We start from the raw sequence: 72,089 nt of genomic DNA, 5'->3' as shown, positions 1-72,089 counted from the left end.
TTGCCCTTTTCTCTAATGGTGTATTGGACTAGCTAAGAGTCTAAGCTGGAGGGTACGGCTGGGTCCGGGTCAAGGAGAAGGAGGATCAGGGGTGAGGTTGCAGACCATCACGTTTCTCGTTTTTGTTTTTGAGTGTCACAGCTGAAATTCTGTTTTTCCCCCAGAAACCTTTTATTTAAGGTATAGGAACTGCAAGCATTTCATAAATACAGTTTAGGAAAATGGTGATTCTTCCCACTCTACCTGCCTTCCCACCCACACTCCCACACTTCTTCCTTCTCCCTCGTCTATCCCCATTATTCTTTTTTTTTTTTTTTTACCAAGATCTATTTTCAGTTAACTTTATACACATAAGGTTAACTCTATGCTAAGTAAAGGGTTCAACAAATAGTGTGGGGAAAAAAAAAAAGCTGTCCCTCAACAGTGGAGACAAGGGCTGTTGAAAGTCTTTGCATCTCAAAGACCATTTCGCTTCTATAGATTACCTTTGAGGTACTCTGTTACTTACCACAGATCAAGGAGAACATACAGTGTTTGTCCTTTGGGGCCTGGCTTATTTCACTAAGTATAATGTTATCCAGTTGTATCCATTTTGTTGCAAATGACAGGATTTCAATTTTTTTAACCACTGTTCATGGTGTACATATCCCATAATTTCTTTATCCACTCTACAGTTGATGAGCATTTCAGTTGCTTCCATATCTTAGCTGTTGTGAATTGTGCTGCAATGAACATGGAGGTACAGATAACTCTTTCACATGCTGATTTCATTTCCCTTGGGTAGATTCCCAGGAGTGGGATGGCTGGTTGGGTCCTATGGTAGGTCTTTATTCCAATTTCTAAGGTATCTTCATACTGTCTTCCACAGTGGCTGTACCAGTTTACATTTCCAACAGTGCTGAATTAGGGTGCCTTTTTCCCCACATCCTCTCCAGCATCTGTTGTTGGTAGATTTCTGAATGTGAGCCATTCTCACCAGGGTGAGGTGAAACCTCATTGTGGTTTTGATTTGCATTTCCCTGAGGACTAGTGATCCTGAGCATTTTTTCATTTGTCTGTTGGCTATTTGGATTTCCTCTTTTGAAAAATGCTTGTGTAAGTCCTTTGCCCATTTCTTAATGGGGTTGTTTCATTGCTGTTGAATTTATTGAGCCCTTTATATATCCTGGATATTAATCCTTTATCAGTTACATAGTTTGCAAATAATTTCTCCCATTCTGTTGGTTGTCTCTTCACTTTGCTGAGTGGTTTTTGTTTTTGTTTTTGTTTTTTTTTTTTTTGCAGTACAGAAGCTTCTCAATTTGATGTAATCCCATTTGTCAATTTTGACTTTGATTATCTGTGCCTCTGTGGTCTTTTCCAAGAATTCTGCCTATGCCAATGTCTTACAGGGTTTCTTCAGTGTTCTCTAATACTTTGATGGTATTGTGTCAGAGATTTAGGTGTTTGATCCATTTTGAGTGGATTTTGTGAAGGTGTAAGGTAGGAGTCCTGCTTCATACTTCTGTGTGCGGAAATCCAGTTTTCCCAGCACCATTTGTTGAAGAGACTGTGCTTGCTCCTGGGATTGATTTCAGCTCCTTTGTCAAAGATAAGCTGATTGTAGATGTGGGTTGATTTCTGGAGTTTCTATTCTGTTACATTGACTATCCATCTGTTTTTGTGCCGGTACCAGGTTAGCTGATTGTCACTTACCTGTAGTATGTCTTTTTTTTTTTTTTAAAAAAGATTTATTTATTTATTTGAGAGGCAGAGGCAGAGAGAGAGAAAGAGAGAGAGGGAGGGAGGGAGGGAGGGAGGGAGAGAAGGAGGGAGAGACAGAGGTTTTCTATTTGCTGGTTTACTCCCCAAATGGCTGCAACAGCTGGAGCTTCACCGATCCAAAGCCAGGAGCCAGGAGCTTCCTCGAGGTCTCCCATGTGAGTGCAGGAGTCCAAGGACCTGGGCCATCCTCTGCTGCTTTTCAAGGCTATAGCAGAAAACTGGATCAGAAATGGAGCAGCTGAGATTCAAACGAATGCTCGTGTGGGATGCTGGAACTGCAGGTGGCGACTTTACCCACTATATCACAGTGCCATCCTCTGTAGTATGTCTTGAAATTTAGTATTGTGATGCCTCCAGCTTTTTTGTTGTTGTTATATAAGATTGTTTTATCTATTTGGGGTCCCCTGCATTTCCATATGAATTTCAGCATAATTTTTAAAATATATCAGAAAACAATATCCCTGATATTTTGATTGGATTCATATTGAATCTGTAAATTGCTTTTGGTAGTGTGAACATTTTTGATGATATTGTTTCTTCCAATCCGTGAACATGGAAAATTTTTCCATTTTTTAACATCTTTTTCTTTTTTTAATGTTTTGTAATTTTCATCATAGAGATCTTTGACATCCTTGGTTAAATTTATTCCAAAGTGTTTAATTTGTTTGCAGCTTGTGAATGGGATTGATCTTAGAAGTTCCTTTTCAACCATGGCATTGCCTGTGTATACAAAGGCTATTGATTTTTATGTGTTGATTTTATATCCTGCCACTTTACCAAACTGTTCTGAGTTCCAATAGCCTTATAGTAGAGTCTTTCAGATCCCTTGTATATAGAATCATGTCATCTGCAAATAGAGATAGTTCAGTTTCTTCCTTCCCAATTTATATTCCTTTGATTTCTTTTTCTTGCCTGATGGCTCTGGCTACAACTTCCAGGACTACACTGAATAGCTGTGGTGAGAGTGGGCATTCTTGTCTGGTTCCAGAACTTAGTGGGAATGCTTCCAAATTTTCCCCATTCAATAGAATGTTGTCTGTGGGTTTGTCATACATTCCTTGATTGTGTTGAGGAATGATCCTTCTATACCCGATTTGCTTAAAGTTTTCATTATGAAAGAGTGTTGTATTTTATCACATGGTTTCTCCGCATCTGTTGAGATAATCATGTGGTTTTTGTTCTTCAGTTTGTGAATGTGATGTATCACATTGATTGATTTGTGAATGTTGAACCATCCCTGCATATCAGGGATAAATCCCACTTTGTCATAGTGAATGATCTTTCTGATGTGATGTTAGGATTTGATTGGCTAGTATTTTGTTGAGGATTTTTGAGTCTATGTTCATCAGGGAAATTGACCTCTTTCTCTGTTGTATCTTTTTCAGGTTTAGGAATTAAGGTGATGCTGGCTTCATAGAAGGAGTTTGAGAGGATTTCCTCCCTTTCAATTGTTTTGAATAGTTTGAGAAGAATTGGAGTTAGTTCTTTAAATGTCTCATAGAATTCAGCAGTGAAGCCATCCAGTCCTAGGCTTTTCTTTCTCGGGAGGGACTTTATTACTGACTCAATTTCCATCTTGGTAATTGGTCTGCTTAGGTTTCCTTTGTCTTCATGGCTCAACATAGGTAGGTTGTATGGGTCTAGGAGTCTATCCATTTCTTCTAGGTTTCCTGATTTGTTGGCATACAGCTCTTTGTATTAACTCCTAATGATTCCTTTTATTTCTGTGGTATCTGTTATTATATTTCCTTTTTCATCTCTATTTTTATTAATTTGGGTCTTCTCTCTCACTCTCGCTCTCTCTTTTTTTTTTTTTTGTTAGTTGGGCCAATGTGTGGCAATTTTGTTTTTTTAAAAACCAGCTTTTTTGTTTTGCTGATCTTTTTTTGTTTCAATGTTTATTTCTTCTCTAATTTTAATTATTTCTTTTTCTCCTACTAATTTTGGGTTTGGGTTGCTGTTGTTCTTCTATGTCCTTGAGATGCATTGATAGCTAATTTATTTGGTACCTTTCCGATTCCTTGATGTAGGCACTAATTGCTGTAAAACTTTTTTAACATTGCTTTTGCTATATCCGTTAAGTTTTGGTATGTTGTATTGTCATCTTCATTTGTTTCCAGAATTTTTTTCATTTCTGTTTTAATTTTTCTATGACCCACTATTCATTCAGGAGCATGTTCAGTCTCTGTGTTTTCATATGTTCTAGAAATTCTTGAGTTGTTGATTTCCAGCCTCATTCCACTGTGCTCAGAGAAGATGCATGGCATGATTTTTATTTTTTTAATTTGTTGAGACTTGCTTTATGAACTAGTATGTGCTATATCCTAGTGAAAGTTCCATGAACTGGTGAGAAGACTGTATATTCTGCAACTGTAGTATGAAAAGTTCTTTAGGTCTCTGGTGTAGTATTGATTAACTCTGTTGTTTCCCTGCTAATTTTCAGTCTGGCCAACCTGTCCATTGCTGGATGTGGCATAATAAAGTACCCATTACTGTTTTTTTTTTCTTTTTGACAGGTAGAGTGGACAGTGAGAGAGAGAGACAGAGAGAAGGGTCTTCCTTTGCCATTAGTTCACCCTCCAATGGCCACGGAGGCTGGCGCGCTGTGACTGGTACATTGTGCTGATCCAAAGCCAGGAGCCAGGTGCTTCTCCTGGTCTCCCATGCAGGTGCAGGGCCCAAGTACTTGGGCCATCCTCCACTGCACTCCTGGGCCATAGCAGAGAGCTGGCCTGGAAGAGGGGCAACCGGGACAGAATCCAGCACCTTTACCGGGACTAGAACTTGGTGTGCCGGCACTGCAGGCAGAGGATTAGCCTGTTGAGCCGTGGCACTGGCCGCCATTACTGTTTTTTAAAGATTTATTTATTTATCTGAAAGGCAGAGTTACAGAGAGGCAGAGAGAGAAAGTCTTCCATCTGCTGGTTCTCTCCCCAAATGGTCACAATGGCCAGAGCTGAGGCAATCCAAAGTCAGGAGCCAGGAGACTCTTCCAGGTCTCCCATGTGAGTGAAGGGGCCCAAGAACTTGGGCCATCCTCTACTGCTCTCTCAGGCCATAGCAGAGACCTGGATTGGAAGTGGAACAGCCGGGACTCAAACCAGCACCCATATGGGATGCTGACATTGCAGGTGGCGGCTTTACCCTCCACGCCACAGCACCAGCCCCTACCCCCCCCCCCCCATTATTGTATTGGAGTCTATGTCTCCTTGAGATCCATTAACATTTCTTTTAGTTAGCCAGGTGCCCTGTAATTGGTTGCATATACATTTATGATAGTCACTTCTTGCTATTGAATTGATCCGTTAATCACTACATTGTGCCCTTCTTTGTCTCCTTTTTCAGTGTTTGTGCTGAAGTCTGTTTTGTCTGATATTAGGATGGCTATACCAGCTCTGTTTTGGTTTCTGTTAGCATGGAGTATCTTTTTCCATTCATCCTTTCACTTTCAGTCTTTGTGTATCTTTTGTTGATGAGATGTGTTTCTTGTAGGCAGCAAATAAATGGGTTTTATCTTTTAATCCATTCAGCCAGTCTGTGTCTTTTAACTGGAGAGTTGAGGCCATTTATATTCAAGGTGATTATTGAAAAGTAACAACTTGGCCCTGTCATTTCTCCATAAATATTCATGTTGTTTACTTTGGATCTCCTTTGTGCTTTTACTGGGAGATTTTCTGCCTTCACTTTATGTCATAGTGATGACCATGTTTCTGTGTAGCACATTCATAAGTGACTTTTGTAAGGCTGGACAAGTGGTAACAAATTCTTTCAATTTCTTTTTGTTATGAAAGGTCTTTATTTCACCTTTGTTCATAAATGAGAACTTTACAGGAAACAGTATTCTGCATTGACAGGTTTTTTTTCTAAAGAGTTGGAATGTATCTTGCCATTCTCTCCTATCCTGTAGGGTTTCTGATGAGAAGTCAGCTGTGAATCTCATTGAAGATCCTCTGAAAATAATCTGGTGTTTCTCTAGAGCACATTTTAGAATCTTTTCTTTGTTTTACTGTGGAGAGTTTGACTACAACATGTCATGGTGATGATCTTTTCTGGTCATGTCCATTAGGAGTTCTTTGTGCTTCCTTCCTTTCTCCAAATTATGGAAGTTTTCTTTAATTATTTCATTCAGAAGGCCTTCTAATCCATTCTTTGTTTCTATGCTTTCAGGAACTCCTAAGACTTGTATGTTGGCTCATTTGATAGTGTCCCATAAATCTTCAACACTGTTTTTAGGTTTTCTAATTTCTCCTCCTCCTTCTCCCTTCTCCTCCTCCCCCCTCCCTACTCCTCCTTTCTCCCTCCCCCTCCTTCCGCCCTCCTCACCCCTCTCCCCTCCTCCTTTCTTTCTTTCTTTCTTTTTTTTTTTTGACAGGCAGAGTTAGAGAGAGAAAGGTCTTCCTTCCATTGGTTCACCCCCCAAATGGCTGCTATGGCTGGCGCGCTTCGCCGATCCAAAGCCAGGAGCCAGGTGCTTCCTCCTGGTCTCCCATGCGGGTGCAGGGACCAAGGACTTGGGCCATCCTCCACTGCCTTCCCGGGCCATAGCAGAGAGCTGGACTGGAAGAGGAGCAACCAGGGCAGAACTGGTGCCCCAACCAGGACTAGAACCGAGAGTGCCCGCGCTGCAGGCGGAAGATCAGCCTAGGGAGCTGCGGCGCCAGCCCTCCTTTCTTGTCTAACTAAAATTTCTAACGATTTGTCTTCTAACTCTGATATTCTTTCTTCTGCCCCAGAGTCTGTTGCTAAGGCTTTCCACTATACTTTTATTTGATCTATTGAATTCTTCATTTCCAATGTTTCATTTTGGTTTCTCTTTAAAATCTCAATTTCATGGGAAGAATTTTCATTCATGTCATGATGTATGGATTTCTTTAATTTATGTATTTTTGAATTCTTTTTCTGGTATTTTGTCAAGCTCTTCTTCCTCACATTCTAGTTTTGAAGTGTTGTGTTCTGTTGGGGGCATCATGTTGTCTTCCTTATTCTTATTTCTTGAATTTCTGCATTTATTTTTAGATATTTGTAGAGATACTTGGTTTTCTTTTCCCCCTATTATGGCCTTTATACTTGTTTATTTCCTTTTTAAAGATTTATTTATTCAAAAGGCAGAGTTACAGAGAGGTAGAGGCAGAGAGATAGAGAGTTCTTCTATCTGATGGTTCATTCCTCAGATGGCTGCAATGGCCAGAGCTGAGCAGATCCAAAGCCAGGTGCCAGGAGTGTCTTCTGGGTCTCTCACGTGGGTGCAGGGCCCCAGGAGTTGTGCTGTCTTTTACTGCTTTCCAAGGCCACAGGAGAGAGCTGGATTGGAAGTGAAGTAGCCAGGACTGGAACCAGCGCCCATTTGGAATGCCAGCACTGCAGGTAGAGGCTTTACCCACTTAGGCCATGGCTCCGGCCCCAGCTTTTATCTTTGGACTACGCCTTTGTGGCTTAGTGGAGTGTCTGCTCTTTCAGTGAATACTCAGAGGTTTGTGCTGGGTGTGGCCAGGAAGCTCTATTCAGTGCTCCAGGTGAGGGGAGTGTCTAAGGTGACACCCAAGTTGGGTGTTACAAATCTTTTTTTTTTTCTTTTTTCAGAAGGAAGGATCTGATGAGCCCTGTTGGCATAGTCTCCTGCTCCTCCTCTCCTCCAAGGAGACCAATGCCTGGGTGCTAGCCCCAGCAAGTGCACTATTCATTCACGCTGCCATAAGAACCACACAAAGGATCCGTTTAGTCCTCAGTGTGAGCATGGATCCGGCAGCCATGACTCTCACCAGGCGATCAGGGAGCCCTGTGCGTGTGGAGCCATCCACAGTGACTGCTCAGAGACACAGTCACACCCAGCGCCCTCCCACGCAGCCACAGTGTTTTCACAGTCTTTCCCAGCACACAAAGCTCCCCTGGTTATGAGTGCCCAGCCTCCTGTCAGTTCTCCCAGCCAGACTCGGGCATCTCCTCTCAGCTGGTTGCCTGGTGTGTTGGCACAAGCTGGGAAAGCTATCACATGTGTACAAAATGGTGCCCACCCTCTCTCAGCTAGTTACGGGATGCCAGTGTTGGTGGTCAGGGAGAGAGAAACATGCCCCTCCCCTTTGTTCTTCCTCTAGGTTGACAGGTACACGGTCCCCCACTGGACTCCAATCCGGACTCATGCCAGGCTCTTCCCGCAGCTTAGTCATCAGTGGCTTGGCTGCTACAGTCTCAGACCATCACATTTCTAGAAAAATCTTAGTCATGTGAGGCAAAGCTGAGTAGTTTCCTAAGGAAATTGTGCATGAATTTTTTTTCCAAGTAAGTTTTCATTTTGGTTTTGTCTTTATTTTGAAAAATGCCATTTTATTCCTAGCAGAGATACATTTTTGCAAATTACCCTGTAATTAAGGCTGTAAAATCTAATGTATAATTCATATAATTTAATTCAGTTAGAAAGTTTTTATTGAGTATCCGTTCAAGGATAGCCTTGTTGGAAAACTCTGTGTAACAGGAAAATGCTGATGCTTCTCCCGTGCTCCCAGGCTTACAGTTTACTGGGTGGTACCTCAGGGAAAGCTTCATTCTAGTTCAGATATAGAAGATTTATAAACATTGAACAGGTTATGAACTTCTTTCATCAGTTCACTGTTTTATTAATTCAACAAGGGTTTTTTTTTTTTAACTTCATATTTTATAAAGACTCCATTTTAGGGGCTTGCTGTGAGCAGTGTTATTTGTTGCTGGGAGAATCATTGTCCTAAGAGGTTGGCTTGTAGCCTGGGCACGTTGCTCTTTTTCTTATTTGTTTGACAGGTAGAGTTATAGACAGTGAGAGAGAGAGACAAAAAGGTCTTCCTTTCATTGGTTCACTCCCCCCATTGGCCACCATGGCTGGCGCGGTGCCGATCCTAAGCCAGGAGCCAGGTGCTTCTCCTGGTCTCCCATGCAGGTGCAGGGCCCAAGCTCTTGGGCCATCCTCCACTGCCCTCCTGGGCCACAACAGAGAGCTTGACTGGAAGAGCAGTAACCAGGACTAGAACCTGGTGCCCATATGGGATACCGACGCTGCAGGCAGAGGATTAACCAAGTGAGCCACGTGCCAGCCCCAGCGTTGCTCCTTTTGATCATAGTCTCTGTTAAGTGGCAGAATCTGCTGCAACTGGCAGACTCTGTGAGACATAAACTCAGGCAGAGACCAGAAAGCAGCACTGTTGAAAACAAATTAAGATGCCCACGTGTTGTTCTTGAGTAACTCACTGGGTCCCCTGGGTCTTATCAACAATACCAGGAGACCAGAAGGAGGGCTGGGATCTAGGGACTTCTGTGACCCTAAGCTGTGATAAGACAACAAAAGGAAACAGCAAACAGGACTCTGCAGGCCTGAATGAGGGGCCTCATGGGGTGGCAGTGCAGTCTTGGCCCCAGGGTGAGGCTGTGGTGCCCTAGGAGGTGGGGCTTCCCAAGTGTCATCTTCAGAATGGATGATCGTCTGTTCATTGGTGGCATAAAAACCACACTTGCTGGGTTAATGTCTTTGAGTTCCCTGGTGAGGCTCCCTAAGTGCTCCGATGGGAAGAGAAGATCGTCCTTTCCAAGGGTGTCACCTTCCAAGGCCCAAGTCTCTGGTGCATCCAGGCAAGGTGAATCCTTAGTCATTAGTTATTAGAATTGTTCACTTAAGAAACGGGTCATCAGTTGCTTTTTTAATAGCAGTAACATCATCCTATTTATTTTGCATTACTTTTAAAAAGTCGAATGCGAGTGTGTATTGAAGTTGTGTGAAATGGAAAGTGTGGCTTGTCACACAGAATAGGGCATTTCTAGAACATGTGGACCAAAGGGGTGCTCTGAGCATAGCCAGCAGCCTTAGGTTAGGAGCAAATCCTTTGCTCTCAGGTTAAGGCTCCACAGGCCTACAAAGCCAGGGCAGGAATCACACATAAAGCAAACAGACACGTGTTCAGAAACAGATGCCTTTTCCTTGCCTGATGTAGACTTACTTCCCAGAGTCTTTAGCAACTCCTGACATACAATCTGGGAAGATGCTAAGAGGTGTGTTTCTTAGGTGATGAATGGATTCCAGAAATGTCTGTCAGGACGCTTTCCCGGTGAAGGGTTTGGGAATAGATGTTTAGAGACTTAGCTACCCAGGAGAATGCAGAGCTAGCATCCCTGGCTTCTCCAGGTTAAATCCTACAAATCCAAAGAACTGCCATCGGAGGTCCCAGGGAGCCCAGAGTGTTGCTGTGTCTGTGGAGCCCGAGATCCAGGGTCGTGTGGGACGTTGGAAGTATTTATGTAGCTGCTGCTTTAAACAGTGGATGGCAGCTCCTTCCTCAGATCTATATGCAGTGATAAAAATAAGGCAAAGATGACACCTGCTGAGTGTTCTTCCCTGAACGGTGAAGATGCTGCCGTGGTACTTGGTTTAAAGACTATTGAGAACCGAAATACCTCTTCAACGGACCCAGTGGAATCCAGTTTTCTTCTTTTGTTCTGACTCAATCCTAAGTGAATTACTTTTCAGGTGTCAATGGAGTAACTATGCGCTTGCATCCATTTTTTTAGCTTGTTGGCTTGAAGCCATCAAGTGGAAGCACCGGAGTCATAGATTTGATTTTCAGATAATGAGGTTGTAAGCATAACGTTCGCTGGTAACTATTTCAAGTTCTTTGGCATGATCTGGCTGAAACCATGAGCTTTATTCAAAAAGCAAGCTTACCAAAGTTTCTTCATGGACTGCCTTGGCTACAGGGCCATTCCGTCCTGCGGTGTGGAATCTGTTGTGTATGCTGCTCCCCTCCAGATTCTGACCCGATAGGCACATTAGTTGGAAAGAGGACTGGTTTCACTTGTCTGGGCAGCATGGGGGGGACTCCTGTTTCCTGGGTTACAACACATCCCTGCTGCTGCCTTGTCACAGCATCTGCCCAAGCCCAGCCTGATGTGAACTTCAGCAAGTTGGACATCTGTTCTTATAGCCGAATATCTTCCTGTTCATAGAGTCCTCCCAGAGCTGGTGATCCACAGGTGGCGAGAAGGACAGCCATTTGAGACCAGATATCCTCCTACAGCTCCATTGATCTACGGTGGAGCAGTGGGTACTTCTAACAAAATCAACTCGTAGACTCACTTTCTCTGAATGACCTGGTGTGCATTCTCAAGTTTCTCCCAACTTGGAGAGAGTGAAATGAAAAAACAAATGCAAAAATCTTCTTGGAAGTTCCCAGTTAGTGAGAGGCTTCCCTTGGTTCAAGAGCAGCAGCTAAGATTGTGGCTTTGGTATGTACGAAAACTTGACTCAGATCGACAAAATTATTTAAGTACCCTAATGTCCCCAATTCAGTTTACTTTGTATATCAAGGGGACAATATCCAGCTTTGTAGTATGCTAATGAAACATGACATTTAGATGCTACCAGGGAAGTATATACATTGTCTTAATATGACTCTATTAAAGTTACTATAAATGTGGCCTACTGAAATACAAGTATGTCTCCAGCTTCCCCCCAAATGAAATGGTCAGGGTGAATACTCAGTTTCTGTTCTTGGAACATTGAAGGAAGTCAGCTAAGAGAGAAGTTCAGTTCACTGGGGTGGGAGAAGCCTGAGGACAGGTTGCTGTAGGGACCGTTGATACGATGAGAAGGAAGGGCCTGCAGTTAGAAGGGCAAACTGATTGCTTACAGTTTTAAACTTTCTTTAAACTCAGATCCTAGAAAAATAGAGTGCAAAAGACCATGAGACCTTGCATGCTGCTGTACTCTTGTGTTAGAATCTACCAAGATTATGTTGTGTTTAAATGAAAAACAGACGGCGCCTGCGCCATGGTGCAGTAGGTTGATCCTCCACCTGCGGTGCCAGCATCCCATGTGGGTGCCAGTTCTACTCCAGGCTGCTCCTCTTCCAATCCAGCTGTCTGCTATGGCCTGGGAAAGCAGTAGAAGATGACCCAAATCCTTGGGCCCCTGCACGCACGTGGGAGACCGGGAAGAATTGCCTGGCTCCTGGCTTCGGATAGGCCCAGCTCCAGCCATTGCAAGCATTTAGGGAGTGAACCAACGGGTGGAAGACCTTTCTCTCTGTCTCTCACTCTCACTGTCTGTAACTCTACCTTTCAAATAAAATAAAATCTTAAACAGTAAAAAATGAAAAGCAGGCACACTTTTAGAGATAGTGACCAAGAAGTATAAATATATTTGACTAATAAAACATTTCTACGATGATTTGATCTGTCCTTGGATTCTGTCTTTCCAGTGCCACGGTGTTCCTTTTCAAACAGAAACTGGTTGATTCTAGCTTGCAGCTCAGGTCATAAGCAGTCCACCCACACATGCTTGTTGGGGAAGCCCAAGACAGGAAGCAGAACCAGCCAACAGAGAGGTCATTACATTTCAAAACTGGGCTCTGTTTATATATTGTGGAGATAGCTCGGTGTCAGTGTTTGCATGTTCGATTGGTCAGCTGAGTCAAGTGTAGCCTCAGGAGTCTCACTCAGAGATGGCCAGCTGTGGTCTAAGGCAGGCTGGACTTGAGGTTATCACTGGCCCTGCGTGCCTTGGAGTAGGGCTTTTGATCTGAGTGTGCCTGGGATCTGCAGTCTGTCTAATGTAAGGGCGCATGGGGCTTCCAGTCCGAACACCAAAGACAGTTGTTTTATTTATATATTACTGTGTGGAAAGATAAATTCTATTTGAGTAAAAGAGACTACGTGAGCTTCAGGGACCACCAGGCTGGACATTGAGGCTGGAGGCAGCAAAGCCAGACAAGTCAAGTGGGCTGGGTCACACACACACCTACACACAGAGCCTTGGAGACCAGGTGGGACTCGGTGTTTCCTCTGGGTGGGGGGAAGCTGGATACCCAGTGACCACTGGGGCTGCTTTGTTGAGGACAGAACAGGGGATGATGGTTAAAGACAGGAGACGGCCAGAGTGGTGCCTCGCTCCAGGTGAGAGATGCGGGTGTCTTCTGCCAGGGCGGGAGTAGTCAAGAGCGCAGGAAGTACTTAGGTTCTGGGCAAACTTTGCACACTGAGCAGGGTGTGCTAGCAGATTATATATCAAGGAAGACTTCAAGGATTTTGGTTTGAACAACTGGCAAGACGGAGTTGTTGGGTTGGGGGGATGCACTCTCTTTGGAGGTTATCTGTCCTTTCCCATAAGTACCAGTGTTCTTCCTCTTTAATAAATGTGAACATGACCATGCACACCAGACAGCAAGCCAACAAGGCTGCTGGCTCTCCCAGAGGGGCCAAGCTCCGCAGCCATCCCCCAGCGGGAAGCACAGTGGAGTTTTGTTCTGTTGCTTCCATTGCACCACGTGCAGGGGCCGTTGCCTGCGACAACACGCAAGTGTGTCTTGACAAACAGATGCCACCAGAAGCCAAGCATCTACTTGCAGAATAGTCCTCTTGTTCTGGATACTCTTGAAGGAGTGAGTGCCCTGGGAATACACACGGGTTCTTTTCTTTGTGTAGCTCGTCTCTCTGGTTAGGCTCTCGGCTAAGTTTGGTGCCTCCTGAACAGGGCAGGGCAGGGCCAGCCAAAGGGATGTGTTGATTGATGGTTTTCAGTCTCCTGGTTAGGCCCGTTCTTTTTCTTTATCTTTTTTTTTTAAAGATTTATTTATTTATTTATTTGAAAGTCAGAGTTACACAGAAGGAGGGAGTGTCCTCACAGAAGATTTCTGTGCGACTGAAAAGGGCTGTTGCACACAAGGCCACCCAGACGGAAGCGTTGCCTTGGAGTGGGAGTGAGGGTCTTTCTGGGCCCTTTGTGTTGTCTTTTCCAAGGAAGACAGCGCAGGATACTCTGTATGTGCTTCCCATCCCACATCTCCATGCCCCAGCCCAGTCTTGGTTAGAAAGAGGGCTTTTGTCAAGTGGGAGAAGAATCCCTCATAAAATCAAAAAAAAAAAAAAAAAAAAAGAGAGAGGTCTTCCATCTGATGGTCACTCCCCAGCTGGCCACAACAGCCGGAGCTGGGCAGATCAGGAGCCAGGAGCTTCTTCCTGGTCTCCCACACAAGTGCAGGGCACCAAGGACTTGGGCCATCTTCCACTGCTTTCCCAGGCCATAGCTGAGAGCTGGATCAGAAGTGGAGCGGCTGGGTCTTGAACTGGCGCCCATATGGGATGCCAGTGCTTCAGGCCATGTTGTTAACCCATTGTGCCACAGCACTGGCCACTAGGCCAGTTCTGAAGGGTTTAAATGAGACCTTGAGTCCACAGACATCTAGTGTTTGTCATTTGTATTCATTAATATATCCACTTAACAAATGCTTTTGGAAGTGAACTATGTGTTAAGATGCAGTGACTAGGACAATAGAATGCTGGGTCATAGAGTCTGGAGGAGAAAAATAGCTGCATCATCAGGACAGAAGGTTCTGGAAGGTCACAGGAAGCAGTGGGGACAGACGTGGGAAGTGGTCAGTTCTCCATGGAGCTGTTTTCTGGGATCTGAGTGGAAGTGAGCAGGGACACGTATTTGAATCCCCTGCCACACAGCTGCCACCAGGACCCATCCCTGTGGCCTCTGATGGATGATCTGTCACCCACCTCGGTGGCTGCCTATTGTGCCATTCACTGGGACATCTGTAATCTGAATCAAAGATTTTTTTTTCCCTGTTATTTAGAAAGAAACTTCATCATTGCTGTCGTGGTGTGGGTGGGTGATAGTTGAGCACATGGAAGCTGAAGGAGCTGCCGAAGTTCAGCACTGGACTGCTGGCTCTGGTGTGGAGCCGTGCTGTGCAGTTCTCCCCTTTTTGAGGTGATGGGTTTCTGGCATGTGAAGAAAAACTGGACCCCGCCAGGGAAAAGTTCACAAACACATCAACTGTACACTAAATTCCAGGAAAAGCAGCCCTAACTCTAGCCCTAGCCCTAGCCCTAGCCCTAGCCCTAGCCCTAGCCCTAACCCTAACCCTAGCCCTAGCCCTAGCCCTAGCCCTAACTCTAGCCCTAGCCCTAGCCCTAGCCCTAGCCCTAGCCCTAGCCCTAACCCTAACTCTAGCCCTAGCCCTAGCCCTAGCCCTAACTCTAGCCCTAGCCCTAGCCTAAGCTCTAACCCTACCCCTAACCCTAGCCTAAGCTCTAACCCTAGCCCTAGCCCTAGCCTTAGCTCTAACCCTTACCCTAGCCCTAGCCCTAGCCCTAGCCCTAGCCCTAACCCTAACCCTAACCCTAAGATCCCTGAACCTGTGAGTTTTGCATTTGGAATGGTGCCTTTCAGTGGGCATTTAGATATTCGGGAGATTGAGCAGAAATGAAAATAGAGTCATCGCAGTAAGTAATGAAAAGAAGTAGGCTTCTGTATTCTCTTACACGAAGTTCCGAACTAATGAGGAAAAACAAAGTGTTGATTAGCTACGTTTCAGGGAAGGAGACTGTGTACTTCTCCCCCTATGTGTACCTTGGTCTAAGATAGGAACCCAAGAAGGAATCCAGGCCAAAGCAACCGCTGGAGAGACCCTTTGGTTATCATTTAAAGGGTGGCTCACAGCCAGGCAGAGATGTTCCCACTTGTTAGCATCTCCGAATTTTCACTTTCCCCATCTCCAAGCTGGAGACAAAGTGTGTATGGGTTGTAAGTATAGACAGGATGCAAGAGCGTGCCCTGTTGGAATCCCCTTTGGGACCAGAATCGTTATTTTGTATCTATCAGGTAAACAGAACTCTTAGTCCCATAGGCACTGAGTGATGAAGTGAGGAGTGAGTTTACCAGGTCTTTCTGTCAGTTTTTCCTGCTGTGGGGGTAGCTGGTGCACACACCCACCAAATGTGTAAGAGTCAATCTATTTAAAAAAAAAAAAAAAGGCCAGCGCCGCGACTCAATAGGCTGATCCTCCGCCTGCAGCGCCGGCACACCGGGTTCTAGTCCCAGTCGGGGCGCTGGATTCTGTCCCAGTTGCCCCTCTTCCAGTCCAGCTCTCTGCTGTGGCCCAGGAGTGCAGTGGAGGATGGCCCAGGTGCTTGGGCCCTGCACCCCATGGGAGACCAGGAGAAGCACCTGGCTCCTGGCTTCAGATCAGTGCATTGCGCCTACCGCGGCGGCCATTGGAGGGTGAACCAACAGCAAAAAGGAAGACCTTTCTCTCTGTCTCTCTCTTTCTCACTGTCCACTCTGCCTGTCAAAAAAAAAAAAAAAAAAAGACAATCTATTTTATTGTCGACATCCTCCAAAGAAGGATTTCAGGCTCTTGTACTTTGTATTTTCTTCTGAGTCATTACCATTTTCTCTACCATTTGTCTGTTCTGAACACATGAATGTGAACTGATTTTGAAAAAGGGTCTTTGCAAATTAATTAAGCTGAGGATCTTGAGATCATCATGGGTTATCCGGGTAGCTCCTAACTCCAATGACGAGAAGACATGGGGAAGGGAAGTCCACGGGAAGATGGAGGCAGACATTGGAGGGATGCAGCCGCAAGCAAAGGAATGTTGGTAACCAACAGAGACTGAAAGATGCAGGGAGAATTCCTCCCCAGGCTCCTGTGGAGGACGCATGGCCCAGCTGGAAGCCACCTTGATTTCTGAGCCCTGAAACCTTTACTGTGTGAGAATATGATTCTGCCAGGTTAAGGCACCATTTGGTGCCATATTGATGTGAATAATTCGTTATAGCAGCACTAGAAAACCAATACATCATTGCAGTCCCTAACCCAGTAACTTGCAAGCAATAAGTAGGCAATGGTTAGTTTCATTCAAATTCACTTTCAAGAAATTCTTTCTACTGAGAAAACTTCCTTTTTTCTTATTGTCATTGGTTAGGAAGTCATGCCATGTTGCCTTTAACTGTGGAATGATAACCTTCTGCTGGTCTCTCTCTCTCTTCTTGTTAGGATGCTGATCCTATCACGTGGCCCCAACTTCGTGATCTCCTGTAAACCTAATTACCTGCCAAAAGTCCGCGTCTCCAAACTGGGGACATAGGGCTTCATGTCAATTTGGTAAAGTCACAAATATTCCATCTAGAACATTGACCATTGCTTGTTTTTCAAGTTGTCTTTGCCACTGAGCATTATTGGCAAAGAGCCTGTGTGTGTGTGTGCATGCACATGGGTGCACATGTGTATATTTAGCTGACACAAAAATGTGTACATATTTATGGTGTGTCATGTGCTATCGCTATACATATATACATGCTGGATAATATCCAGTCAGGGTAAATGTATCTGTCTCTTCAAATAGCAATTCTTCCTGGTGAAAACCTTCAAACTGCTTTCTCCCAGGATGTATGTTGCAGTAATATCATGTAATCTTTCTCCACGTTTCCTCTTGAAAGGTAAGCTGGCCATCAGCCTTCATGATGGATAGCTTGAGCTATAGGTCTGCGTCCTTATTGTGCTGTTTTTTCTCTTTTTTTTCCTTTATTTCTACTAATTTAGAAAGCCTTGCCTCCCAAGTGTTGGCTGTTGGCAATGGCAGGAGGTGTTTTATGGCTCTGGGAGAGTTGTCAACATTCCTATGATACACAAACCCAGGAACTGAAGAGAGTATATTCACTGCAAATCACTCCAGCTCTCTGCCGGTGTCTCACCTGCAGAACACGCACCGTGTCACAGCTGGACATTTGACATTTCAGCATGTGAGTTAAAGGCCATCGGCTTTGTGATGTACCCTGGGTGCGTGTGGCCTTGGAAAGTGTCTCTTCCTGTTCTGGAAGTATTGGATTTTGGTTTAAAAATGTGTCCAATGTTTCACGAGTGATAAATGATACGTGAGTGACTTTTTTCTCCTGCAACCAATGATGAAAATGATCAAGTACCAGCAAGACTTGGCACTGAGACGTCTGCATTCCAGCTGGGTCTTATTCAGAAATTATGCTTTTGACCTAAAATTCAGGATATTTTAGTGCTGAGTATACAATCAGATGCTCTCGGACTTTTGGCAACCACAGCTCTTTATGGGCAAGCACTGACTGTAGGTACACTTTAAAAAATCTATCTCTAGGATTATGAATTTAGGGTGGAGGTCATCTGAATAATTGAAATGGTCTTTTTGCTTCACGTTTCTTTGTAGCCACTGCCTTTGTCCTGTGAACTTGTGATTTGGGACATTAAAGAAGTAGAGCGGTCTGCCTCGAATCCAGGCCGGCTTTTGACTTGATTAGCCAACAGCATGTAATGGACATGACGGTGTGCTGGTTCTAGCCCAGGCCTCAGGAGGCTTTTATGTTCCTGTGTGCTGGCTTGCACCTTGTTTGTTGCCACGAGAATATGCCTGGGAGAGTCGCTGGAGGGTGAGAACTACTTGGAACTGGGCCGAGTTGCCCCAGTAGCTCCAGCTGATCATCAGCCAACCCCTAGACACGAGTGAGCCCAGCCAAATTCAGCAGTGCTTCCAAGACATGCTCCAGGTGATTCAGCTACATGAACAGTACAGATTGTTGCATGCCGCAAGGGTGGCGTGATCCTTTGTTGCACAGAATAACTGTGGCAGTGCACCCGCAGTATCATGGCCATCGGAGCATCCTGCAGAGATCCCAAGTGGAAAAGGCATTCAGTGGCTATGAGATAATTAGACAAACATTTCCAGTTTTCATTATGTCTCTCATACTTTAATGAAGTTTTGAAGGCATATTTTTGGCCACCGGCTGTTCTTGGTGAAGGAACTTGGGTGTGAGTTGACACTTAGGGGCACTTACTTTACTGTGGTGTTCTGGCTACAATAGGGTTCCTGCTCTGCCAATATGATAACTCACCTCTCCATTTCTATCATAGCCTCAGAAGAATGGTTCAATTGACAATGAGAACTGTTCTGGGGTATTAACGCTCAGTGCTAATTAGGACACAAAGTCTTGACACCTTTCCTGCATGTGTGTCTTTCCCATGCTCACGTTATGCCTACATACTTTGTAGGGTGATGGTTTTATGCTACTGCAAGGTAAAATTTCAACACAATTAATTTGCTTATTTGACAAATGTTCACATAGCAGGTACCTCGTGCCAGGCACCATTCTAAGTACTTTCTGGTATTGATTTATTTCACCCCTTAATTAGCACCAAGGTAGCTACTGTTATTATTCCCGTTTGCACATAAGGAAACTGAGGCACAGAGAGACTAGGTACCTTGCCTAGGGTCACAGTGCTAGGAGGGGTGGGGGTTGGGAAGTGGACGTAGGTCCTCTGGCTCTTTCACAGCTACACGTGAAAGCAATCGCTGCTCCCCACTCTTTGTGTCATTGTTGGGACGTGACGTCTACAGAGCAGGCAGAAAGGGAGCTTTTCTGAGAGCGTGGAGAGCGTGCTACCGTCTTAGCAAACGTACTCCGGCTGCGAGCCTGGTGGCCGGCGTCACAAGCTTGTCGGCAAAGGTGTGGCTGGCTGCTACAGACGGTGACTCTGAATGGCACGTCCGTGCTTTGAGTCTCGCCCAGGCCTTAGCAACATGGTCTGTGAGCTTTCTATGGTTACGGGTATTCTGTTCTTGTTCTAGAGAAACTCAGCTGTAGAGTGTGGCTAAGAATAATGGGAAGGCTTGATTTGCTTCGTTTCCCTATCTGACACTTTCATAAGTGATGAGTCCTGCAGGCCAGAGGTGAGCAGGTAGATGATCTTATAGAATGTAATATGAGGGGTCGGCGCTGTGGTGTAGCAGGTAAAGCTGCCACCTGCAGTGCTGGCATCCCATATGGGTGTGCCGGTTTGAGTCCTGGTTGCTCCACTTCCAATCCAGCTCTCTGCTATGGCCTGGGAAAGCAGTGGAAGATGGCCCAAGTCCTTGGGCCCTGCACCCGCGTGGGAGACCCAGAGGAAGCTCCTGGCTCCTGGCTTCGGGTCAGTGCAGCTCCGGCCATTGCCACCAACTGGGGAGTGAACCAGTGGTTGGAAGACTCTCTCTCTCTCTCTCTGCCTTCCCTTCTCTCTCTGTGTAACTCTTTCAAATAAATAAATAAATCTTAAAAAAGAAAAGAAAAACTTAAGGGCTGGCGCCTTGGCTCACTTGGTTCATCCTCTGCCTGCAGCACCGGCATTTCATATGGGCGCGGGCTTGTAGTCCCAGTTGCTCCTCTTCCAGTCCAGCTCTCTACTGTGGGCCAGAAGTGCAATGGAGGATGGCTCAAGTGCTTAGGCCCTGTACCCGCATGGGAGACCAGGAAGAAGCACCTGGCTCCTGGCTTCCAATCGGTGCAGCGCCGGCCGTGGCGGCCATTTGGAGAGTGAACCAATGGAAGGAAGACCTTTCTGTCTCTCTCATTGTCTATAACTCTACCTGTCAAATAAAAAGAAAAAACTTAAACCAGCTTAACATTAAAAAATAAAGAATCTAATATCAGATGTCATATACTCAGATTCACCTGTCCTAGCCCGTAGAGCACTTTTGTACTTGTATTTGAGTTCTCATAACCATTTACAGCATTATCCTGAGCTGTGTATTTTTATTGCTGTTTATGACTTCTTTTGCATAGGAGTGTAATAACATCTTCCTGCACATACGTGTGTGTGTGTGTGCGTGCATGTATTAGGAATGAGAGGGACAGAAGGTGGGTGTTTACCAACTCAAACCAGATGGCCTCGGGTCAAATTCCAAATCCCACACTTAGAAGATAATGACCAGGAGCTGGGATACGTCCTCTCTCTGTGACCCCGTTTTCTCATCTCTAAAATAGGGACAGCAGTCATGCCTACCTCTGAGGCCATCGTAAAGATCAATTGTGTTACAGGCTAATCCTCCGCCTTGTGGCGCCAGCACACCGGGTTCTAGTCCCAGTTGGGGTGCCAGATTCTATCCTGGTTGCCCCTCTTCCAGGCTAGCTCTCTGCTATGGCCCGGGAAGGCAGTGGAGGATGGCCCAAGTCCTTGGGCCCTGCACCCTCATGGGAGACCAGGGGAAGTACCTGGCTCCAAGCTTCGGATCAGCGCGGTGCGCCGGCCGCAGCAGCCATTGGAGGGTGAACCAATGGCAAAAAGGAAGACCTTTCTCTCTCTCTCTCTCACTCTCACTATGCACTCTGCCTGTCAAAAAAGAAAAAAGATCAATTGTGTTTACTTGAAGCAGCCTGGTATGTGCCTTGTTGATACTTTCTACCTATACAATGAGAATGTGTATAGCACATTGTATATGTGTATAGCACAATGTATAGCACAAATTTAAAAAGGCAAATGTAGCTATTGTAGATAAAATGCTGTGCAAATATGATGAAGGGCTGTACCTCATTAACTCAAAGTCAGCAATGGCAAACCAACCTCCTGAAATCCAAACAGGGCCTATGTAACCAAGACCAGAATGGGATTTTTCTAACAACCGTTACTAACTTCACCTTGCAACTTTGGGACATGCACATAAACCAAGTTGTCTTTGCATCTTTTTCTGTGAAACCACAAAGTGCTAAGAGACCACACTTAGGTTACTACTGCTGCATTGTGACTCACCCGAAAACTTACCTGATTAAAACAACCTTGTTGTTTGGCTCACCGTTTGAGGATATGGGGTTTGGGCAGAGCCCAGCTGGGCAGTTCTTATCTGAAATCTCACAAGCAGACTTTGGTTGGACAGAGGCTCCGTATCCAAGGTGACCATCTTGTGTGGCAGAAGTTGGTGCTGGCCATCAGCTGGGAGCTTAGCTGAGACCATTGTCCAGGGTATGTAGACGTGGCCTCTGCAGCGTGGCCATCGTAGGGCACTTTGTCTTGCTTCATAGTGGCTGAGCATCCCAGGAGGACCAGCCTCAGAAGTCAGGTAGCATCACCTCCACCCTATCCTATTGGTTGAAAGCAACATGAGAAACTCTTGCATATTCAAGGGAGCCGATGTTGACTCCGCCTCTCGGTGGGAGGGATGTCGAGGAGTTTGCTTTTCAGTGGCCACAGACACCGCTTCCTGGGATGCCAGCAAGTGCACTGATCTACAGACGCATTCCTGTGGCGTGTGTCCATTCAGATGACTCAATCCCACCGTCTCCAGTTTTCTCTTACATAGCCAATGTTGTAACCTCTGGGCCGTTCACACAGGTCTTCTTTGAGCACAACCAGAACACAGAGAACCCAAGTCAGCTGAACCCAGTGATGTTTCTGAAAGATCAGCAGCTTCTTCCTTCCCTCTCCATCTCTCAGTCTCTTCCTCCCTCCTTTCCTCAAATTCTCCCTCCCTTCCTCCCTCCTTTCCTTTTTCTCTCTTGCATTCTCTCTCCCCCATCCTCTCTCTCTCTCCCATCCTCTCACCCTCCCATCCTTCCTCCCTCCCTCCCTCTCCCCTCTTTCTCCCTCCCTCCCATCCTCTCTCTCCCTCCCTCTCCTTCCTCTCTCTCTCTCTCTCTCTCTCTCTCTCTCTCTCTCTCTGTCTCTGTCTCTGTCTCTCTCTCCTCTCCCACCTCTTCCCTGCTCTGCCTCTGGCCCTGCACCCACAAGACCTTCACACAGCTCCCCCTGTCGGTCGTCCTGAGACTCGCGATTCCTGGGCACTGCTCTTTCTCTGAGGGAATTGTGTGCAACACTTCCCAGTGTGCACAGTGCTTCATTTTTGTCCCCCGTCAAGCACCACCCAGCCCTCACTGGGCGCCTTCCGTGAGCAGAGAGTGCAGTTCTTGGTGGGGCCTCCCGTGAGATCCCAGGGAGCCTGATCCACAGAGTCCCAAACATGAGGACACCACCCCCGTCCTACAGGCCCCTGGGCCCCAGAGCAAGTGCGCTGAGAAACTGTTCTTAGATGAATCCGCCTGGAGATGGGCCAAACCCCACAGCTGGAGGAGATCTGTTTCCAGGTTTGGAACCAGTTTGCTTTCTGGAAGTTGACATTGTGCATGGGACAAATACGTTCGGTATCTCCCATTGCTACCGAGTACGGGCCGCTACGGGCCAAGAGGCTGGATTCCGTATGGAGGTTCCTTGCGAGTTAAGAGGGTCACGCATAGATTCGGTTCATCCACCCAGAAACTCCATCGCCCTGGCCGAGCTCATCCTCCGCCCTGACCACGAGGCGTCTCTGTGGACGCGGACCCAGTACGAGGGAGGCCAGGCCTGGATCCTGGCCTTCGGGTTCTCCTCCTGTGTGCTACCCAGACCTCGGCGTCCTGTAGCCTGTACTTCCCTGCCGCCTTTCTCCTGGAGCCAAGTTTGGAAAGCACTCCCGCTCTCGCAGGCTGCACTTTGGCCAGGGATCTGAGTCTGGCCCAGCCCAGAGCCTCTTTGATTAGAAACAAAGGAGAAGAGGCTGAAGTCTTCTTGCATATCAACAAGCCTTTCAAAGCCACGCTTCAAAAAGTGCTAATGACTCAGACCAGATGGAGTCCGTTCTGAAAAAAGACAAAAAAGCCTGCGAGTATCTGAAGAGGCAGGAAATGAGGCCCTGCAGACCAGGCTGCGGCTTTTCCCAGCTCCAGCCTCTAGCCCGCCCTCCTACCACCACGGTCACGGTCACGGTCATGGTCACGGACAGTCGTGGCCCTGAAGCTGACTTTACTCCCAGGGAGAAGGCCCAGGGCATGACTCTCAGACTCCTCTCACTACCACAATGCCTTTGTTGTAAACTCACATTTTTTTCTTATTTATTTTAAAGATATTTTATTATTACATTTTTTTAATTTATCTGAAAGAGACAAACAGAGATCTTGTATCCACTTGTTCACTCCCCAAATGTCCACAACAGCTGGGGCTGGGCCGGACAGAAGCCAGGAGCCCGGCATTCAATGCAGGTGTCCCCTGTGGGTGGCAGGAGCCCAAGAATTGCTGCCTTCCAGCTGCAGTTGGGAGTGGAAGTGGGACTCAAACCCAGGTACCCTGACAGGGGGTGCAGGGGTCCCGAGAAACAGCTTAACTGCTCCACCCAACACCTGCCCCACCAAAATGCTTGTAGTTCAGAGTGATTCTTTTAATCTCTTTATAATTGTAGAATAGGCACCACATGCGGTGTACCACTGTAACCGTTGCTAAGTGTACAGGCGGTGTACCACTGTAACCGTTGCTAAGTGTACAGTTACTGCACGGAGAACATTCCCAAGCTTCTGTGGCCCTCACCCCTCTCCACCCCAGAACTTTCTCGTCTTCCCCAGCTGCAGCCCTCTGCCCACTACACAGTAACTTCCTCCTTCCCTCTCTCCTGCCTTCCTTGACAGCTAGTGTTCTGCTGTTTCAGTTTTAGTAACCTAGGTACCTCATTCAGTGGAATCATAGGACACTTTTGCTTTTGTGACTCACCCATTTCACTCAGCATTAGCAAGTGTCAGAACCTTTTCCTGAGGCTAATAAGCACATTCCAGGGTATGCATATGCTACGTTGCATCTAGCCACGCGTCCCTTTGTGGTTACTTCTACCTTTTGCCCAATGCTGCTGTGAACACAGCTGTTTAAATATCTCTTTGAGAGCCTGCCTTGAATTCTCTGGGGAGTATGTTCTAAAGAGGGATCGCTGGGTCATATGATAATTCTGTTTTTTAAAAAAGCAAGCAGAAATACTCCTCTTTAAAAATATTTATTTCTTTGAAAGGCAGAGTGACAGAGAAGTCTCTGTGTGTGTGTGTGTGTGTGTGTGAGAGAGAGAGAGAGAGAGAGAGAGAGAGAGAGAGAGAGAGAGAAAGAGAGAGATCTTCTTTCCACTGATTTACTCCCCAAATGCCTACGTCAGCAAGGTGTGGGCCAGGCCAAACCCAGGAGCGAGGTACTCCATCTGGGCATCCCTCAGGGGTGGCAGGAACTCTGATACGGGGGCCATCATTCATTGCCTCCCAGGTACATTAGCCAGAAGCTGCATCAGAGGCACGAAGTAGCCAGGACTCAAACTGGGCACTCTGATATGGAAGTATCTCTCCCCAGCAGTAGCGTAACCCACTGAACCACACTACCTCCCCTCCCCCATTTGTAATTTATTGAAAACCTGCAGTGTTTTCCACAGCATTTGTACCCACTCCCCTGCCACCAGCAGCACACAGGTTTCATTTTCCCACATCCTTGCCAACCCATTATTTTCTGTTTTTCTTTCATAATAGCCCATCTTAATTATGTGAAGTTGTGTCTCATTGTGGTTTTCCTCATTTATTTCCCTAATGTTTTCAAGTGTTTCCTGACATTTGTTGTATCTGTTTTGGAGAAATGCATATACAAGACCTTTGCCTATTTTAAAATCAGGTTTTGGGGGCTGGCAACGTAGTGTAGGGGGTAAAGTCACTGCTTGCAGTGCCGGCATCCCATATGGGCACAGGTTGGAGTCCTGGCTGCTCCGCTTCTGATCCAGCTCTCTGTTATGGCCTGGGAAAGCACTGGAAGATAGCCCAAGTCCTTGAGCCCGTGTACCTCCATGAGAGATCAGGAGGAAACTCCTGGCTCCTGGCTTCAGATCGGCGGAGCTCTGGCTGATGTGGCCATCTGGGGAGTAAACCAGCGGATGGAAGATTCTCTCTCTCTCTCTCTCTCCTCTCTCTCTCCCTTCCTGCCTCTCTCTTATTCTTTCAAATAAATAAATAATTTTTTTTAAAAAAGTCAGGTTGTTGACTTTCTATTGTTGAATTGTAGGAATTCTTTCTATATTCTGGGTATTAAATCTGTTCCATATATATGACTTATAAATATTTTCTCCCATTCTGTAGGTTGACTTTTCATTCAGTTGATAGTATCTTTTGATAAACAAATTTAAAATTTTTTAATGTGGTTCTATTTACCTCTTTTTCTGTTTCAAATGTTTATTATTCCCATCTATTTGAAAGTCAGAGTGAAAGAGAAAGACATACACACACACACACACAGATTGAGAGAGAGAGAGAGAGAGGTCACTTTCATCTACTGGTTCATGCTCCGAAGTACCTGTATCATCCCAGGACTGAACCAGGTCAAAGCCAGGAGCCCAGAACTTCATCTGAGTCTCCCATGTAGGTGACAGGGGCCTGAAGTACCTGTATCATCCCAGGACTGAACCAGGTCAAAGCCAGGAGCCCAGAACTTCATCTGGGTCTCCCATGTAGGTGACAGGGACCCACGCACTTGAGCCATCATCTGTCGCCTCACAGGATGTATCAGCAGGAAGCAGCATCAGAAACACTAGTGGGACTCCACCCAAGGCCCTCTGCTATGCGATGCAGGTATCCCAGATGGCAGCTGAACCCACGGCGTCCCAGTGCCCACTCTGTCTCTTTTTGTTGCCTACACCTTTGGTGTCACAGCCAAGAAATTACTGTCAAATCCAATCATAGAGTTTTCCCAGATGCGTTTGTAAGAGTTTTGTAGATGTAGCATTGGTCCATTTTGAGAGAGAGAGAGAGAGAGAGAGAGTTAGAGAGAGAGAGAGAGAGTGAGTAAATGTCCAATATTGCTTTTTCCTGTTGAATATCCAGTTTTCCCAGGGCCATAGTTGAAAAGACCTTCCTTTCCCCACTGAATGATGTTGGCTCCCTTGTTAGAAGTCACTGAGCCCTCCACGGGAGATTTATTTCTGGATTGTGTCTGTGGCTGCTTTCAGGTCCTTTAGGGCAAAGGCTAGACCCAGAGACCCCCAGGATTTCTTGGTATATTTGGTTCACCCCATAGTTGGTTTACTCTCCAAGGAGTGGCTTTGGAGGCACATCAGATTTTCCTGTGTGGAAGATTCATGCTCTATGTTCCAAGCGAATGGGCTAACATAGCCTTGAACATTCAAGGGGGCTGAGATGGAAGGGAGTGTGCCAAGCCGAGCGGGCTGGTGTCCACCTGATGGCCACTCTCATGTGAGGGACATGGGTGCCTTTGTGGTGGAGACAGCTTTGCACTGAGTGCAGATTCCCAGAACGAAGGAAGGTCTGTGTGAAAGCTAAGGGATCAGTAGGGTTCATGTGCCCAGGAGCTGGAGGAAGGTGTTGCAGGCAAGGGGCAGTACAATCTCTGACCGTGCTTGGAGAATGCAGGGGTCACGTGGAATTACAACAAAGGGTTTCCTCAGGTGCCTCTGTCCCTAGACTGGAAGTTCCCTGAGCGTGGGACTCAGGGACACCTTTGTTCAGTGCCCAGCAGTGAAGCGCAGGTGCACAGCTCAAGAAATGCTTATATTCTCAGATGGTGAACACTGAGCTTGTTGGTTTCTAACAGCTTCGAAGCGAAGCATCACTGTCAGGTTGGTTAAAGGTGGGGTACGGAAGGTGCCGTGGACTCTCAGTCATTTGTGTGATTTGGGGTGATCTCTTCTGTCTCCCATCAGCCCTCTGTCTGCCTCACAGAAGGAGAACACAGAATCTGCAGGAAGTTCTTTCTGCCGGCGGGCACTGAGGGAGTGAGGCTCCAGTCCTGGCCGGGGAGGGTGGATTTGAGCTCTGTGAGAAGAGAGGCCTCTGGGCTCTGGGCTCCGAAAGGCTCCTTGGCCCCCGGCCTCCCAGGGTGGGGTCAGAGGCAGCGAGCGTGATTTATAGAGCAATAAACAGAGCCTTCCCAGCCAGCGTCCCCTCCGCTGAGGGAGCGGGCAGTCTCCTCGCTGAGTAGAAAACCCACTTCTCATTGAACACTTTTGTTTGTTATTGAGCAAAGCCCTTATTGTGGGGGTGGGGAGGGGGTGCATGAGAGTGAGAGGCAGGAGTGCAGGGGGACACGTACCCAAGCCCCCCACGGGCACACACCCTGCACATGGTGATGAGGGAGGCTGCACCCACACCCGCGCTGTCTGCTCCTCTCCTGCAAACCCCACTGGCCTCCCCCATTCTCCTAAGGAGACAGGGGCCCCACGTGGGAAAGGAGAGGCTCCTCCCCTCTCCCTCCTTCCCACCCGCCCCCACACACCCAAACGTCTTTTGAGTTACGTGATGCAATACAATTTGTTTTCAAGACAGAGGAGCAGCCCTCTGTTTCTTTCTCAACTCGTTTTTGTTCCAAGACCTCACAAGGCGCGAGGGGAATGGCTCCCTGAGTAAGGAAAGCTCGGAGCATCGGCATTGGAAGATACACACAGCCCAGAAGTTCATGGGCACGGGGCGGAGCCTGCAGCTGGAGATGGCGGAGAGAAGGCATTGTGTTCCCAGGAAGCCGGGCCCAAGGCCTTGGCTCCGGCTCCCCTCCCAGCATCCCAGCATTCCATCCCCTCTCTTTCTCTTCTTTCTTGCTCCTCCCTCATCCCCTGTGTCTATAAAGAACCCTATATTCTCTAAATCAACTCAACTTCCTTCATATTGAAAAAAAAAACATGTGAAAGCATTCCTGCCCCCCCCTTTTTTTTTGAATGATCTAGGTTGCTGATTGTGGATGTTGGGATAGGCAAGGATCTTCAGAGATCTCATTCCACTAAATTCAAGCCTGACGTCTTGGGTTGTGAAATTAGAAATTCTAGGAAGGCGTCTTTTGCTCCAGGTTCCACTTCAGCAAGTTTTTCCTGCATAAAATACTCAGGTTGCACACACGGGCACGCTGGAGCGGAGATGGCTGCAGGAGGGTAGGTAAGGGCTAGGCATGACATCCAGAAAACTCCTGCAGCCGCGAGCCGTGGGGGCACCATTAGCCAGCAGGCTTCCTGGAAGGTCGTCCATCGTGTCCAGGGCTTTGCATTACCTGACTTCTTGCTAGTCCATTACCAGGTCACGTATCACATCGCATCTCATCTCAGGTTAAATCGGGGGATGCTGGCAGGTAACAATAGGCCCGTCATTTCCCAGCCAGCCTGTGCCGGGGGAGATCCTGCCCTACTCTCCCCCGCTCTGTCTACAGAATCACCACGTTTTGCCAAGAGCCTTCACCGTGGATTGCATCCCCAGGGCTCGTGCAAAGACGCACCACTGGTGGGTGAAGGCCAAAGCACGCACTCAATGCCCATGCTTCTCCTTAGGGTTCTGCTCATTTTCCTTCAGCTATAGTCTTAGAAGGAAGTGAGACCTCCCGATGCATGTGTTACCCCCTCTGCCATCATCACAGATAGACACAGCACAAGAGAGACCCAGAGGGAGGGATGGAGCAGCTCAGGAAAGCAGCGCGAATGAGCCTCGTGCCAACTGGCTCATCCTTACATGACGTGCGCTCTGTTTCCAAGTGCAGTGCCCTTTTATGGGGACGTGGGGAGGGCTGGTTAGTGACCAGGGCTTTACTGGTTGGAACACGGACCCCACATATGACTCATTCAGTTTACTGCACCAAGGTCTTTTTTCCCACCCGTGCCCCATCAGCTGCGGCGTTGGGGCGGACTCCTGCCCTCCAGGGTTGGGACCCCCTGTGTCCCATCAGTTATGCCCCTAATGTTCTTCCCTGCTACCCCTGTGTCCCCAGACACTGAACGCTCCTGTGAGTAAATGATTTCTTTCCACGGCTGCTTACAGTGCCAGAAGGCAAGAGAAATTTAAACAGACGTGCGTTTACTTGGCCCCTCCATCTACCAACACTGCCATAAATTTCTTCAGCTTCTTAGTGGGGGAATTTAAAAGGTCTGTAGTCTTGGCAAGGTTTATATAACAATGTTTCTTCTATATGGATTATAAACTTACAAAATCCCCAGCAGTGGTGGTGGGTATCGTATTTGGTCATTGGGTCAACAGGAGAAGCCAACACAAAACCTCAACCCCGTGTCCAGCTGCACACCCTGCTGGGGTGTGGCCTGGTGGGTGCAGGCAGCTTGGTCAGCTCCATTTCTGACGGGGTCAGGAGGCAGGGTTCAGGGCCTTTTCTGTCTCTCCCTTGGGGGCTTTGCTGCTCTTGAGGCCTGTCTACTTCAGCCTTTGCCATCACGGCCCTGAGCCACTCTGTAGCTGGCAGGGCCCTCCGGGAGTCTCAGAGAGCAGGCATCGGCTCTGGTGTGTGCTGAGGGTGGCTTGGGCAGGCCTGGGACTTGCCAGCCAGCCCGTGTGCTTGATTCTATCAAAGGAGCATTTGTGACAAATCGGGACCTCTCCTTCCCCACTACGCCCCTCCATTTCCTTCTCCTGGAGAGCTACTGGGAGGGCCTCTTTTCCCAAGTGCATGGAAGGGGGCATGGGGCATGGGAGCAGGGAGCAGATGTTTTAAGCAGTTTGGCCTCTAGGACAACCCAGCTGTCCCTCACCAAAGCCAAAGAGCATTTCTTAATGGGAGCAGCATCCTCAGATGAAGTTCTTCCCTCTACACCTAGATAGGGAGTATCTGGCCCATAGGCCGTGTGATACCTACAGCGTCATTTGGTCTGGCCCTGCTGAGGAGACCCACAGAGGGGACTTGAAATTCAGTCAGTCTGTTGTAGGCTGCTTTAAGTTGATAATTTTGTAAGGTCCAAAATTGATCTTACAAATATGCACATGGCCCTTGGTAGAAAAAAGGCTGCCTACCCCCATTCCATGTAAATGTTAAGGCCTCTGCCTGTCTTACAGGATCGAAGCTACCACCTGTAGCACCAGCATCCCATATGGGCACTGGTTCAAGTCCTGGCTGTTCCACTTGAGCCAGCTCCCTGCTAATGTGCCTGGGAGATCAGCAAAAAATCGCTCAAGTGCTTGGGCCCCTGAACCCACTCTCTTCCAGGAGACCCTGAAGAGGCTCCTGGCTCCTGGCTTCAGACAGGCCTAGCTTTGGCAATTGCAGCCATTTGTAAAGTGAACCAACAGATGGAAGATCTCTCTCTCTCTCTTTCTCTCTCTCTTTGTAACTGTGCCTTTCAGATAAATAAATGTCTTTAAAAAAAAAAAAAAAGAAAGAAAGTGGCTGGAGATGGTGGACCCCAGCAGTCAAATGTCTGAGTGACGTCAGCACACGGGCAACTTTCAGCTTTCTCCGCTTTGCCCTGGCTTCCTGGAGGCCCCAAGTTTTACTCTTAGCAAGAAGAGTGGTGAAGATGCTGTCCTGGCTCTGAGTCGTCACCGAGCCTGGGCTTTGACATTTCCAAGCAGTGAACCTGAGCAGTCAGGAGACCAGCGAAGTCCACACAGCTCTTGGGGCTCACGGGAAGGAGCTCCATCATATTCTTAAAAGGAAGCCGAAATCCAAAGACGTGCAAACAATACAGAAGACACATTGAGAGAGGAATGACAGACACTGAAATAACGCACAGGGGTTCTGATCTGTTCTCTCACATTTCAAAACCCAGGGTTTCGTTAAATCAGAAAGTTCCCATTGAAAACTGACTCAAGGGTACATATTATTTAAATCTGTAAGTCATTAGTCTATGAAATTCTCTACCATGGAGGGGTATTATTGAAGTCCAAATAAAGAAGAAAATAACTCATTAATGGAATTACAGTTATGATGAGTAATTTTTAAACTGCTTTTGTAACAGTGGAACGTTTAAGTAATGAAATCTTAAATATCCAGTTAGTAGGACAGCTGAAAGCAGAGTGTTTTGGCTGGAGGGAGGCTCACTGGTCTCAACTCTGCCCCTCAGGGCACCCCTGACCCCACAGGACAGAGGATGGGAATTCGTGTTTTGAGGATTATTATTATTATTTTTTTTTGACAGGCAGAGTTAGACAGTGAGAAATAAAAACAGAGAAAGGTCTTCCTTCTGTTGGTTCACCCCCTAAAATGGCCGCTATGGCCAGAGCTACGCTGATCCGAAGCCAGGAGCCAGGTGCTTCCTCCTGGTCTCCCATGCAGGTGCAGGGCCCAAGCATTGGGCCATCCTCCACTGCCCTCCCGGGCCACAGCAGAGAGCTGGCCTGGAAGAAGAGCAGCCAGGAAGAACAGCAGCCGGTGCCCATATTTGAGGATTATTTTAAAAAGTGGTCAGTGTGGATGCCTTGGTCCGGGTTTCTGTAGCAAAGCTGTTCCTGAGAAGACGTCGCTGACGAAGCCTCAGTGTTCCTGGGGGTGAAAGACCACAGCAGGAGCAGGACTCACCCTGCCGACCACCTGCACACCCTCTCCCTTCCCTGGGAAGTCGGAAGCCACTGTCTGGAGCAGCACCCCAAGGGCTTGGGGAGTGTGTAGTGTGCATGCTCTGTGCCAGATCAGCTGCTACGATGGCTCTCGCTTTCCTGAATGGGCTGGCTTCGTAAGAAACTAATCTGAAAAATGCCCAGAAACCAGACTTTGTCTCTATTTTGCCTACTGAAAATGTCAGTGACAATTTCGTGTCATTGTGCGGTTATTCTCTGCAGACGTCCCTCTGGGTCTCCAGAAATAACAGTAAGCAAAAGAGAGGAAGCTATGGTGACTTTCTCTCTGCCCCTTCCTGGGGACTGCTTGCCCAGCACCCTGACTCGGGATGGGATTGAAATGGGGAGCTTCGGAAATCGGGTGGTCCTGCCCAATCCCAGGCATAGGCTGCCCGTTACGTGTGTCACTCTGCAGCCTCTCTTCCACAGGGGAAACCAAGTCAGGTTCCTGTGGATTTTGAGAATACATGGTTAACCTGGGAAATAGCCTAGCGGTAAATAAAATATTACCAAAGCAGTCACAAATTTTATCTCAAGTTCTGCACATCCAGTAAGGATATTCATTTCCAAGTCAACCTGCAGTCACATTTATTTCCGATATTAATCCCAACAGGTGGATAAATATGACCAAGGTGATTTTGCCTCAGAGAATTGCATGCTTCTTTCATAGTCAAACTCCTGGTCCACTCAGCAGTGATGGTGAAGATATGTAATGAAGCCCTGTTTTATATGGAGATTTGATTCCAGTGTCGGTGGTTAAGGCGAGAAATGTGTAGCGCAATCCTTTAAAAACCCTCATCGTGTTTTAAGTACAGTAATACATAAGTGTAGGAATTTACTTAATTATGTAGTAAAAGGCAATAAAATAGGACATTTGTAAGAAGCAACTTTTCATGTTTCTAATTTCATAACAAGTGTGGCTGAGCTGGCACGTAGGGCTCCCCTGGGTGGGCACTGCTCAGCCGGTCATGCCCCCTCCTGGCAACCTCCACTCCCAGGGTTGGTTTGTCCCCACCCCTTCCAGCTAGTGCCATCCCTCCCTGCAGTGTCTTGTAGAGCCTTGGCCTCTGATTGACGTTGCTTGTGATGAAGCAGCAGGGGGTTGACATTAGTTATTTAGATTCATTGTCATCTGTTTAATACATTCGGATAGGAAGAACCAGTGTTGCAGAGGGAGGCAGAAATCAGCCTTATCCGATAAAGATGTTTGGACCAAATGCAAATAGGTTGGCATCAATTTCTGCTTGTTTCTTTCCCAGCGCTTGGGTGAAGGTGGGGTGGGGAGGCAACATACGTTCCACCCATCCCAGATTTGGATGTGGTTGCAATCCTAATACTGGCAAATCTTCAGACGACCAGCTGTTGTCCTAGTATTCCCATGAGGAAGAGTGATGAGACATCCCGAGTGACCTTTGGCTTCTGGATCCTGGGGACAGGTGGTTCAAGTAGCCCAAGTGCACACTGTCAGTGGCTTCCGTGGCTTCTCTGAACAGCCCTCCCTTGTGTTTCAGTGGCTCAGAAACAGTTAGGATAGTTCACCAGTATGCAGTGTTGTGCAGCCCAAGAGGCACGTTGGATTGCTTGGTCTTACTTGACCTTCACCATGACCTTGATGCTAATGCTATTGTGAGCCAGGGGGGTATCACTCTCATTTTATGGGTGAGAAAACAGAGCCTCAGAAAACCAAATGACTCACCCCAGTTTACTGACTAGTAGATAATGGGGCTGGGACTGGGGCCCCAACCTCCAGGTGACTTCCCACTCCCAAGCCAACCTTTCGCTGACGGTCTCCTTAGGCCACAGTTTATGGTGTCTCCTTTCTATGCAGGAAATGGTTTATGCTTTGTGCAGACAGTGAAGAGAGGGTTTGTTTCCCACTATCCTCGTGGAAAAGGGTTATTCTCAGGTTACAGACTGGCAGGAATCGCAGCTCTACTCCTTACATGTAATCTGTCTCTTCATCCGACAGCCCAAGCATGGTCCGATCAGTTGTAGCGTTTGATCAGTAACTTGGAGGGGAGCCCCATGTTCTTCAGGGCTCCCTGTTTTCCTCGCTGTCAGGGCGTATGGGTTCAGAGCGCCCTTGGCAACACAGCGTTCAGCCCAGGTCTGGGGGCCCTTAGCAACATGGTGTCTGAGACGAGTGGCAGATTCCCCGGCCGCCAAACATCTGTGTTACTGGGGACGTGGAAGGTTCGCGGCGTCTTCCTATCTTCGTGGGCTGGCGTCAGCTGGCGTGTGCCGTGCGTTTGGATCTCAGCTGCCCTGCACCCCTCCACGCTGGCTACCAGGCCGCACTCTCCTTCTGCAGTGGCCGCTTGCCTGACCTTGGGAGCTCCTGATCCGGTCCTTCTTTCCTTCCCCACTGGCTGCTTCGCTCCACCTCGTTTGCTCTCCAGAGTCACAGAGACAAAGGGATTTTGGTGGGGGAGGGGTTGGTGGGGAGCAGAGAAGGTAGGTCACTTCTCAGGACCCATGACAGAAAACAGGCTCAGTTCTCTGTTTCTGATTACCCACCCCCCAGCCTACGTGAGTGTCTTAGCGATCTCAGGATCCCTGTTCCGGGTGGGGTGCGGGACAGACGCCCAGCAAGATGGATTCGCTCTGATTCCCATCCCTTCTTCTGTCTTACTCCCAGAAAAGCAGCTTTTGAATTTCCAAGCTCATAGCTGTCCCTGTGTTCACCTATCCCTTCTAAAACTGCCCTCCAGCGGAGGCCCGAGGCATCTGACGGTGCTCAGCAGAGACGTTCACAGGGTCACAAGGCTAAGAGAAAATTCAAAAGAAAAAACTTCACATGACTAATATATCACATTATTGTCTCACCACACTAAGAAGTATGCAGAGACTTGATCCATGGCTATTAAATAGAAAACATACACGGTCATATAACTGTAGCTCCCTTCTCGGGAAGCCGAGGACAAACAGTCCATCCTAAAGGCCTATAAAGTTACAGCTGAAATGTTCTTGCGAGTGAAAAAAGGGCCCAAGGAGCCATTAAAACAGGAATCATGTAGGACTGGAACCCTCGGAAGTGAATGTCACACTTGGCAAACGTCATTATGGTGAAGTTGAAAAGTGGGCAACTCCCAGTGATCAAACTTCAGTGGTCATTGTTTTTGCAACAGCTATGGTTAGGAATTGTTAGTAGCTTGTCAACCGATGCAGTGGATTTTTCTGGTTCTCTTTCCCAACACTACGAGGTGAAATCTACAAAATACGGCTCACTAAATTAAAAAGCGTACAATGTCGTCTTTGCGGCACACTGACTGATGCACAGTTGACTCACATGAATGCAGCCTGGGGCTGTTTTCCATCCAGCGCTTTCAACGCTAGGGACTTCCATACAATAGATTTGCGTTTTCAAAGTCACACCAGTGTTCACTTTGAGCATTCCTGAAAACAGGTACAGCTACTTGCAGTCAGCCACCTGGCTGTCAGTTAAGATTCTGTTCCCAGGAAGTTGTAGAAGTTTGACCCACATGAGCAGGATCTTGTGGCTTCGGTGTCTGGATCTGGAATTCACAGATTCTAGAGCTGCCAAGGACTCTGCCGTCAGTTGCTGCGGGATGGAGGAGAAAGCCACCCAGAAGTTTTCTCGGAGTTTGGAGTCGTATCATTTGGAAGAGGGAGCTAGGTCTTGGGCCAGGCTTCCTTCCATGACTGGATGCTGGAACAGGAGGCTTCTCTGTGCCGGGAGAACTGATTGATTGCTTGGTATTTATTGAATACCCGCGGTGGGTTTAGTTCCTGGTGCATACAGGCACAGAATTTTCCCAACAGAAACCTGAAGCCTCAACACCCAGCCTTAACAACTTTTTGAAACAATGTTACCTATAGTTGTCCCTCTATCTTTTCAGGATGGGCATAGACAGCAACAGCAAAAAGTAAGTAAATGTGGTTTTATCAGTTCTTTGCCTGTCACCTGCAGACCCCAAGTACTGCCCAGATTGAGTCTAATATCTAACTAGGAGGAAAACTGCCTTTTCTCATTAGCAAAGGCTACGGGTAGAAGCCAAGCCCTCTCCGACTTCCATGCCAACCCTCAGTAGATGTCAGAGCAAGGGTCATTTGGAGCTGGGAGGCAGCCCGTCATTTCCACAACTGCCAGGACTAAGAGCCCCAGGGTTGGCAGAGCTACCGGATGATCTGTGCTTCCAACAGGACTGGCCCGGGAGGTCTGCTCTCCTCTGGGCTAGATGATTCCATTAATTGGTATCTAGCTCATAAGCCTGACTTATTTACTGTAAAATCAAATAGGGACCATATGACTTTGAAGATCTGATCAGACCGGGCTGTGTGGGCCAGATCCCAAGCAGAGCAAGCCTCCCAGCTTTCATCTGTCTCCGGCCATTCTTCACTTGCTACATCAGCTCTATCCACGTCTCCCCTTTGCAGGGCTGACCCGCTCAGGACCCAGCCCCTCTCCCTGCCTTCAGCGTCTGTGGATGTTTTTGAGATGTGGGCACATAAACATACATGTTTAAGCGTGCACATCTTAGAGTGGGGGGAATTATTAGCAGTCCTCTGGTTTGAGCCCCAATGTGCTCTACGGTGAAACCGAGGTGTAATGGCTTGTCCAAGCTCCCAGAGCCAAAGTGTCTTCAACAGAAGAGAATTGCCATTACACAGGGCACTTCCACAAGCTCATGGAGAAGAACCTCGAGATGCATTTATTTTGGTGCAAAAAAATTTTGAAAATTCATGTGGGGGGTGGTGTTTCGTACTACATACTTGCCACGAACGTTTCCAAGACCCTTTGTGTAAATCAGATGTGGGCAGGTCTAGAAGGAGTTCACTGCCTCATTGAGTCTTTGGAAACATATATTCCCAGAAGCTTGCCATGGTTCCCCTTCTAACCCACTCTCACGGGTTATGGAAGCAAAGTAGTCAACAAACATGTCGCAGGCAAAGCAGAGTATACTATTTTAGGCCATCGCACCCATTCTGCTCAGAAATAACTACTGTGGATACTTTGATGCCTATACGTACATTCTTTCTGCTTAACTAGACACAAGCCGTAGGAGTTTTTTTTAACAAAAATTTGATTGCATTAAAATTGGGGACAGTAGCAGAATTAGTCATGAGACTTTTTTTTTTTTTTTTTTTTGACAGGCAGAGTTAGATAGTTAGAGAGAGAGACAGAGAGAAAGGTCTTCCTTCCGTTGGTTCACCCCCCAAATGGCCACTGCAGCTGGCGCATCACGCTAATCCGAAGCCAGGAGCCAGATGCTTCTCCTGGTCTCCCTTGCGGGTGCAGGGGCCCAAGCACTTGGGCCATCCTCCACTGCCTTCCCGGGCCACAGCAGAGAGCTGGACTGGAAGAGGAGCAACCGGGACAGAACCGGCACCCCAATCGGGACTAGAACCCAGGGTGCCAGCGCTGCAGGCGGAAGATTAGCCTAGTGAGCCACAGCGCCGGTGGAGACCTCCTTATGTCGTTCAGCAAACACATGTTAAGATTCTGTACTGGTTATAAGGAGACCCGGGTGCTGCTGAAGGCACAGCCCTCTGACTGATCTACATGAACAGGGAGTTCTCACTTGGGTTCTTCTAGGAGAAGCCCATGTCTCTGGATACAGGAACAGTAGCTTTTGTCACGAATGCTGTGCAGTGATTGGCTACAGCTTTGCTGTAGTGACTTATGACAGCAACTCCCTGGAGGCGGAGGGCACAGGACCGCCCTCCCTTCAGACACAAGCTGTAAGCTCAGGGCCCTCTGACCCATGGCGTTATGTCCAAGTGCACAGAAATCTGAGGGTTCCCATGGCCCCTCAGGCTGGATAATTTGCTAGAACACCTCTCAGAACTCAGGAAAGTGCTCCCTGGTGCTCCCTTGCTATCTGAGTGAGCTGGTTCCCTGACGCCCTGCAGATCCCAGAATCCATGGTGCATAGTATTTGATGGGCCATCCTCTTTAAGTTATCTCTGGATTATTATAATACCCAAAACAGTGGAAATAGTTGCTATTTTATTGAGCAAATGCTGTCAAGAAAAAGGTCTCTACAGGTTAAGCACAGATTTTTTTCCCCCAATCTTCTCTTGGTAGATGTGGAGCTTATATGAGGGCTGAGGGCTGATAGTGATGCTGACCATAGTCTTTTTTTAAAAAAATGTTTTATTTATTTGTTTGAGAGGTAGAGTTATAGACAGAGAGAGGGGGAGACAGAGAGAAAGGTCTTCCTTCTACTGGTTCATTCCCTAAATGGCCGCAATGGCAGGATCTGGGCCAGTCCGAAGGCAGGAGCCAGGAGCTTCTTCTGGGTCTCCCACATGGGTGTAGGGGCCCGAGCACTTGGGCCATCCTCTACTACTTTCCCAGGCACAGCAGAGAGCTGGATGGAAAGAAGAGCAGCTGGGACTTGAACCGGCGCCCATATGGGATGCCGGCGCTGGAGGTGGTGGCTTTACCTGCTGCAGCACAGCATTGGCCCCTGACTATAATTTTATGCAGGGAATGGGGACATGCACGAGAGAGAGCTTGGAGCATGACTCGGTTGCAAAACTTCTTTGTTCTCGGGTGTGTCACCCCCCTAGCACGTTGGTGTATGCCAGTCTGTAGGATAATGGCAATCAGAGAAGTGTGCCTGAGCCTCAGTGCCTACAGTTTTTACTGGAGTGTCATTATGGAGGCATGATGGACCAGCTGTCTGTGCGCATGGCTCAGTCTCCACTACTGCTACCCTGAGACTGGGCTGTGATTTTGCTCAAGGCTCCAGCCCTCTGATGACAGGTGGCCTTTCTGGCATGGCTGTCCCCACATAAACTCAGATACGGTTTGAGGGCCCACCATGAAACACAAGGACACTCCTCTTACTTGGGAAATCCCAAGAGTTCAAAGGTTACCTCCCAGGAACCTGGAACTAGGGTCCGTCACACAGACCTGCATGTAGCACCATCCCTGCCTTCTCCCATACCCTCCCCTCCAAAGTGTACTTTTAACCTTGGGCAAAGAAATGGGTTTCATCAACGGAACAGATGGCTGGATGGGCAGACATGCCCAATTTGTCTTTGGACGACCTGAGAAGTTGTGTGTCAGCATTCTTCACCATCTCTCAGGATGGAAAGGGGGCGGCTACTGGCCTGCAATTCTCATTGAAGACCTCTGATGCTAGAGTGCGGGTAACCAAGCGCCAGACTTTCCAGGTTGCTGGGAATGTCTAAAGCCATAGTTTTGATCTCATCTCAGACCCGTACTTGTCTGTCCTTCCCTGATGGCCTTGACCATTTAATTTCCTATGTTGGCCACCAGGCCAGACCTGAGTCTGTGCGTATGGCCGGGAGAGAATTCCCACAGCTTCGTTCTTGAACAGCTGCTATTTTTTCTTTCCAGCTCAGCTGATTATCTCCCCTCTTTCCAAAACACCAAGATGAAGAAAGTGCATGTTTTAGGGACCGTTGGCGCAGAGTGAATGAGAGGTGGGTGGGAGCATTGGGAGAGCCGGAAACACGAGCTCCTATCTCTGGAATCAGGGACTTCCCAGTGCTTTTGTCTAGCACTCCCTCTAGTGACACCAGAATTCTCTCCTGTGACGTTGGAACACAGGACAGCCAAAGATAGGCGTTGGTGAAGAGGCAGAGGATGCTACGAGGTTAGAGGCGGTGTTGTTCCCCTTGGGAAGTCATAAGACCTGGGACGTGAAAGCTGATTACAGCTTGGTAATGTGAAAGTGGAAAGAGGAAAGATCACGCTTGGTTGAGACCCAGAAGGAAGGACAATTAGGCAAATGAAGTGGTGGCCAATATGAGTGAGATTTTGAAGAATCACACAGATAGATCTGAAAGGGCCAGGCCAGGATTAAGGGACAACCAGGTGTCTGTGTTCTATTTATTCTGAAACTCAGTGCTTTGTTCTTCTACTTCTGCAGAGCAGGGGCCAAACTCTACTCCTTCCGTGTCCCCTGGCACGAACATATGCAGCCCGTCTTAGGCAGATGTGTGTTTATCTAATGATCTCAAAGCTCTTTAGGGCAGAGAGCATCATTTGACCTTGTGATGCCTCTGAATCAAAGCTTTGGGTCTGCATCTGGGTGTTCTTCACTGGTGTATGAGAAAAAGTTGGATAAAATAGGGTACTGACAACATTTGGCCACGCCAAAGACTGCCTTGAGCATGAAAAACAAGGTTTCGCAGACTTAACTCAAAATGCCTCTCATGTCTCAGTTAGAGAAAAAGTGGCCAAGTTAATTCTGTTTTGACTTTCCTGACGTGTGACCCGATCCACGGGCTGGATTTCCAGAGCCTCAGTTGTGCCAAACCCCATTAGTGTTTAAGGCATACTCATGCCCAAATATGGGTCTCTCGAGTGTTGTGTTGACCATGTGCCTGAACCCAATGGTCCAATCCAGGATAGACTCCTGGCCAAGGCTCCAACAGACACAACATAGACTAACATTATGTGATGCGTAAACAATTTTGCTTGAAATGACAGCATGTGAATGGCTCAGCTGGTAGATTTGTGAGCAGGAAGTATGATGTAGCCTGTGCATGGCTGCTCCTAAAATCACAATCTAATTGTTTCCTGCCAGCTGTCATCTCAGCTTGGAAAGCAAGGACAAAGAGGTGCTTAAATTCTCTTCGCAGATTCTAAATTTCACTCTCTTTGAGAGAGACCTATAAATAACAGTGCAATAGAAAGTAGGGATAAAAAGAAGGAAAGGAAGACACAGAGAAGGAAGGCAGAGAGGGAGAGAGGGTAACAGGTCACAGGTGAGGTAGGCAGAAAAAAGAATGGAAAAGGAAAAAGGAAGAGGAGGAGCCTGGCAGGGAAACAAGAAAGAACTTTAGTAGGAGCCAAAATGACAGAGTCCGCCACTTGGGAAGTTGAACAGTCAAACTGGTTTTCATGGTGGCTGTTGCCTGTCTCACAGGAAAATCTGCAGAGCTCACATAGTTCAAGGCCTTGAGAAAGCCTAGGTAGACTGTCTTCCTGTCTATTGTTCAAGCATGCCATGCTTTTGCTCAAATCATGCTGATGCAATGGAATATCTACCAAGGTGAGTATAAGAGGCTCAACACCCAATGCTGTGCAGAAGTCTAGATTTAGCTGCAGGCCTTCTAGAGCTATAATCTGCCCATCTACTTCACCATGTTGCTGGCCTTATATAGCTCAGCTTCATGACATCCAAGACAGAGAGTCAAGGGCAGTCAATATCCCTGTCTTATTTGTATGGATTATATTTATATTAGTTCCCCTTTCCCTTTGTGGCTCTGTCTCCTAGATGTAGCCATGAGTTCCTACAATGTGTCTTATATGTGATAGATCTCTGAGAAATACTTGCTGAAAGAGTGAGTTTTTGTCTCATGCAATTTTATTTCTGCTTGTCAGCATTTGTATTCATCCATGTGTTCGTCTTAGTAGACATTATTGAGCACTTCCTTTATGCGAAGCAGGGCTCACAGAGGGGTGAAAAGGAACTCTGCCTTCATAGACTGACAGTCTAGTGAACTTGGCCTCAAAGTCTCTCATTGGATACTTCTGCTTTCATTATATATGCATATATATATATATATATATATATGTATTTGTCACTTAGAGAACCTCTCAAAATAATTCTATTTCAAGTTTATAATATTCTGAAATTATTCTCTCTATACTTGACCATGCCAATGGATGGCTATGAGGGTTAAGTCAGGTGAGGAGAGAAAAATATCTTACATATAGTATGTGCTCAGAAAACACTTATTCTCTCTCACTTTCAGAGAAAAAAATGGTTCTGTTATACTGACACACAGACTCAGATCAACCAGTCATTAGGGTTGATGATGGGGGCCCCACTTCCTAGCTATGTGAAGTTAACCTCTCTAAAACTCAGTTTTCTTGTCTGTAAAGTTGGGATGGCAAGGTGAATGGTGGAAGTATGTTACGTCTTTAATTGGTCATAGTAATAATTCAGATACTGCTTCTCACAATGGGATAATTCAGTCCCCGTATGGAGTAGCCCCAGATTGGGATAGCTCCGACTTAGATAGCCATCTGGATGAGTCAAGAAAAATGTTGTCAAGATAGAACACTGGGCTGAAATTATTAAGAATAAATTAATAGGGTTGATTATAAAAATAAGTCTGTAGATTGAAGAAATGACTCAAGTTTGAATTGGGAGTGGGGGCCTGTCAGTGGCAAAGAATGTCTAAGCTTATGAGTTAATAAAAGTCAATGGTTGATGGATTAGAGGGCTGTTTACCAAAATCACTGGAGAGCTCTTGAGTTTCATTCATGGATGATGATTCCAGAAAAGAGGGAATTTAGGTCACACCATCCTTGAATTGTTGTGCAATTATTGTGTAATGAAAGAAATATGGATAAGCTAGGGGCATCCAGAGGAGGAAGTCCAGGGGCTACAGACTCAAGAAGCCTTCTCTTCTAGAAAACAGTCTAGCACATGCATTAATAGCATGCTTTGGAATGATACAGACCTGGGTTACAGCTTGAGATGCCCCTGTGAGTCGTCCTGAACAAGTTAGTCAACTTCTCTAACATTTTAATCTATTACATGGATAGTAAATGAGATGATGCATTGTATTTTTTTAGGGTAATACTGACTGCTGGAACAGATAACACGCTGATCCTCTGTCACTGAGTGTAATTATAGTGTACTTCTTCCCCTTGTCACAGAGTTATGTGGGTGCTCCTGTCAGGTGGCCCTCCATTAGGTCGTTCAGAGACCTGGTAGGGTCTACATACATACATATGAGGAGGGAGACCATGCTTTAGCAGGAAAATGAGATAAATCATTTCTACTCCCAATCCCTTGTGAAGAAAGCAATCTATTGCCACTTGAAAAGCAAGTGATTCTGGGACGTAGGCTCTGTATGCCCAGGAGACAAGGAAATAAGTGTTAGTGAATACATGGCAGTCTCTGCCACAGCCCAGCACTGTGGTTGCTTACCCATTGGCTGTTCCTCCACTCTCACCTCTTTCCCAAAGAGAAAGCTGAAAGTCCCATCCAGTTACTGCACCTGTTACTGCACCTGCCCGAAGTTCAGGATCTCTAGGAGACATTTTTTAAATTTGTGTATGATTTTTTCCATACTCTGCATTTTCCATGAACTTTCTGAAGACCCCTTATATGCATAGATTTCAAAAATTTGTGCACCCAAATAAACTTATTTTTTTAATTCCATTGTCCATCAACTTTTTGAAGCTCCTTTGAATAATCCTTTCTCTAGCAGGTATAGAGGAAGCTCCTCATGGTCCTGCTCTCTGTAAGAAATTCTGCCCCCTCTCTCTCTGCCTCTGCCTCTTTCTAACTGCTTTTCAAATAAATAACTAAATCTTTTTAAAAAAGAAATGCTGCCTATTGTTCTCCACGGCTGCTGGTTCTGACCTCACAAATTTTCCTTGTCCGTCATCCCATGAATACACTGTAACTGGGCATTGAGTTGCCTCCTTTGCATTTTCTTTGGCTTCCTGATGGTGCCAGCTCAGGGACCTAAAGATTATTTCAAGGTTTCAACGGTCAGAAGGGTTTTGGTTTTTGTGTTTTTGGTTCAGAGTTTGGGTTGCTTATCCAACAGAATGTTCTCAGAAACTTAAGGTTTACACACCTCAGTCAGTGTGCTGTGCTCATAACCACATGCCAAGTTTGTTCTTAAGCCTTCCTAGTCCACTGATTTCTTGTCTTCATGCCTCTCTCTCAATTGAATCGTTGCCTTGTGGAGCTCCCAGTGCTAGGAAAGCACACCTTGAATCTAATTTGTTTCTCCAGACTGAATCCCTTTGTTCAACTGAGAAGTCCCACTGTGCCGTATCACTGAAATATTCTTTGAATTATTTGGTGTACAAATCGTATCTTACTCTTTAGAAACAGTTGGCCCTTCTCACTTGGTAAGATGCTTGACCCTAGGATTCACTCTGTTTCTGCCTAGGCTTCCTTGAAATGGGCTAATTCTTGCCTGAGCACATGCCCTTCTAGTAGCGTCTCGCTGAAGTCAGCCAGCAGCCACTAAGTGCCATTACTCTGACCCTTTCTATCTTCCAGAGCTTCTAGAACAGGCTTACCATTGACACTTGTGTTGCTTCTGTGTTACGACAGCATCTGACTTTTGTGACCAACTTTTGTGTTATTTCATGTAACACTGGTTGCTCTAACAAGTAAACTTCAAATTCTCAAAGTCTCAGCCCAAGAAAGATTCCTGTTCCTATCAGAGTCTAGTGTTGGAGTTGTGCTGGAGTGGCCTTCTGCATATAGGAACCTAAGCTCTCATCATCCTTTTTAAATTAAGATCTACTTATTTATTAATTTATCTGAAAGTCAGAACAATAGTGGGAGAGGAAGAGGCAGAGAAATAGCTCTTTCATCCACTGGTTCACTCCCCAGATGGCTGCAACAGCCAGGGTTGGGTCAGACTGAAGCCAGGATCCTGGAGCTCCATCTGGGTCACCATGTGGCTGGCAGAGATACAGTGCTTGGGCCATCTTCTGCTGCTTCCCAGGCACATTGGCAGAGCAGCTGGGACTCGAACCAGTGCTTTGATTTGTGATGCTGGCATTTCAAGGGGAGACTTAACCCCCTGTGCCAAAGCACCGGTCCCTCCCATCATCTTTTTTGCCTCCACCAACCTCTTGATTCCCAGAATCCTCTCCAATTAGCCAGCAGATGCAGAGGGATGTTCCTCCTCTCAGCTTTCACTCATGTTCTGTTGGTCAGAGCTCAGTCACATGGCTTAGTATGACTTGTGAGCCTGGAGGGAAAAGTTTTTTTTTTTTCCCAAAGATTTATTTATTTGTGGGTCAGAATGTATAGAGAGAGAGAGGGAAAGAGAGGATCTTCCGTTCACTAGTTCACTCCCCAAATGGCTGCAAGTGCTTGGGCTGAGCCAGGCCAAAGGCAGGAGCCAGGAGCTTCTTATATGTTTTCTACATGGGTGCAGGGTCCCAAGCACTTGGGCCATGTTCTGCTGCTTTCCCAGATGCATTAGCAGGGAGCTGCGTTGGAAGTGGAGCAGCCTGGACTTGAACCAGTGCCCTTATGAGATGCCGGCACTGCAGATGGCTGCCTAACCCTCTGTACCACAGCACCGGCCCCAGGAAGTGGGTATTGATGAGCCCCTGGCAGCCTCTGCCCTGTGTGTGTAAAATGCTTTGCTCACATTTGAAGACTAGTTGCTGCTCCAGTTTCTGCATGTCCATGAAGATAGCAGCTGCAGGTTGTGATGTACGGGTTTAGTCTGGAGTCAAGCAAAGGTAGAGAAAACACCCGATAGCTTTCACATTGATGGAACTGAGCAATCAGATTTATTTGGCATCACTCCAGAGGACAAAACTGAGTGTAGTGAGTGCGTGAGGGAGTATTTCTTTTAAGGTAAGGAGAACTTTCTAATAATTAGGGAGAAATTGCGAATGCAGTCTTGCTGTGAGGAAAGCAAGCCCTGGGATCCTCGGGTGCCAAAGCAGAGGCCGTGGCCTCGTGTCTGGGAGAGGCGGTTCCCACCTGGGGAGCTGTTGCAGCTACAGGATGCTTAGGACTCGGTCAGCGTTAACATCTCATTTCCTGCACGACACTAGCAGAACAGACTGACAGGTGCCGTCTCCAGCAGCGTGTTGGCGTCTGAGGTTATCTACCTTCACCAATTTACCCTTAGATTGTTTCCCCTTGTTGTTCCCGCCTTGGGGAGCATTTGCCAACTCTCTGTTCCCACATGACCCCAGCAAAATCTCCAACGGCGCTTGTTCACATCCCACTGTGCAGTCGGTGCAGGAAGTGGACTCACTAGTGAAGCCGCCACCCACCCCCACCCTGGGGCTCCCTACAGCCAATCTGACCCAACGCCAGGTGCTTGCTCTTCGGCTTTTCAGTGTTTTCCAGCGCCATCACTTGTTTTCCTTCTCGCTCCTCTCCTCTCCTCCTGCCTGCACCCCCTCAAGTCTCTTACCGCGTGTGACAATGGGAAGCCCATGAGGACTGTCCCCTCATGATGGTGTGAGAGCTGTCGCTGTGTGTGATGGGGTGAAGGCTGTCAATCTGCAGAGCCAGCCGTGCAGGAATGTCTCTGCTCTCCATTTGTCCTCCCAGGCTAACAGGAACTTTATCGCTGGGCGTCCTTGAGGTGTCCCTGGCTCCATGCAATGGTATTGAACTGCCCAGGGTCTTGTGTGGTCAGGAGTCAGGCTTGGCAGGGGAGATCTCTGGCCATTGCCCCCATCTGTGTCTCTGTTTTAGGAGCACTTCAGGGATCCAGGATACCCCTGCCCCAGGCTGCTCCCAAGGAGTCCCTGCATTGCCACTGCTCAAGGACCCGCAGACCTCTCTCCCCCTCCTCTCCAAAGCGATCTTCCCTCTCAGTGCAGAGGGAAGCCCAGGGCCTCTGCCTGCTTTTCCCCCCAACCCCTTTTCAACTTCCTTTGCAAAGCTACAATTCTGCTGCTAAGTGCTTAGGCTTTTGAAACAAAAAGCCAGACATTCTGACAAGATTTTGCTGCCTGGGTCCAGAGCTCCTCTGTAGTCACAGTACAGTCAGATGTCTGGGTGGAAAGCAAAGGTTAGGAAGGAAATGCAGGGGGTGGGGGAGCTCAAAGCACAGGACTTCAGAGCCCCTTGCTTCCTGCTGCCCTTGGGACCAAGGTCAAAGGTCTCCCATCTTTCCTGGTCTCTTCTCAGCCCGCCTCTGCAGCTCCTCTCATCTGCTTTGGTCCAGGCATCCTGGTGGGCACCACTGGGGTCTTGAAATTCGTTGGTCCTGGGCCCGAGTGCCCTCCTTCCTATCCATTCTGCCCCCCTCCCCCATACTAACTGCTTTGCAAGCCCCTAGTCTGGTTGAAATATGACCCCGACAAGACTGGATCCTCTTTTGTGATCTCACATAGTAGCACCTGCACTTCTCCATCCCCAGTTGTCACTCTCGGAACCGTGTGTGTGCTGGTCCGTGTCCCTGAGTTCTGTACATGGGTAGTGGTGTCGGTGCACTGACCGCTGTGTGCCCAGCCGTTGTCGGCACAGGCAGCACTCTGTGAGCCCTGTTTCGGGGCCTCAGAGCAGGCACTGGAGTGCCATCCATCCTACTGCTGGGTAATTGGGCAATTGACTTGTGCATCCTACTTCTGCCCACCCAACTGTGAATAGAAGGGCTGGAGTGAGTGAGTGAGTGAGTGAGTGTGTGTGTGTGTGAGAGAGAGAGAGAGAGAGAGAGAGAGAGAGACAGAGACAGAGAGAGAGAGAGAGAGAGAGACTTCTTGTGCCCCTCCTCCCCCCTCTGGAGCTATAAACAATGTTTTGCATTTCCAGCAAACTCTCTGGGACCTGCTTCCCTGGACTTGCTTTTCATTGAGAGCATTGATTCTTGGACTTCTTCCTACAAACGTCTCCACATCTTCCTGTCTGTGGGAGTTGGGAGGGAGGCAGGGGAGGGGTGGGAGACTGCCTTTGGGAGGAGCCAGTTTCACAAAAGCAATGGACCCTAGCGTAGCAGGACCCTGGGAGCGAGGACGTAGAAGCGCTACTATTTTTAAGGAATGTGTATTTGCTTTTCACACATTGAGAGCTTCTTTCAGAGACTCCACTATATGCAAAAAAAGCCAAAAAAATAAAAAGAAACAGGAAATGAAAAAGTCAGCAGAAAGAGGGTCAGACCAAGTTCCAAAGGCTTCCAACATCAACATTTTTTTTAAGGAGCGGAAAAAAGCCAAGTTTTTTTTTAATGAAAAGAAAACCCTGTTTTATTGACTGATGATAGCTTTATGACAGCTGTGTGATCTGGTCTGTAATTTCTGCATCGCTCTTGGACCTGCTCCTCTGAAGTCCCACTTAGAGCTGCTCGGGAACTGAAGCTCCACGGCGCGATCTCTGTGCAGAGGCCGGTCAGGCAGGGCTGCAGCGCCGTTGCGTTCACACGGGCAAGCACATGTGAAACGTGTGTCCGCGGCCATTCCCAGACCAGCCGTCACAGCCTTCCAGGGAGCCGTATAACACCAGGGCACAAAAACAAACTACAGCAATGTGGGTCCCACCACATAAATAATGTCTTAATACAGCCGAGAGGAGTCGCTTCTCTCTTCTTTCTCCTGGGTCTTTAATGAGCTCCCCTTCTCCATAGTAACCACTGGACCAAGCCCTAGATAGTCTCAAAATAGAACATGGAAATCATGAATTTGAAAAACAATAGTACAATCCTGGCAGGTTGTGATTTCCCTAAACACAGGCGCATTTGGAGGAGGGAGTCCTCTGTGGTTAAGGAGCCATTTCTTAGGAGAGACGAGCGCTCCCAAGGGAAGGGACAAAGATCCTACTCACAGGAAAATAACTGTGGACTTTAAAGTCTTGCAAGTAAAGGTGAAACACACCAGCCTTTTACTCTCACTTCTGAAAATATTTCCAGTGCCAATGAATTCCAAAGACGGAAAAGCTTCATGCACAGAGCCCAGTGTAATTTTACACGGAGAAACAAGACAATCTAATGTCATTAGCTAAGCAGTTTGCTTCACTGCCCTGTTATGCAAGATGAGATGCACAGGTGCTCTCTGTGCTCCTCACCTGCCACTGTCCTCTGAGTTTGTGGGACACAGCTGGCCCGGAAACTGATTGCCTGAGACCCCTCTCCTACCCACTCACCACCGTTGCCTGCTGTGTCTCTCCAACCACAGGCGGGATAGTTCACACCGCGGGAAAACAGGCCTCAGAACACAAGCATATCTATCCCAATGTGCCCGTCGTTCCTGTGGAATCAAGCAGGATCCTCAGAACAAGGAACAGCGAAGGCTGTGACTGGCCAAGTGCAGCAGGTGTCGGGGAAGCCTGTAGAAGGGAGAGATCTGGCAAATGGGATTGGCACTTAGGGGTTCAGCAACAACCAGGGATGGGGTGAGGGAGGCTTTGAAGTGGCCACGAGAGCCACTGTCAAGCCAGATGTGGGGTCTGTTTGAGGCCCTCTGGGGGCACAGCCCTCCCGCGGCTCACTTGGAAGTGCTGTTTGTTAAGCTCAGTGACTGCCTGCGTTCCTTCATCCATGATGCTCCTGAGATGATGGATTGGAGGGCATCTTGGTACCCGTGTTTAGACACCCACCATGATTAGCGATGATGTCCAACCCACCTGAACCACCGGTGTCCTTAGAGCACTAAGAGCGCTCTCTGCACTCCACCTGACACCCCAGGTGCTCGTGCCAGGGGCCACGTCTTGCTTCTTTCTAGAAAGAGAAACAGTCGGTAGCATCTGTGAATTAGGCTGCAGCTGCTTCATTGCTACCGTGTCCTGCCCGTTACCTGTCAGCTGCAGGGGTCCAGGCGAGCGCCCACCCCAGAGCGATCCTCTTTGGCACGCTTCATTTGGCCCAGCTCAGAGCTGGGCTTCCAGGTCATAGGATGTGCTTGGCCAGGAAGGCCCAGGCCCTTGCAGCTGTGCCAGTTACGGTTCTGTGCTTCGTGTCAGTGACCTTGAAGTTCCTGTGTCATTAGAGCCACGTAATGCGTGTTGCCAAACATAAGTGTATCTACCTCGGGCTAGATGTGGGATTTTCTGTTTGATTGGATACTGGTATTTGTCATCCTCACAAAAAGTGTATTTATTTTTTTTGACAGGCAGAGTGGAGAGTGAGAGAGAGAGAGACAGAGAGAAAGGTCTTCCTTTTTGCCATTGGTTCACCCTCCAATGGCCGCTGCGGCCAGCGCACCACGCTGATCCGAAGCTTGGAGCCAGGTGCTTCTCCTGGTCTCCCATGTGGGTGCAGAGCCCAAGGACTTGGGCCATCCTCCACTGCACTCCCGGGCCATAGCAGAGAGCTGGCCTGGAAGAGGGGCAACCGGGATAGAATCCGGCGCCCCGACCGGGCCTAGAACCCGGTGTGCCGGCACCGCAAGGCGGAGGATTAGCCTGTTAAGCCACGGTGCCGGCCCCCAAACAGTGTATTTTTTTAAAAAAAAAGGAAGTGTATTTGTAAATAAAGTCAGATGGGAAAAATAAAATAGGGTTTATAAAAAGTGCATAAAGGCATGGGAATTTGCCATGTTGTAATGGTAAATGATAGCGTAAACATTTTGATATACTAAGGTGTTTCAAAAATTCATGGGAAATCAATTAAAGGACAGATTTTTTGGTGCACAAATTGCTTGAAATCAATCCATACAAGGTGTATTCAAAAATTTATGAAAAATATGTTATGAAATAACAATGCACCATTTTCAAAATAATTTATCTTTTAATTCAATTTTCCCATAAACTTTTTGAAGCCCTCTCATAGTTTGCTCACAGACCAATACTCGAATACAGAAACAAGCAGGTACAAATTCGCCAACATTGTAGCTATGTTGCTCGATGGGTGTTTGAGTTATGGACAATATCTACTTCTACTTGGCTGTGGTGTTTATAGTGAAAGGGATACATGTTCATTTTTCAACAAAGAATCATCCTAATCTCTTCTTGCACCGACTTATGGAAGGTACCTGACTGTTTAATATTCGATGAAGGATTTTGACTACTCATCTGCCATAAACCATTACTCAGTTATAAAGACTATAAAAAAATCAATGATATAAAAACAATAAAAGACCTACTTTTTCTGTGCCTACTGCTCTGCATGAAATATCTTTTATTTTCCAACAGGAGAAAAATGTCCTTGGTCGCCTAAATCTGAAATGACAGATCTGAGTTGCACACTTACCAGAGGACAACTTCCTATTTGAGTTACTTTATTTAATGGCAATTTACAAACTGAAGAAGCCAGCTCGGCCAGAATAATTCCAATACAGACCCAAAGATCACAACCGTAATGTCAACAAAAGCCCAAGTGCTCCCTTATTGTTAACTAAATAATCTCCAAGTAGTTCCAGCTCCTCACTTAATGTTGCTAACTCTTTGGAAGTGTTCCCATTTCATAGGCAGAAAGATGGAATTACAGGGTGGAGGTCATCAGGTTTCTGGAAGAGTTCCATTTATAATAGCACTGTCCAGTGTTTTCTGAATAAAACATATGAATGTGACCCAGACATAAGCTGTTAGCACATTATAGAAGCAGAACATATGTGTCTCTAGTCAGTGCCCATATTAGAAAGGAACTGTGCATCTCTGATTATGATATAGAGGCACACGTGAAGGCTGCAAGTGTCCAGCAAAATGTCAAGCAATGCATCCACGTGAGGAGTGAGTCCTCTGCAGACATTGACTGCTCCTGTGATAGCATTTGTCTTCCTAGAGCGCAGATGTTTTCTTTCAAACTTGGCTGCTTTGTATGTGAAGTTGTGAAATCCTTTGGACGAAGGCATCATTTGCCTTTCGCTTTAGAAAAAAAAAAAAATGAGCTGAGAATAGCAAAAATCAGTGTGTGATTGTGTGTTGTCATTTGGGATCACCAGGCGCAGAGGAAATGGTAGGATATAACCAAGTGGGACTTTGGCACAGAGCGATGCTCCCTCTGAAGACCATGGCGGGGTACAGTGCAGGAACAGGCAGGTGCCCACTGGAATGCGTAACCCCCAGCCAACAGGTAGCACAGAGCAGCTGCCAGCGGTAGGGGAGGCCCAGTAAGGAGAGGTGTCCACTATCAGGATAGAAGACTCCGTTTCCTTTCTTTTTTGAAAAACTTTGAGAGGCAGGAAGATAGAGACGGGGGTGAGGGTGGGGGGAGAAAGAGAGAGAGAGAATGAGAGAATGAATGAAAGCTGCTACCTGCTTGTTCACTCCCCAAGCCAGGGGCAGAGACTGGAGCCGGAATCTAATCTTGAGTTTCCTACGTGGGAGGCAGGAATCCAGTTAGTTGAGCCAGTACTGATGCCTCCCAGGGTCTGCATCGGTGGGGAGCTGGGAATCAAACCCAGGCACTCTATTACTCTCTACCTAAGCATCAACCATCTTGGCTTTGTGGGTGCTTGCTCCTCAGAGTCAAGGCAGGGGCTGGACTGTTTGGCTTGCTGAGGTCCCCCTCTTATGTAAACTCCCAGAGGCTGGCACAGGCTTCTTTTCCTGTGCGTGACATTGGTTGACCAGATGTCCCTATGAAGTCTCTTTGTGGGCCCCCAGGATGGAAGAACATGATCCTGTGGACTTAATGGTGTGAGTGTGCCTTGTTTTCTGTCACCTGACCATGCCCTGGAGTGGCAAGTAGGGCTGGCTTCTTTCTAAAATCAGCAGTGCCAGGGCATGGCTGACGTCTGGGTTCGGGCCAGCCTCCTGCTCACTGTTCTTGTGCTGCAGGCGTGGAGCCTCCCCTCAGAGGAGCAGGGGCGATGAGCCATAGCAGCTGTGAGACAGAGAGTGGAGGGCAGCTCCCAGCACCAAGAGGAACACGTTCCCAGCTCTGCTTCCAACCTAGAGCGCATGGCGTTACAGTAGGTGAAACGGGCACCACGTAGGGAGAATTATCCAAAAGCCTCACAGACGAATCCATCGTCTCCTCCAGCTCTCCCAGGACCCATCCGAAGGCTGGAATGCCTGCCCCTGGTCTTTGCCCACCTGGGTCTCCTGTGACTTCCAAACTCAGTTGGACGCCCTCCTCTGTGAGCCTCCCCTGGTCACCACCTGTCAGGCGGCAGAGTTGTCCTTCTGTGTGCTCTGTTCCGTGTCCAGCACTGTGTACTAGCACGTGTGTCCGGGAGGCTGTGTTTCACCTGCTGACCTCTGCTGTAGCCCAGGTAACTGGGTGCACCTCACCCCTACGACATGCGCCTTTGTTACCCGCATGGAGCCCAGCGTATTTTTTTTTTCATTTTTAAAGATTCATTTATTTATTTGAAAGTCGGAGTTACAAAGAGAGAGGGAGAGACGGAGACGGAGAGAGGAGAGATCTTCAGTCTGCTGCTTCCCTCCCCAGGTAGCCACAATGGCTGGGGCTGGGCCAGGCTCAAGTCAGGAGCCAGGAGCTTCTTCCAGATCTCCCACATGGATGCAGGGGCCCAGGTACTTAGGCCATCTTCAGCGGCTTTTCCCAGGCCATTAGCAGGGATCTGGATCAGAAGTGGAGCATCCAGAACACAAATGGGCTCCGGCCCCAGGCCCAATGGATCTTGTGGAGGGGAAGTGGCTAAGTTTGTGGAGGTTCTGACGTTGGGGCTCTGTGACCACAGGGCTTTTGCCCTTCAGGTGACCTTGGAAGTGAGCTGAGCCTGAGCCTGGACCTAGAAGGCTCAACAAAGGAGCTGTTAGAGATGAGAAGAACCGGCCCTAGTGTGGATGGGCACCTCTCTTAGGGGCAGCCTCCCAGGGCCTGTCGGTCACTGAAAATCCCCAAAGGGCACAGACTATGCCACTCTGACCACTGGCATGGGCCAGGCTGCACACACTGAGCTGTTTAATACATATCATGTGACCATGTGGCTCTGGGGCCTAGTGGTTAAGTTGCCCTGGGAATACTCCCATCTTGTATAAAAATGCCTGGGTTTGAGACCCAGCTCCACTGTCAACTGGAGCTTCCTGCTAATGTGCAACCTTGGAGACAGCTGGTGGTAGCCCATGCAACTGGGTCCCAGCATCCTGTATGGGAGACCAGGAATGAGTTCCTGGCTCCCAGCTTGGGTATTTGGGGAGTGAAGCAGCAGATGGGAGGTGTCTCTCTCTCTCGCTCTCGCTCTCACTCTCTCTCCCCCTCACTCTCTCTCCCCCTCCTCAGGTATATACAAATCAAATTGAAGCACACAAAAAATCACCATACAATGATTGCTCCCCCAGCACCCGGAGGCTGGGGGAGCAGTGGTGCTGGCTGCCCCAGGGAGCCATGAGCTGGCCCTGGCTGGGCTGAATCAGCGCCTGCACTGCCTGGAGCAGTGATCCTTCTGGGCACCTGGACCCTGCACCAGCTTTTGTGTAAGTCACAAGAAAATAGCTCTCACGAGCTCCCTCACAGGTGCTGGTGCTCTAATGTCAGCCTTGGTCCCAGATTTGTAGAAAATAAGGGCAGAGTTGAACACATGCATCTAGGCAGGAAGAACGTTAATAAGAATTGCAAAATCCTCGTCACTGGTCTCTGTGACTCTCCTAGTCATTTGTGTGTGCTGTGGGAGAGCATTTGAAGAATGGCAAGTCGCCAGTGGGTGTGTAGTTAAGTTATTTGTAGGAAGAACAGCATTCTGGGGAGAAATGTCCTTTTCTGTGAATTCAGTTCTAAAAAAATAGCCATTACAGGAATTTCTGTTTTTGTTTTTTTTTTTTCTAAAAAGTTTTCTATGAAACTCTTAGAAGTTCTGTTATCAAAAGACAACTTGTGGGTTTGAAAAGAACATTTATTTCTGTGCTCAGAAAGGTCAGGTCCTCCTGTGCACGTGACTGTGAGCTGTGGGACAGGGTCACTCTCTGCTAGCTCTGTCACAGGTGAGTCCCCTCCAACAGGGTCCCTTCCCCTGGTCGTCCACATTGTGCAAGGTCCTCGTGTGGGAATTTCGAACAATCCCTGGGAACAGGACCAGGAGCTCTTCTAACAGGTCCATCTGCTTCCTGGGCAGAGTACGCTCCGTGCTGTTTCTAGCACTGTTCCCACATCTGACCTCTGTGCTCTGGCATCAACCTCACAGCTGGGCTCTGCAACCCTACACAGTGGCCCTGTGCTGGGTGAGCTCATTTGCTTGCACGGTTATCCATGGGACAGGTGCAGGAGATGTGTTTGTGGCCGATCAGCGTCTGCACTTCCTTCCGCCAAGATAGCTTCCCCAGCCACAGTCTAGGTGGAGGCAGAAGCCACTGCCTCATTTGCTGAAGCTGAGAACGTCTTTCCCAGGCTCCTCTCGGCAAGGGTGTGGACTAGAGATCTAATGATGAGTTCTTCCAAAAACTTCATGGAAAATAGATATTATGAACAAACTATGCATGGATTTCAAAATTTGGGGACCAAAATGGACTTACCTTCTAAGTGCATTTTCCACAAACTTTCTGAAGTCCCCTCGTGGGCGCCATCAATTAGACCTAGCGCCAAGAGCTGATGGCACAAATATGCAGGGAGGGCCACCCAGGTCCAGCAGTGGAAGTGGTTCCGATGTCAGTACCACAAGCTCTTGTCTCAGCAGTGACATCCCCAGGGCACAGGTTGGAGTGAGGCTTTGGGTACAGCTCCTGACTGTGCAACCCTGGGACCTGTGACTGCTCAACACCCTTGACACAGCCCTGCCTGCACGCATTAGCCAGATGGGGTGTGTGTTGCTGGGACTTAGCCATGGGCACGATTATTAACCCTGTTTACAGATGTAAATACTGAGACTAGATAACTGGGAAACTTTTCCAAAACCACCAGCTAATAGGAGTTAAAACCTAGGATTTAAGCACCCGTTGCCCAACTTCTGAACCTTGTGCACTGTTGGGAAAGGGTGTGGGGCACTAGGGCAGGTGCCTGTAGGGCACCCTGGACCTTATGTGATGGAGCAAATGATTAACATCTTCTAGGCTCTTGATGTACTTGATCCATTTCAATTCCCACGAGTATCTTGAAAGTGAGGCATTATTATCACGATTTCATAGCCGAGGAAACCAAGACGGAGTGCATAGCTGAGGTTAGTTCTTGTTCAAGGTCACACCCAGTTCCAGGAGATTCCAAGCCAGCACACATTCCTCTCCTGTTGCTGTCTGCAGTCCCAGGTCCACAGTGGCCTATAAATTATGGCCCTTTTTATCGCTGTGCTTAATCACACACAATAATGTGGGAAATAAGGATGTAATCATTGAAGAGTTTGGGCTAGAGGCTGTTTCTGTTGGCCTGATTTTAATATTCTTAACCCGTAATTTAAGTGGCTTGACAGGATTGTCCCATTTTCCAAGTGGAAAGATTTCATATTGTCTGATGAAAACTTTCATTCTGTGTATGGTATGAAACAGGATGCTGATTGTGTCTTTCTCCGTGTGAAACGCCGATGGCCCAGCACCGTCTAGTGAACAAGCCATTCTTTTCCCATTAACTTGAAACATCGTCTTTGTCCTGTGCTGATTTCCCAGACAAGTCATTGTCTACCTCTGGATATTTAAAGTGGTGCCTTTTGTCGCCCCGATCTTGAAATCTCCATTTTCATTTTTGTTGAGGTTTCATAATTTCCATTTGATTTCTTCTTTGACCATGAATTATTTAGAAGTAGGTTTCTAAAATTTCCCAACTGGCTAGATTTGCATTTCTTTAAGTTTATAATTGCAGTTCCAAACATCAGAATTTGTAATTGTTTACTTTTTTAACTTTTAATTGTGTTGCGTTGAGGTGCAAGACTGTTGTGTGTCCACATGATATGGTGCAGACTTTAGCAAGATGTGGCTATGGAGCACTTAAAATGGAGCTAGTTTAGTCCCAAAAGAGAGGTGCTACATTTTTTTTTTTTTTTTGACAGGCAGAGTGGACAGTGAGAGAGAGACAGAGAGAAAGGTCTTCCTTTTTGCCGTTGGTTCACCCTCCAATGGCCGCCGCGGTAGGTGCGCTGCGGCCGGCGCACCACGCTGATCCGATGGCAGGAGCCAGGTGCTTCTCCTGGTCTCCCATGGGGTGCAGGGCCCAAGCACTTGGGCCATCCTCCACTGCACTCCCTGGCCACAGCAGAGAGCTGGCCTGGAAGAGGGGCAACCGGGACAGAATCCGGCGCCCCAACCGGGACTAGAACCTGGTGTGCCGGCGCCACAAGGCGGAGGATTAGCCTGTTGAGCCATGGCGCCGGCCGAGGTGCTACATTTTTAAGACTTAGTATGAAAAGGAAATACTGTGTAGACATGTTGATAAAATAAATATGTTCTTAAAATTAATTTTAGCGGTTTCTTTTTATATTTTTCAAAGTGGCTCCTAGAAACCCTAAAATTGCATATAGGGCTCATGATATATTTCTATCAGCACAGATATTGAGCATTTGTTTTTTTTTAAGTTTTTTTTTTTATTTATTTATGTGAAAGGCAGAGTTACAGAAAGACAAGGAGAGGCAGAGAGAGGTCTTCCATCTGCTGATTCACTCCCCAAATGGCTGCGACAGCTGAGGCTGGGCCAACTCAGGCCAGGAGCCTGGAACTCCATCTGATCTCCCATGTGGGTGGCAGGGGCCCAGACATTTGGGCCATCTTCTGTGGCTTCTCCAGGCATATTAGCAGGGAGCTGAATTGGCACTGGAGCCGTTGTGGTTCAAGCTGGTGCCCATTTGGGATGCTGGTGGTATAAACTACTATGCTACATGCTGCTTCCTTTTGCCTGAGTGTATGAACAGTTTTTATAAATGTCCCTGTGCACTTGAGAAGGAACGTGGACTCCACTGGGAATACAGGCCTCTAGCCATGCCCATTAGACCAAGGATAACCAGTACTGTTATCCTTTGTTCCTTACTAATTTTTTGCAACCATTGTCTGTATGATTCTGAGTGCTACAAACCCCCTTCTAGAAGTGTGCATCTATTAATTGCTTTTTGAAACAGTGTCCATTTTTGTTTTATATATTCTGAGGCTGTGTGAGTTATTAGATGCAAATGCTGTGTTTTGAATCTGAGAGCTGGTGTGCCTCTTGGGTGACTTTGATCCACTGTGCATTTCTACATGTTTCTGTTTGTTTAGAGCCCGTTCTCTGATGTTAATCAATATCCTACCTTCCCTCCAAGAACCATGGTGGCCATGACCTTGCAGCCGTGACTATCCCAGCCACGCCAGCCTGACCTTCCTTTTTATTGCTTTCCTTTGTTTTTGCACATTTTATTTCTACAATGTGGAGAATTAAGAGTTTCTATAACTGTTTTCCATATAGTTAATGCATATATGAAGGAAATTTAAAAGGTTAGTGGAAAATAGAATTAAAAGATAAACTTATTTTGGTGCCCAAAAATTTTAGAAAATCACACAGTTTTTCATCATCCACATTTTCCATAAACGTTTATTTTGCTTTGTTTTATTTTTGCAACCTTCTTCGCAATTTTTCCTTTTGCATTCAATTTTATTCTGACCTAAGGAAAGCCCTTCCTGTTTCTCTAACCAAGTCTCTCGAACTCTCAATCTTGGCCAAACTCTGAGTCTTTGTCTAAAATACGATTTTCCTCTCCCTCTTTCTCCACGGGTGGGTTAATTTAACTGGGTCTGGAGTTCCAGGGTGAGGATCATTTACAGATGAAATAAGTACTCTTATATACCAGAGGTGGCTACGTCCACCTCCTAATCCTTGGAACCTGGGAACGTGTCCGAGTCCGGCGAGGCACACTTTGATCTATGACTGTTAAAGACCTTGAGAGGGGAGAATGGTTCTGGGTTATCCAGTGGCCCCAGTGGACTCACAGGTGTTCTTGGGAGAGGAAGGAAGGAGAGGTGTTGAAGCAGGCAGAGCCTGAGAGAAGAGAGGGAGGGAAGTTGGGAGGGGCCGAGTGAGGAAGGGGCCTTGAGCTGAGGATCATGGGATGCCTCCAGACGCTGGGAGAGGCAAGGACGCAGGTCTCCTCCCTGAGCCCCCCCAGGACACAACCTTGCCGAGTCCTTGGTTTTAGCCCAAGAGGATGGCTTTGAACTTGGGACCCACAGGACTGAAAGGTACCGGTGTGTGTGGTATTGAGCCACAATTTTGTGGCAGTTTGTTACCGAAGCACTAGGATTTCATCCAACTTTTCAGGACTTTATTTTAGTAAAAAGAAAAATAGGCAGACTGAGTTTACTAGAATAGGGTCGCTGGTGACTGATTACTGAGTTGACCAAGACCAGATAGTTCAATTTAAAGATGTTCTACCACATTCAAACCTTTTCTTTTTCCATTCTTTTTCCTTTTCTCTTCTTGGATCTGTTCTATTGACAGATTTATCCCAGGCACCTCATGCAGTGTCTGGCATAAAGAGGTCTGAGAAATATTTGAAGAATGTGTTGAATACATGGACGAATGCATGAGTTTCATGTCATTCTAATTGTTACTCTTCAGTCACTAGTTTCCTCCTGGTGATCTTTAAGACTTTGTTTCTTCGCTGTTTGGTTAGACCCTATGGTGTACCTAGGTGTACGTTATTTCTTATTTATTGCACTGGATTCATTCGCTTTGTAACATAGGGATTCTTGTCTCTCCTCAGCTTCAGAAAATTCTCCAGCTCTTACCCATGTCCGCTGGGAAAGAACGAGACACTTTTTCATATTTCAAAATAATCTTCACAATAACTGAATTTTCTTACTTAGAAAAAAGTGTTCATTTTCAAACGTAACAAGAAAATGGAAAATATCCGGGTCTCTGAAGCTGTGGGCTCAGCTTCCTCTGACACAGTATACCATTTAAGTAAACACACTCCTCTATGACAAACAGTCCAACACATGTAGCTCCCTAAAACAAACATTCATGCTCTCAAGTTTACCTTTGAAATACTAATAGAAACTTCTGAATATTCCAGGACGGTTTCTCCTTCTTCTGAGTCAACTGAATTGGAGGAAACGCAGCCTTGTAACCTTTCATTCAGCTGAATGACAAACGATGGTTAACCTGCTGGCCCGAATTCCTAAAACTTCTTCTGACGGTAGCCATTCTCTGAGACTAAGACTCCTGTCCTCGAGGTTTCATCTATGGCTGTAACAAACGCTCCTTTAAGATGACTTAGGATTTACACGATACTTTACTGCCACACCTGGTTTTGGTTGTTTTTTTTTTTTTTTTTTATTTTCTATTTCTGAAAATTCTATGTAAGCTGGATTTCTGCTTTCCATTCTGCACGCTTCTTCAGTTCCCTCTCACATTTTCAGTCTCCCTCTGCCATTCTCTAGGTAATTTCCCCAAATCCATTTCCAAATGCATCAATGCTCTCTGTAGTGCTGGTTGGCTTGTGTTAATGCAGCCATGAGGTTTTCAATGCACTACCCACACTTTTATTGGTTTAGTTCAGCTTCTTTCAGTGGACTTCATAGTATTCTATTTTTCAGTATGATTTCTATGGCTTCCTTTATTTCTGTAACCACTTTAAAATATACTTATTTCATAGTTCATTTAACATTATTGAATTCTCTGCTGTTAAGTATTTATGTCTGTTGCCTCTGGTTGTCCCTCATTGTTTTATTTTTTTCTCATGGGAGACTCATCATCATTAGTATTTTTCATCACTTAAAAGACAGAGCAGGAGGCGGGGAGGGAGAGAGGCTCTTCCAACACTGATTCACTCCCTAGGTGGCCACAACAGCCAAGGCTGGGAGGAGTTAAAGCCAGAAGCCAGGAACTCCATCCAGGTCTTTCACGTGGGTGGCAGGGTCCCAAATACTTGGGCCATCATCTGCTGCCTCCTGCTTGGATTAACAGGAAGCTGGATTAGAAGCATGGAGTAGCCAGGACGCGAATCAGGCACTCTGCTGTGGGTGCAAGATTCTAAGTGGCAGCTTAGTCCCCTGTGCCGTGAGGCCTGTCCCCGAAGCTTTCCTTCTCTTGTTTATGTAGAGGGCCAATACTTGTGAGGGGTCCTAGTTTATGAAAGATTTTCACTAGCTGCTTCTCAATTCATGCATGCCCAGGTGCTAAAGCACTTCAGAAAATTCATGGACAATAGAATCAACAGACAGTTAAATCTAGTTTCAGGGTTTTTTGAAATCCATGCATACAATAAGTCTTCAAAAATGAAATGAGGATGTATATTATGAAAAAACTATACATCGATTTGAAAATATTTTTGCGCCAAAATAAACTCAACTTTTAAATCCATTTTCCATGAATGAACCATTCCTTTTTAAAAAGATTCATTTATTTATTTGAAAGTCAGAGTTACACAGGGTGGGAAAGAGGGAGAGAGACAGAGATCTTCCATTCGCTGGTTCACTCCCCAAACTGCTGTAATGGCCAGGGCTGGGCCAGTCCGAAGCCAGGAGTCAGAAGCTTCTTTTGGACCTCCCACATGGGTGCAGGGGCCCAATCACTCCAACCAGTGCCCCTGTGGGGAGCCGGCATCGCAGGCAGTAGCTTTACCTGCCATGCCACAGGGCCGGTCCCTGAACTATTCTTAGATGAGCTTTACAAGCTCATTTTGGGATGGGTTTGTGAGCAGTGGATGCAGCCGCTGCGTGAGATGCCCACAATCTATGTTGGAGTCTCCGGGATCAAGTCCCTGCTCTGCTTCTGATCCAGCTTCCTGCTGCTCTCTGAGGGATAGCAAATAATGGCCTAGGCACTTGAGTTGCTGTCATCCACATAGGAGACCCAGATGGAGTACTAGCTCCTGGCTTCAACCTAGCCTTGTCCAGCTGTTGTGGGCATCTGGGGAGTGAACCAGCAGATGGAAGGTCTCTTCTCTCTCATTCTCTCTTTCTCTCTGCTTTTCAATGTGTCAGCTGAAGCACAACAGGCTAGCACCCATCTGGGATGAAAGCATTCTCTTGTGAAGTTGGGGATGAAAGGAGCTGGCATCCCTCCAGTGTTGCTACGAAATCCTGGGGATATTTTTATGATTGGGATTATTTATGGATCCTACATTAAATTGTTAAAACCAATCCATTAAACAACAGAGAAAAAGGCATTCCGTCTTTGAGCTTTTGGTTAGAATCTGAAGATGTTCGCGACATGAAGCAATGATAAATGTTTGCCGTGACGGAGATGTTGACTGGCGCCCTGATCTGAGTGTTACACGCTACATACGTGTATTGGAATGTTCCTCTGTACCCTATAAATATTTATATTGAGTACGTGGCAGTTACAATTAGAAGACAGGGTTTTGGATGTTTTCACCATAAAGAAATGTTTAATGTTGGAAGAGATAGATATATTTACTCTGATTGGACATTATACACATAGTACCCCATACATATATACAATTTTTTATGTGTCTGTGAAATTAAACAAAAACCAAAAAGGATGCTGTAGAACACCCCCCTCCCCAAATAAAAAAATATGCTTTAAAAGAAAGGAATCTTAGAGTCATGAGCCAGTGTCTCAACTCAACAGCATAGAGCCGTAGAAGAGACCAAGAGCCAACATCAGGCCGGAAGCCTCATGAGGACCGGGGAAAGAGCTGTGCCACTCAAATCCCAAAGCTGGGCTGTTCCCATCCTCTCTGTGTTCAAGGGTGTGGAAGGGTAGACGTTGAAGACTCTCAAGTTCCTTTGCCATTTTCCCTGCTGTGACCCAAGCTGTGAGTGGCTTACATACAGCCAAGTCTCTCTTCTTCTACCTCTTCCTCCTCTTCCTCCTTTTTTTTTTAACCTCTTTCCCTCCCTCCCTTCCTTCCTTCCAGCATCTTTCCTTGTTTCTTTTTAAAGGTTTATGACTTTTTTTACTCACCATTTAAAAGATCAAATTTTTTTTTGTTTCTCTGTTTTTCTCTTTCTTCTATTTTTCCTTTTTTTTTTTCCAAATATTTATTTATTTATTTGAGAAGCAGAGTTACAGAGAGGGAGATATTGTTCATCCACTGTTCACTCCCCAAATGGCTGCAGAGACCACAGCTGGACCAGGCTGAAGTGAGGAGCCAGGAGCTTCCTCCAGGTCTGCCGCGTGGGTGCAGGGACCCAGCACCTGAGCCATCCTCTGCTGCTTTTCCAGAAGCACTAGCAGGGAGCTGGATCAGAAGAGGGGCAGCTGGGACTCGAACTGGCACCCATAGGAGATGCTGGTGCCGTAGGCCTCAGCTTTAACCTGCTGAGCCATAGTGCTGGTGCTCCATCCTTCCTTCTCTGCTTAGTTCCTCCCTTCTTGCTCTGTAGAGATTCTAATAAAATGTCTGACTGTACCTAAACTAGTGGTTGCAAATTAGAAAAGAAAAAATTAATTGGTGATCCCTCCCTAAATCATCAGACACATCTTAGCCTTGAGTGCACGGATTTCATATTTTATAGTTTTTTTTTTTAACTGAACATTGTTATTTTGCCATGCTAATACCTGTCCACATTATCTGTCCTCAGAAAGTGAAAGAGAACATGAGAGCTCCAGTGAGCAGCGCCTTTACAACTCCAGGTATTTGTTTCAAAGCTCAAGGGTTTAACAAAATAGAGATACCAGAAACCAAGTCCATTAATGTTCACTTTCCCTAGCTGCATGTGAGTTACTAATTATAACAGAGAGGTCATTCTGAAGGAATTACCAACCTTCAAATGATATGAGATAATTATTCCCAAGAGAATCAAACACATTTGTAAGACAAATACACTTGAAATTTCAGACATCAATCTCTCTCTCTCGCTTTTTTTACCATAGCCTGGGAACAAGGGAACTATGAAATATAATTTTACCCCAAGGTCCAGCAAATGACTACGAAAATAATTTCCCGCCTGCCAAAAAAAGAAAAAAGAAACCAACATTATTTCAGTACATAGCCTGATGCTTGCAGAGGGTGTTGTTTTGTTTAAATAATAAAAGTTCCCTGGAGGAGAAAAATAATTCTCTTCCAAATGAAGAGTTTTAAAAATAAATTCAGTATGTATTTCAGAAAGCCATTTGCATGGTGTTAGTCAATAATTCAGATTCAGTGTTAAGTTATGTCAATGTATTGCCCAGAGACTGTTGGAGCAGGCTCGTTGCTTAGAGCAGCATCCGACGCTTGGGCGTCTCCCAGCTTCCCACAGACACACGCAGAGGCACCGGAAGTAGCGGAAGGAACTGCACAGATCCCTGAGGCAGGAGTCAGATGCCACCCCAGACCAGGTCAGAGAGGACATTCCTTTAGAATTAAAACCAGTTATTCCAGGGCTGGTGCTGTAGTGCAGTGGGGTGAGCCACTGCTGGCAACGCTGGCATCCCAAATGAGCAGTGGTTCAAGTCCCAGCTGCTCCACTCCCAGTACACCTCCCTGCTTTGCTCCTGGGAAGGTAGCAGAGAACAGGCCCAAATGGAGTTCCTGGCTCCTGGTTTTGGCCTGGCCCTAGTGTGGCCATTTGGGAGTTCACCAGCGGGTGGAAGATCTCTCTCTCTTTCTGTAAGTGCCTTTCAAGTGAAAAATAAATAAATAAATAAATAAAATGAGTTCTCTCTGTAACTGACTTGCAAGTAAAGTAAATAAATCTTAAAATATCGGTCTGAATCAGCAGGAAAATTAGATTCATCCTTTTTTTAAAAAAAGACCAGTTATTACATATTTCAAAATGAATATTCCACCTCGTGGAAGAGTGCTGTGGAGAGCAAAAGAAACATTCTCCCTTGGTATTGAAATTGTTCTAGAGGGGCCAGCTCTGTGGCGCAGCAGGTTAAAGCCCTGGCCTGAAGTGCCGGCATCCCATATCATCCCATATGGGCATCGGTTCTAGTCCTGGCTGCTCCACTTCCAATCCAATCCAGCTCTCTGCTGTGGCCTGGGAAAACAGTAGAAGATGGCCCAAGTCCTTGGGCCCCTGCACCCATGTGGGAGACCTGGAAGAAGCTCCTGGCTCCTGGCTTTGGATCGGCGCAGCTCCGGCCATTGCGGCCAATTGGAGAGTGAACCAGCGGATGGAAGACCCCTCTCTTTGTGTCTACCTCTCTCTCTGTAACTCTGTCTTTCAAGTAAATAATCTTTAAAAAAAAGAAAGAAAGAAATTGTTCTAGAAAAGTTTGCAGAGTCCCAAGTTAGGGCACTTCTGAGGAATACCTCTCTGTTTGGAGTTTCAGAAAAAGAGTCAGTGATAGGAAAGTCTCTGAGAGTTCTTACACAGCAGAAGTTTATTTCATTTTATTCAACTTGTAATCTCTAAAATGTATAAGGGATTTTCAAAAAGTTCATGGAAATACATGTTACACAAAATTATGCATGGATTTAAAGAAATACTTTTGCACCCAAATAGTCTTAACTCTTATTGTGATACTCATGGCATAGCTGCCCGTGGGCTAGTTTCTGAAAAGCCATATATAGTTCCCTTTTCCCTCCTCTCTGTTTACATCAAGTTTCCAACAAATTCTTTAAAAATAACCTGGTATCAGAGTGGGGAGCTATTGTGGTAAGAAAAATAGTCTCTAGGGCCGGCGCCGTGGCTTAACAGGCTAATCCTCCGCCTTGCGGCGCCAGCACACCGGGTTCTAGTCCCGGTTGGGGCGCCGGATTCTATCCCGGTTGCCCCTCTTCCAGGCCAGCTCTCTGCTGTGGCCTGGGAAGGCAGTGGAGGATGGCCCAAGTGCTTGGGCCCTGCACCCACATGGGAGACCAGGAGAAGCACCTGGCTCCTGGCTTCGGATCAGCGCGGTGCGCCGGCCACAGTGGCCATTGGAGGGTGAACCAACGGCAATAAGGAAGACCTTTCTCTCTGTCTCTCTCTCACTATCCACTCTGCCTGTCAAAAAAAAAAAAAAAAAGGAAGAAAGAAAAATAGTCTCTAGGATAGCTGTGGACTAAGATAAAAATGAAGCAGCATATAATGAACAATTAAGAGCAGTGAGGTATAAAACATTTGTTAACAAATGGAACTGAAAGGCAAACATTTTAAACCATATTTTAGGGGCAGACCTTGTGGGGCAGCAGGTTAAGCACTGCCTAGCTCCACGTCCCGTTGTGGAATGCCCATCATATCTTGCCTCTACTTCCAATCCAGCTTCCTGCCATTGTACCTAGGAGGCAGCAGATAATGGCCCAAGTACTTGGGTTCCTGCCACCCGTGTGGGAAACCCAGATGGATTTCTTAGCTCCCGGCTTCAGGCTGGCCCAGCTCCACCTGTTACGGACATTTTGGTGAGTAAGCCAGTGGATGGAAGATTTCTCTCTCTCCTTCTGCCACTCAGCCTTTCAAATAAAGACAAATAAATTAATCTTAAAAATAATTTATTTTTAACCAAGCAGGTCACTGTGAAGTTCATGTGGAAAAATGGGCTAGAAAGCATAGCCCTTAGGGAAATTTGGAACCAGCAACGTAACAGGAAATTAGCCCAACCATCTCGCAACATGTAGAACAAGGTAGTTCTGGCAGATGGACAGGCACACTACTCTCAGTGGGAGAGAAGAGACAGTCCTGAACTAGAGGGAAATACCTAAGGGATTTGGTGTTTGACAAGGGCGCCTCTCCCCTGAGTGAGAGAAAGGATGCCCAGAGGAGTTACATGTTCCCTGTGTGCCAGGGCTGTCTGTGCACACTGCACCCATGAACTGTTTCGTCTCCCAGTTACCCTCCCCAGAGAGCAATACCACGAACCCCTGTTGACAGAGGAGGGACCTGGGGTAGTTAGTGAGCAGGGCTTGCATTCAAACCCAGGCTGCAGATCTGTGCTTTCCACTGTTAAATAAAAACATCCAGCAAATCTTCAAATAGTTATCGTTAAATTAAAAAAAAAGCAAGCAGGACATTGCCCCAAACAGACACAGGATGACTTCGTAGTATATGTAGATACTTACATCATTATGTATTTATATTATATCTGTATGCCTGTGTGAAAATAACTAGAAAATTATCAACAATTGTTAGTAGGTTGGGAATGAAAAGAGAGTTTAATTTTTTAATTTATAATGATACAGCATTCTAACTTTCTATAATGACATTGCTTTTATGAGTAGAAAAATAAGAATATTAATAAAGAAAACAAGACCTGGAGACAGAATAATCTTCTGTAGTAGTTCCCTCTTAGCCATGATTTGGCTTCACATAGCTTCAGTTACCAATAGTCAACCACTGGTGGAAAATATTAAGTGGAAAATTCCAGAAATAAATAATTTACAAGTTTTAGGTAACTGTTATTAAAATAAATTATCATTGTTCTATTTTATTATTAATTGTTATTAATCTCTTACTGTTCCTAACTTACAAATTCAACTTTATCATAGGTATGTATGTGTAGGGAAAAACAGTATCTATGAGGGTAGGTACTCCAAAGAGTTTGTGCAAAATGGAATTAAAATGTAAGCTTGTTTGGGTACAAAAAAAGAAAAATCCATGCAGAGTTTTTTTTCCATAATATGCATATTCCATGCACATTTTCAAGACCCCTGGTATAGAGTTCAGTAGTCCATAATTTCAGGTCTTGGAACATATCCCCTATGGATTGTTGAGAGGAGGGGCAGGATGTTGTATTATTATATAGTATAAGATGAGAAATAATCTGACATATTAAAATAAGTATGTTTGATTTATGGGTTAGACTGCAAACTTCACATTAATTTTTAAGTTAAAATAAACTTCAAAGAGCACTGTGCTTGTGCAGGGCCCCAGACAATGCCCAGGCCCTGTGAGGGTCCCTGGCTCCTTTTGTTGGCTCCTGGTGGTGTTTTAGAGAGGGTCTGAGGGGACGGGGCAACGCTTGACGTGGTGGGGTTAGACATCAAGGATGTTAAAAACAGAATTATAAAGCTAACTGATGCAGGCATGGCTTCATTCCTGGCAAAAAACCTTGCTCACAGAGATTGTTGGTGGATTCTGTGGTTCTTGGTAACCTTTGGGCCCAACCCTCATGCAATATGAAGATGTTAGAAGGAGAAATGACTTGACAGGGATGTGTTCATTCTTCCCCTGGTACAGCCAGCCACCAGGAGACCTCTGGGATGGGTGTACATTCCCATCTTTTAAGCAGATACCTAGAGAAGGGGAGGATGACTGCCTGGACCATGAGTTGTCTGGGGCCACGGAGATGCTGAAATGTTACCTGGTGCGGAGGCCTCTCACGGTCCCTCTGTCCACTGCACACTGGGTCAGCAGCTCTCCTCTGGACGTGCTGTTGTTGGTTTCTTGCCTGTCTCTGCAAAACTACAAGAACCTGTTTTCCTCCACATCCCACCTTTTGGCCTAATGGAGGTAGTTAGTATTTGTTGAGAGAATGAATTGAGGAATCCACACCTTTTCATTCCACATGAAAATGGTCAGTAGCACATTCAGGAGTGTGTGTGTGTGTGTGTGTGTATCTATATATCTATATACATATACATAGATAGATATCAGCAGATTGGTCAGGGCTGGGCCAAACTCAGAAGTCACAAAAAATATGTAAAATATATTGAATTTCTCTAAGACCCTGTACTTACAATCCCTGATTTAAAACGATTCAAGAACCACTATTTAATGGAGCACAGACTTCTGTTCTAGGCTCTGCCCTAAGCAGATTATTTACATGAAGTGCCTTAATCCACTCCTGAGTCACTGAGGTTTTATTCCCACTAAGCTCATGATGAGTGGGAGGGGAAGGCTGGCCGAGCAGCTTGGCACAGGGCACAGAATGGGCGAGTGGATGGGCTTCAAGCAGAAGCCGGCTGGCTCTTGGCTTCTGTAGTTTCCTGTAAACCATGCTCGCTTCAGAGCTGGGCTTTCCATCAGCTTCTAAATGCAGTGCTGTCTCTGATACAGCTTGCAGTTGCCTGTGCTAGCAGCAATATTAGACATCTTCCTCTGTGAAGAAAGTCAGTCTTAGGAGATAATGGCTTTATCAGAGTTTTGAACAATACCAAGAAATTGTTTTATCAAGGTTATTTTTGTGTGAAATTGGAGTGGATGTGAAAACCATTATTGCTTGTATATTATAAGATCTACTTACCAATTTTTTTAGTTGTTAATTTGATTGATATAGTAGACCTGTTAAACAAACTTCTTTTAAGTGAATTTTTTTCTTTCCTTTTCTTGATTAATTTAACTTGAAAGTTTGCTTGAAGAAGTACAGAGTTGGGGGTGGGGTGTCCTCCGTTGCTTGTTCTTTCCCCAAATGGCCACAGTGGCCAGGATGGAGCTGGGAGTCAGGAGCTTCTTGTGGGTCTCCTGCGTGGGTGCAGGGGTGCAGGGGACTAAACATTTAAGCCACCCTGCAATGCTTTCCCAGGCTATTAGCAGGAATTTTGATCAGAAGTGGGGCAGCAAGAACTTGAACCAGCACCCATATGGGATTGGTGTTGCAGGCGACAGCTTAACTTACTATGCCGCAATGCCACCCCTTAAGTGAATTCTTTCCCACCTAAACAAGAGTGATGATAGCTTTCAAGTAGGCATACAAGAAAGTCAGTGATGGAGGTTTAGTTTTAAATTAAAAAAATTTTGACACATATACATTTATAGGGTGCAATGTGGTGATTTAACATGTGTATATGTTGTGTGATGTTCAAATCAATGTAAACACATATCTTAAACATTATTTCTTTGTGGCTTAAACACTAAAAAATAAACCTAGTACCCGTTCCACTAAAGTACAGTTTTTCTCATCTGTCGCTTCTATGCCACTCCAAGGCATATCTCACAGGCATCGGGAAAGAACAGTTGATGCATCCATGTAAAATATTAAGCTGAATGGCCTGTACGTGCTAAACTCTAAAAAAACGTTAGCTCTTCTCCCTGTTGTGTTCGTCATAGGAATCGATGAACTCGGCAGGGACTTTGTCATTTGGAGAATGACATTCAGTGGAGAATGCCTTGGATGACCTTAATTCTATGTTTCTGTTTTTCAGTCTATTTTTAAATTAATCAGAATAAAAAGTCCTGTTTCTGTTATGGATTTCTGGATGGATAAAACAAGATGTTGATTTGGCAGCACTTTGCAAAACTGGGACCGGGATGCACATGTAAGATAGGACTCAGCGACATCTTAGGTGCAACCCAAATTTTCATACGGAGATGTTTGCCCTTCCGCTCTCGCTCCCTCCAGTATAGAGCAGACTGATGATCCACGGCCATTGGCAGTCCTGCCCACCGCTCCACCTGGTCACAGGTGCACGGAAGGGAATGTGTGAGGTCAGGCCAATTAGAGTCGCTTCCTCTCCTGCTACTCTGTGTTTTGTTCCCAATGCATGGGAAGGCAGCTTCGAGAGGTCAGGTGACACAGAGTTGACTGGAAGAGGGTCCCCTGCATCTTTCTACAGTACACGCAATGGCCGAGTCATCGCTGTCAGAGGCACACTTCCGTAGGGGCTGATCCCATGCTGGGTGAAGACAGGAGACGAGTGCTGTCTGGTCCCCGCAGGTGAAACTCCCGTGACGTTCTCATCACAGCTCCCACCCGTGATGGAGGGGACAGAGCCCTGACCACTTCACTCTGGAGCGCCAGAGGGCAGAATGTGTGGCTTGACGATGAAAGGAAATTGATTTCATAACCCTAAGGGCTCAATCCCATTAATCCTCGGGCAAGTCCTCCTCCAGGAGATATTATTAGATCTGAGATGAAAAGACATGGCCCTGTACACAGCCGGGAAAGCAGACATTGTGTCATGCAAGCCCCGGAGGCTCGGGAAAGGGCCAGTGATCTCAGTGACTCACTTCCTGTAGCCGTGGGCCTGCGGAGATCCTACGTGGAGCGGTGACGTGCCCATGCCGCAGCGCACTTAGGAACCATCGCTGCAATGCAATAGTCTGTGGCCAATAAGGAAAATGGCAGTGCATGCCTGGCGCTGGGGAACTTCAGGTCCCCCGAGGGTTTTCCCGGAAAGTCCCCTCCATCAGTCTTGCTTTTTAACTAACGTTTCTCTATGGGAATTGTAGGTTGAGTCCCATGTCAGTAAATGGTCCCCTAATAGCCTCCAAGGCAAAGTTATGACTTATCCCCAAAGAAAAATGCTGCCTGTGAGCGTGTTTTATCGAGGCTAAGAGTCAAGTCATAAAACATCAGCCTTCACCTCGGAGTGCCTGTGCGCTAAAACACTATTTATTTGTACATAAATATTTGTCTTTTCTATGCAAGGACGTATTTGCTTGCAGATTCAAGTAGACCATATGTGTAAATTTAAAGTGTCTAAAGTGTTATAATGGGAATGTAGATTAGGAGCTGATTATGTTGGCTGCTAGTTTTTCAAGTATATTAAACAGCTCTTTGCTTTATCTAAAGAGTACATGCAAATACAGTTCTCATATTGAAGGGTGGAAATCTTGTGAAGGTACAAGTATTCAATTAAAAAATGACAGATCACACAGCTTTTTTTTTTTACTGTTTTTGGCATCTTTTACTGTAAAATAATTTTTATATTAGGCTCGTTTCTGAGCAGAGAAAGTGGTTAGTTTCTGTTTGGTTTTGTGAAAGTATTATGAGAAATTGAAACCTCCGTGGCAGTATGTACACGAAGCACTTTCAGACCACGCATGTGTCTCTGTGTTACCTCTCTGTGTTACCTCTGTGCTGCATCTTATGGGATCTGAATCACTGGGTTTTTCATTTTCTGTTTTTCCTCCCCATCACGCGTGCTATAAAATTGCCTTTTCCGTAAATTATTCAAGAGACTTCTCATGCTTGCTCCATGTCTGCCACTGATGGAGTACATGCATGTGCAAGTAGAAACACCAGGGTACTTTAACAAGTTCAAGGAGAAGCAGAATCAAAAGATATGCTTATTTTGATGAGACAGAAATTTTGAAGCCCATGCATAAAGTTTTCCTAATGCACTTTTCAATGAACTTTTTGAAGACCCCTCGCATGTGCTCAAATTGCTTTGGGCAGAAGCTCCAAGGGACTTGTTGGAGGCCAAGTGGTTGCTTCCACTTCTCATTCGATTTTTTTTCCTCTCTCTTTGGCGTCTGTGGAGGGAAGTGGAATTGCTCAGACATTCTTCATCTTGCTGAGACACCAGGGTGGGAGAAAGTGATACGCACACAACGCAGGCAGAGATCATCCACTGTGCTTTCTTAAGAGGAGGCGGAAGCCGTCTTGTCAAGGGGTATTCGAATATGTTCATTCATTATTGCTGTTTTGCTGTCAGGTGTTGATAACAGCCTCCTTAGGCTTAAGTTTGAGCTTGAACTTGGAATGTCGTATTTGAAAAGAAGGTGCTGAAAGCGAGTTTAAAACTCCTTTATGTCGGTGTTAAAAATAACTAACTAGAAGAGAAGAAGGAGGGCAAGGCTGTCAGCTCTGTGTGAAGCAGCCCGCTATGGGGTCTGACACAGAATGGAAACTGGAAAGCTAGGGCCGTCGAGCCCTTGAGAGGGAAACACACTCGGGCTCTGTTCATTCCGCACCCTGCCCAAGGGTGTTGAAAGCAATTGCCTGTGAGAGCCTAACGGCTCCACACGAGCTGTGTGAAAGCCACTCACACAGAAAGATCGGGAAACTCAAAGTCAGTTTCAATGGATTTGATATGGGCGGGTCTGAAGAATCCAGTGAGCTCTCTGAGACCAGAAGCTCCCAACCAGTAACTGGTTGTTACTGCCAACCAGTTTGGAAGACAGAAAGTAATAAGCAGTATCTGTTGAACCCTCTTACAGTTAGGACCCAGGAAATTGAATTCATCTGAAAATAAAGGTTATATCTAAGGAAATGACTGTATGTCAACAAATAATGTTTTGGAAAAGACAAGGCCAGAGAGCAGACACAGATTGGGGACCCAGGGAATAAGGTGAGAGGTGGAGCCGACTGTGAGAGGTGATGGAGCTGTCTTGTGTCCTATGATGTCAGCACACTGCACATTTGGCAAAACTCCTCTCTCTTTTTAAATCTCTCCTTGTAAGTTTATTCACTAATTTTCATTTTTATTTGAAAGACAGCATAAGATAGAAAGAGAGAGAGAGAAAGAGAGAAATTTTCTGTTGGTTCACAAGCTCAGTGCCTGCAACAGCCAGGGCTAGACCAGGTGGAAGGCAGGAGCCCAGAGCTCCATCCAGGTCTCCTAAGTGGGTGGCAGAGACCCAAGTACTTGAGCCATCCCTGTGCCTCGCGGGGTGTACAGTGGCAGGAAGCTGGCTCAGAAGCAGAGTAGCCAGGACTTGAAACAGTCACACTGATACGGAATATGGGGCCCTTAGCAGTGCTGTAACTGCGGGGCTCAACGCCTGCCCCCCAGTTTTCATCTCTTGACATGGTTTCTGGCTCAAGGCAACTAGAGGAAAGAAAGACACAGAGGGAAACTGCTCTGTGTCCCAAAGCCTATATACTCTGTTTTTTTTCTGAAAATAAATTTATAACGTAAAAAAAGAAAAAAGCACACTTTCCTGGCATGGTCTCCTACCTTGAAAAAATGAAGAGTGGAGTGACAGTTGTGGGCCAGGCTGTGGATGCACTCTTTGGTGGATGGGATGAATTCATTGTATTTCTC

This window comes from Lepus europaeus, chromosome 4 (genome assembly GCF_033115175.1).
Source record: "Lepus europaeus isolate LE1 chromosome 4, mLepTim1.pri, whole genome shotgun sequence".
In the NCBI taxonomy this organism is placed as follows: Eukaryota; Metazoa; Chordata; class Mammalia; order Lagomorpha; family Leporidae; genus Lepus; species Lepus europaeus.
This window is presented reverse-complemented; position numbering follows the sequence as displayed.